At 41.9% G+C, this 72,089-nt stretch overlaps 2 protein-coding genes across 2 annotated transcripts; both read left to right on the plus strand.

Annotated features, from left to right (window-relative positions):
• The first annotated feature begins 18,606 nt into the window (after nt 1-18,606).
• On the plus strand, nt 18,607-19,913 carry olig4 (oligodendrocyte transcription factor 4). The gene has a single exon (XM_080870932.1). It carries the CDS (start codon nt 18,828-18,830, stop codon nt 19,602-19,604), a length of 777 nt encoding a protein of 258 aa, XP_080727058.1. The 5' UTR covers nt 18,607-18,827; the 3' UTR covers nt 19,605-19,913.
• A 7,201-nt stretch (nt 19,914-27,114) lies between these two features.
• bsdc1 (BSD domain containing 1) lies at nt 27,115-36,869 on the plus strand. The gene is made up of 11 exons (XM_080870203.1): nt 27,115-27,188; nt 27,712-27,766; nt 30,284-30,400; nt 30,497-30,664; nt 31,761-31,815; nt 32,598-32,713; nt 32,801-32,869; nt 34,325-34,409; nt 34,493-34,972; nt 35,135-35,238; nt 35,350-36,869. The coding sequence occupies exons 1-11, from the start codon at nt 27,178-27,180 to the stop codon at nt 35,377-35,379; spliced, it is 1,290 nt and encodes a 429-aa protein (XP_080726329.1). The 5' UTR covers nt 27,115-27,177; the 3' UTR covers nt 35,380-36,869.
• Nucleotides 36,870-72,089: the final 35,220 nt, after the last annotated feature.

Genomic DNA, 72,089 nt, shown 5'->3' on the forward strand with positions numbered 1-72,089 from the left:
TTAATGCTAAAATATCATTTTGTTGTCCATAAATATTCAAATGTACTGCTTTACAGAAAAACAGAAAAAATTAAAGCACATTGTTTTTTTTTCTTGATAAAGACATGGTTGAATGTTATGCCTGATTCATTTCTGACTACTCAGAGAAGTCCAGTGTGCCGGCCCAAATGTGGGTATAAAAACACATATCCAGCTTGTTATTTGCCTTACAAATAAACACACACGCGCGCACACACACACAAGCACGCACGCAAACACACACGCACACACACGTGTGTATATATATATATATATGTTAGTTTTTAACAACTTTCTGACAGATGTCGTGATGAATTTGTGAAACACTTTATTTTGTTCTCATAGGTATGTTGACAACTTCCTTCTACACACACTGCAGGTTAAACGGTCTCTAGGGACGCCCCGTGGCTTTGCTGCACCACTGGGTGTTTTTCAGGCATTTAACTCTCCCACAGAGACATACTTGATTTGGAAGCTTCCTCTCTCTCGCTCTCCATGCACTTCTCTGTCATCCTACCAATTAACGCAGTAAGAAATGAGAATTATCCATGCTGTAATCAAATACTTGATTGTTGCTTGAATGTAAAGTACACAGAAAAGGATGTAACTCTGCAGGGTTGATGCTGATGCTTGATCTGCTCACAGTACCACATGCTGCTCATACTGTCTTGGATTGGAGAGCCACAGCTCCCCCTGGCAGTAACTGTGGATAATACAGGGGAGACATTTCACAGGAGCCTTGTGTTTTATTGCACTACAAAAGCCTGGAATGAGTGTGCATGTAAACCGGGCATGCACATGCGCAAAACACATGCACAAAAAACGCACACAAGCTACGGCTGCTCCAGTAAAATATCTCCACCTCCCTCTGGTCCTTCTTCCTTGAGGTCAATGAAACTGTGTGTAATGTTTGCTCAGCCAAAACGCACCATAAAATAGATGATCCTGAAGTCTGGAAGGGTTCTGCAAAGTCATGGGGACATTGCTGAGCCAGGGCGAGAGTGCTGATGGAAGCACAAGATTGTACACAGATGAATATTCCACTGAGGCTGAGAAATATCATTAATCAGTAACTTACCTTTTCTGTCAGGCTGTGTTCAGACAGCCCCAGACAGACTCAGGCTAAGGTCAGGGAGTGATGACTGATACAGAGCGTTTTACATCCTCTGTCCTTGTCTGTCCGTTTTATTTGGTGTAATTTTAAGGATCTTTTAAGGGTTTCTGAGATGAGTTCCATTTTGGCCGCTGAAGGTCAAGAGTAATGTGGATTTGTTGTTTGGCAGCACCCGGAGCTGTGATCATGATGTCCTCAATAGCTCTGGGCCTTTGTAATGTAGCACAAAAGATGCTTAAAAAATAAAAAGGAAGGACAAAGTTAACACAATCATGAGCCCCCCTCGAGCTCTTCCTGTCCTCCTCCTCGTCTCTTTTATTCGCAGAATAAACTGGCAGCAGCATTAAATTACTTCTCAGAGAGCGAGAGCAGGAGGCGAGGTATGTGAGATGGGAAAGGAGAATAAGGGGCTTCCTCTGTTTTCCCCAAAGTTAAGGATTTTTAGGAAAATGGTGGGTGATAATATGACAATTTACCACCTAAATATGAGTGTGAGCCTATTATCCGCTACTGCTCTCACCAGGAAGAGCGGCTCAGGTTTTGTCAGGGATGTACTTTCACTGTGAAGGTGGATGTTATGGATGTGTGACTGTGATCTGATATGGAGAAAAAAATGAACTTGGCTGAATGATGTTGAAGGACTTCTTGAAACTTATTTGCTGTTTTAACTCGTCTTACATAAATAAAAGTAACACTGAGAGACGTGGAATAAAAAAACAACTCCAAGGGGAAGTCGGGTTGTTTACAGAGAACTTTCAGCCGGTGTTCTGTAATCAGAAATGCAAGTCATTAGCACCTGGAAAGCCCGCTGTAGGCCTGTTAGCGCACAAACAGGAGGTTCAGCCTATCAAGGTTTAACAGCATTTCTTTAATGCACGCACAAGAGGAAGCAGGCAGGCAGGCAGGCACGCCGGTGCAGTCCACCGTTCGTCCCTGCTGGCAGCGTGGTTTATAGTACGGCTGATTTGTAATTTCCTTGTGCCCGCAGGTCTCCTGGGGGAGCAGCTTTTGCTGCTCGCGCTCACTCTCTGCATTAACTCTCATAAATGATTAAGGAGGCACATGTCGGCCTCGGTCAGGACCACTTCTCGGGGCACACCAATCCTATTAAATATAGAAAAGGCACATATATTAGCTGTAGAAATATCAGAAAAAAGAGGGTGACATGTAAATGCAAAAACAGAAATTAAAGGAAGAGCCAGTATCTCAACAATGTTAACTTTTATCTTCCCATAAATCAGTGGTTTTGAACATTTTCATCCATCCTTGTATCATCACACATCAATCCATTATGTTTTTATCATTTTATACAGCTTCATGTGTTTAACAATAACGTTTTACTGAAACTTACAGAGGTCCATTCAGTTGTTTTTTATTTTTAGTCTCTTTTGTCCATCTGAATGCAACCACTGTTGTGCCAACTGTCTTTGCTTTTCCACAAGGAGCCGTATAAACTCTCTGTAGCTCCTTATATAAGTGTTTTTTCTTTAATGTTCTTTCTTCATTCATTTCTATTATTATTTACGTGAGCACATGTACAATTTAGCGATAACAGAGCTGACAGGCAGGGAGAAAAGAGAAAGGCAGAGAAAATAGGAGAAAAGATCAGAATAAAGAGCAAAATAGAAAAACAAAATTCTGTTCTTTATTTTTATTATTATTATTATTTTCAGATTAGTTGAGCTAAGCTACCCAAGCCCTTTGGACCTCCCATGGTTGGAAATCACTGCTGCAAATAACCATGTGATCTTTTAGTTGGCTGAAACTGTTGCAAAGCTGCACAAACTTTACATAAAAAATAAACATGTAAAATGCATGCAGGTTACAACACTTACAATATTAAACCTTGGGGCCCCAGAAAGATCTTTAACGTACTATTTTTTCCATTATACCTGCACATCATCTTTATAGCGGGGCTCTGCCAAGGTGATGAATTCAGGTCCCCCTGAGGATGTCAATTAACTCGAGCAGTGGGTGAAGCTGCCGATGGGGATAGAGTACTTTCTTCAAAGGCAGGCTTGTCAGACATCCTCATCCACAGCGCTCTTATGTAACCATGTGCCTGCCTCTCAGCTTGACAACCAAATGTGCCTCATCAGCTGTCTCCACCACTGCAATATTCATGGAGCGAGTGGAAATGAGTGACGTGAATGCACTCAATCTATCCTACATGACTGCTTTAGCCTTCAGCGGAGCACTGAGACGTCTGAGATGGGAGTGTGCGCATGAGTGTGTGTGTGGTTCAAATCATGAATCTGATAAACCTTAAATTGAGTGTTATTATTATTATTATAAAATGGCCTGTTTGTACAATGAAGAAAAAGAATATTGCATTGCATTATGATATAACACCTTTATATTCGAGCCTTGTCTTATTTAAGCCCCATATGATGAAATGTCAGTATGGAGCACTTAAGGGTGCTTCAAGCAGTTTGAGTATTAACACTAGAGGGCGCATAAATTCCTTAAAATTCTGCCCCTTTAGGCGCTTGCTGCCTCTGAAATGTGCCAAACAGGCACAGTTCTAGTGTACAGAGAATCTGAATCAGATTAAAAATTAACAGCTTATGTTGAGTTTGTTCCCTTAAAATTGAGATGAGTATACTGACAGTGATGATAATTAGAAAGATTAGGGGGGATGAAAATCATCCAAAGCAGAGATTTCTTTATCGCACAATCACAGTGTGCTGATTTATTAAAGGATTACAGAATATACCGGCTGTAGCTTTTTCATTTATCTGTCAACTGATTCCTCTCCTGCAACTGATCACAGCAATCAGAAACTTCTTGAGGACTTTATCTGCAAGCAAATGAAATAGTTGCCCAAACCGATACAAATATCTTCAAACGTATTAAAGTTTTGTTTTCTTAGAAGCTGTAAATCTTTAATTATGAAGTTAGGATTTATGAGTTCTCAAAACACAGCAATGACCGTAAAATTTATGGCTAAACTAAATGCTAATTTCCTGCTGCAGGCAGCAGTGTAGCAGCCAGGATGCAGAGATCAGCATTCACAGTGGAAGGCCCAGAATATAGGTGATGTGTGCTTCCAATAAATTCTACAGTCTGTGCTTTGTGTCTGTTGGTAAAAAAAAGTGCTGATTCAAAATGCGAAAGAGATGTAACAGAGGATTCAGAATAACCACTGTAAGCGCTGAAAATCCAAGTGTGGTACAAGCTTGAAGGAATATTAGAGTGTATGATTATTGTTTTATTATTTATCTGTGCTATTGTGCAGACATGATAAAATGCCCTCGACAGTTATAACTGAAACTATTCAACAAACAAAACCATAAATGTTAATTATTTAAATTACAAGGCATTATTACATGGAATTACATATTTATCCTCATTATGTGGAAAACAACTTAAAGAATTATGAAAGTACTCAGCAATTAAATTCCAACAACTGAAAAATGTATTAATTAACTGGTTTTGGCCAAAAAAACTTATTGTTTCATAATTTCTTTTGTTTTGCATGTTAGTTCTTATTTTTAATGTGACTTTTACTTCTAACTGTGAAACTTGTTGCAAAGATATCCAAATACAGCAAAGCACCAAACGTTTGATTATCACCTACTAAACGTGACTATAAATTATTTCTATGTCCACCTCAACCACAGACTGTAAATAAAACCCCTGTGACCGCTCACATTGGGTTGTGGACTACCGCTATTCTGCTTTGTGCATGAGCAAAATGCAGACCAGAGGACTGCTGGAAGCTGGTTTGGTTAGTAAGGTGCATTCTAATTCACTGTAATATCAAATAAGGTAGCTTTGATTGGAAAAGACTCACTGGAGAAATGGAACAGCAGACATCTGTCATAACAGGAGTTGCTTAAAGTAACTTTTAAATGGAAGGTTGTGATTTTTCCCGTACAACCATCTCTTTGGTTTACAGAGAATGATGTGAAAAGGAGAAAATATCCAGACTGCTTTGAGCTGAGGGGATGCAGCAGATACTCAGATAACCACGTTACTACCAAGGTCTGCAGAAGAGCATCTCTGAGCCTTGAAGCAAATGGGCTGCAGCAGCAGAAGACCACACTGAGTGCCACTCATGTGAGGTAAGAGTAAGAAACTGAAGTTATAATTCACACCGGCACCCCAATATCTGATGATGGTGATGTACAGATGTCAGAATTTGGCGTCATGATTCATGAAAGCATGAAACTAACCTGCCTGGTAACAATGGTTTAAACTGCTGGCAGTGAAATGGTGTGGGGGATTTTCCCGGCACACTTTGGGCTCCTTGTGCCACCTGAGCATCGTTTAAATATCACACTCTTCCTGAGTATTGATCCCACAGGGTGCCTATGTTCTGAGGGCTGCTTTCAACAAGATAACGTGCTCCTGATGACTTATTTACTTTATTGTTTAAATGAGAGGAAAAAATGCAGTCTTCCTTCTTACTTTACAACTTTACTTTTGAAATGTTTGTGCGGCAAAGAGAAAGTGGTGCTGTAGCAGGCTGTAACATCTCAGAAACAACAGTTTACCAGTTCATTAACAGACCAGTGTTTCTACTGAGGGGCTGAAATGATCAGGTCACAAAAATCCCACAAGTTATAAAAGATCTACCATGTATAATTTTTTAGGAGATTTCCTGACAAATAAAAAGAAAAGCAAGAAAAAAGGAAGATTTTTAAGTAACTAAATAAGATGGAGGTCTGGCAGTTTCTTTTTTTCCCCAGAACTCTCCTCCTGTGAGTAACCACTTCCACGCAGCTGCCAGTATTGATCTGAATGGTTCTGATCAATTTCAAGTGTTGAGCGTGTGATATTTAATCAGTGCAGGATTTGCCCTGAATTGTGCTGAAGGAGATGATGAAGCGAGTGACTTTGAGCTGCAGATGCAGTTCAGTGAATATTGTATTAAACATAATATTCTTCAGGAGGTGATTTCTCCTTTTTATGTGTTTCCACCTTTAAAAAAATGTTATTAAGTATGTCAGCTGGTGCCAGTAGACATACTGCAGTCTCACGCAGGCGGATTTAATGATAAACTAGCAAACTCCTTTGGCAGGTTAATGCTCGTGTATCATCCACCCAGCGGCTGAGAAAGTGATCTGATGCGTTTCCCCAGTCTGTTTGTTTTGATCTCACCTCTCTCTCCCCGTGTTCCCAGTATGTGACCTTTCCCCAGCCCCACCCAAAGCCACGTACATTTTCTTTGGGGACAAAAGCTTGTCCCCGGACCCCGCTGGCTCAGTGGCAGCGGCCCGGTCCCAGGGCTGCGCCACGCTGAGCCCCCTCAGGGGCCCACGTCCTGAGGGCTGCAGCATCAAAGAGGTGTCGGGTCAGGGGGCCGAGTAGAACCTGGTTTAACCCCCCTGTGCCCTTTGCATCACAATGTCTGGATACGTTCCCACTCTCTAACCCGCACTTTCTCCGTAATATGCATATAAGATTGTAACCCTTTAACTATTTCATGTGCCCCACCCACTGCTCAGGTTATATATTGGCTTGGATATCCGACCTTGGTTAAAAGAAAATGGGGGGAAAACTAACTAAACTACTATTAATTCCCCTTTAAAGCACTTAACTGGATAATAGTTATGGCAGAAATAAGTCCACTTTGCTGTGAGTGTGCACACATTAAATAATCTATCCTAATCTTCCTGTGGCTACAAGCTTATTTCAGTACATCTTTAAAGCTTTAATAAGAAGGGTACTGCTTGCTGTTTAGCAATTTAAAATGTAGCCCTTTTTTCAAACCCAACAAACAATGCATATTCAACCAATAAAATGACGTAAAGTGATTAGGGCCCACAGCGATGCTCTTTTGTCAAGAATCACTCGCACAAGATGATATTTTAGATGGAAAAATGAAGACAGCCCGAACTTTTTCTGGGCAAGCTGATGATCCCAGCAGCCGTATTACTCCATCTATAAAGACGTCAAAGCATCTCAAATCCCTTTATCTCGCCGCCATTTCCACTGAGATGGCGATTATCCATGCCGAGCCAGACACATTATGCAACAGAGTACCGGTAATAGACTTGCCATTCAAAGCTAATGGGATTATATTTCAGTCTGTGCTGCTCTGACATGTCTATAAACAGGGTTTTTGCTGAAGGGGAAACTTTTTTGCACTCTAAATTTTGCAAGACACAATGGTGCTACATTCAGGAAGTGTGGTTAATCTATTCAGAGGCTTTTTCAGTCACTCACTTTGGCTCTAAGAGGGCAAAAAACCTGCAGTTTGAACCAAAAATGATACATAGTTACAAACTGACACCGGTTCCATTCTTCCCAGTCAGTTTAACAAAATTTAATGTATAACTATGAGTTTACTTTTCGGCGGCCGAGCAGAAGGCAGCTGTTTCCAAAGGGACTCGGTCAACTCAAAAGGCAGGGGAGAAGTGGAGGGCAAAGGGCACAAACTTACAAGGGTTTCCTTTTTCTCCGATGCCCAATAAAATTGTGAAAAGGACTAAAAGTGAATGGCAAGGAAGGGGTCACTCAGAGGCACAATAGCGACTGAGGAGAGAGGAAATCTAATCAGCTTGGAGATGCAAATTTTATAGAGCACCAATTAAGGCAAGTTTTTTATGACACTTTTCTGAGAAAACAAAAAAGCAGAGCTGTCTCCTCTCAGCTGGAGGCCCGTGGTCGAGTGGTCCGGTGCACTAGTAAAACCCCTCCCTCGCTGCCTCAGCCTCAGCAGCATTGAGTCCAGGCTCTAATGGGATGGCACCTCCTTTATGCCTGCCCTCGCCCACATTGGGGAAATGAGGCAGTGTCTGTTTGTTGTTCTGGAAGGCTGCGTGTCCCGTTTATCACTGTCACATCACAGAAACACACAGAAAGAGGAGGATCGAGGGGGGCTCCGCTGTCCAATCTGTCCTGCTTTGGGCTTTACGACCACGGGCCCCACGTGGCGAGTACCCCACCCCGGACCCATACATCTCCATTTCTGCCTTTTGGGCACCGATGGCCTTTGTATCGGCTCACTCCGGCTGCCAAGATATGTGTCTGCACTGCTAACAGGGGCTTGGGTAAAGCTCCAAACTAGACAATGATTGGGGATCCAAGAGGGCCAATATTTAACCAGTGAGCAGCCCACTCATGCCCTGCCTGGCCCCACAGCCCCCTGCGCCTTTGTGGGCTCAGGGTTAATCTTTTAAAGGCTGGAGCTGGGGCGCACCCCCTCCTGCCCACTGTCCTTCAAATATACTGCCACGCAGTCACTAGAGCTGTACTTTTATGGGACCTTTTGTTTGCTTGCTACGTACTCTGCCTTTAAGTCTACAGCAATTCAAGCGCTCTAATCCTTAAATCATTTTAGAAATTAACACATCATGAATAATAGATTAGTTGGAAAGTGGTGCAGAGTGAAGACTTAAAAGGCTACTTTGTACTCCTCAGTGCTCTTTCTTGGTAAACATAAATAAAATCATTAATTAATGACTGCTAAAAATCAAAGACTGCATAAAAGATTATGAAACTGAACATGGCGAGAGCTGACAGGAACAACCAGCAGCTGCTGCAGCAGGTGGGTAGCTATCTGACACCCTGTAGGGCTCTTTTTACATTCCTTTACATTTATGTCTCATTTCCATTTCTTCTTCTTTCCTTCTCCACCCCTGTTCCCCATCTTCATCCACATGGGAGAAATGCTGTTCTCGGTTCTCCCTCTTTAACCGCTTCTTCTCTGTATCGAGTATTTACGGGCCCTCGTAAACATGTATTGATATTTAATGCTGCCCTCAGCAGGGCCAAAGTTAGAGGCCTGTTCCTCTCTGAGACAGGAAAAGCGAGACAAAGAATGATATCAATAACAAAGATGCTGTAAACCTACACTCACCCTCATGCTGCTGAGAGGCGACGCGGCCATATGACAGCGAGCTGGCGTGACAGCTGAGAAACAGACGTGTTGCTGTTAGTGGTGAGGGAGAAATCAGAGAGTGTACTTTCCCTTTCAAATAAATATAGGGCCCTAAAGCTGCAAGGTGTCTTTTCTGTGAGGAACTGGTATAGTACACCGACATGTTGCACTGATATATAAAAAAAAGTGAAGTTAAACCAAACTGCTCACTGTTTCTTTTCCTTTTTTGTGTCACACGGTCTGTTCCCCGCTTTCTTTAAGAACTTTATTTTTGTCTGATGTTGGATTCAACCTTCACTAAATAAAGGTTAGTTTAAAAAAATGCCACTCCATCTTAAAGTCTGCATTTGTGTCCACTGTCCACATGAGAAAATGTCCTAAAAATAAGCCAAAACATGAAGACACATGTTTCCAGAGGAATTCAAAAAGTAATTAGCAGCCATTTGCTGCTTGCTACGAAATGAACTTGAGCCATCAGCCCGAGCAGCTCTATAAAAGCAGAGGTTTTGGCAGTTTGCTGGTCTGGAGCATTCAGGTGAGTGTTAACACAACGCATCCCAGCTAATGGACCTCAAAGTCAGATTGTGCATTGCTCAGACAAACTGCAAAAAACAGAAAAAGACTGAACAAATATGGCTTATTTAAAAGGATTGGCAGAAGGAAGCCTGCTCTCTCTAAAAAGAACATGGCAGCATGGCTTAGGCTGCAAAATGTCATTTGGACAGATGAGACCATGAGGAAGTGTTTGGTCATCGTTTGCCAAATGTGAAGAAAACTAAACACAGCACATCGGCACACAGCTGTCAACATGGTGGTGGAGGGCTGATGATTTAGACTCAGGACCTGAGCACCTTGTAGTCATTGAGTTAACATTGTACTGCTCTGTATATTAAAGCATAAAAAAGCAAAGTAAGAGTAACTTTACTGCTAAAGGTGATTCTTTAAACTATTGAATCATGGGGTGTAATCAGCCTCTCACCATCCAGCGTCTACTTTCACTGTATGCCTCTCATTCAATTCTCTGTTTATTCATCAGCCATGTTGTTATTTAGATTCCTGATCTTATAGCTCACGATGGGCAGTAAAGTAATAAGGTTCTCATGGCATCTCATTCAATACTGACTCCTGTTCAGTCCTTATCAAAGAAAACCTGTTGTGTCTTCAATAGATGAAAAAAAAACGTTGAGACCCATTTACATGATTTCACGAGGACAATGACATCCACGCCAGAATATGAAACATCTCTATTCAGCGACAGCAGCACGACACGGTTCTCAGATCATCGAGACAGGTCAACAACGCCATCCATTTTCATCCCGCTACTGGTTAAACAACAGGAGGTCCATAAACTGCAGGGTCACGGCCTGGTTTTTAATCAGCAGAGCACAGATCATCATCGCCAAGCAGCGCAAGTCCTTCATATCATGTGTCTGCCAGTCAGCATGTGGACACAGTTACACATCAGACAGTGGAGTGGAAACTGTCCATGTTTCAGCCACTTTGGAAACGGCAGCAGATCTCCTCATCAGCATTCACAACCAGCCATATGTGAATTGAGGTTTAATGTCTGCTCCTAATCGCCCACCTGAGCCCTTGAGTGGGTTCTGGAGGGAATGTGTCTGTGTGTGCCGTGAAAGGAGGGAAGAGGCAGGGGGTAAAAAGAGTGACTGATGAGATCAAAATGATAGCCTGGGAGCATATGCCAGAATATTAAGCGGTCTAAGATACAATTTCTACACATAAACCTGGACCCAAGGATGTTTAACGTTATAGCAGCACAACTCCACTGGGCTCACAGTTTTTAATGTCCAGACGAGGCGTGTGCTCATTGAGTTAAATTGCAGTTATTCATGTCACCACATCAAGCTAAAAGCCAAAAGAAGTCAATTGTGTGTCACTAACTAGTCTGATGCCTTCAACAGAGCAATACTTACAAAACAGACACGCTTCATTCAGCTGACCTACAGAGGCTGTATAGCAACTACACACATGTGCACGCGCAGACACACAACGCACACTCACACCCCATTGATTGGCTCGTCAATCACTGGCCAATGAGGATAGCCAGTGGCCACCAACACTCAGGTTATTGTGTGCAGTGACCCTGAGGTCAGCGGTAAGTAGCTGAGGACTGAGACCCACACAAAAGGACGGCATCATGTACTCTCCGCATACAGTGGCGTTGCCGCCGGCAGCCTTATGAATAGACACATGGCAGGCCTATCCACAGATGGGATGGCGAGGAAGAGGGGGTGCGTGAGTGTGTTACCGTGGTGAGGGAGCACAAGCGGCGGTAACGCACTGAAACAATGGTGCTGATGAAAGGCAGGAGTCGTGCCTGGGCTTCGGGGAGGGAGATTATTGGGAAAGCAGGTCCCCAGTTTTATCTAGATGGATAACGCAGAGATGAGGGGGATGGAGGGGGATGGAGGAGACAGGACGGGAGGGGGGGCGCAGACCGCTGACACAAAGCCACCCCCCATGCATCAGTGAGCGGCCAACTGTTCGAAAGTGTGACCAACACAATGGCAAACAGATACACTTTGTGAGCATCTGTATAGGCTTGTAAGCATGCGTGTGACTTTTTTGACTGATTGGAATGTATTTAAATGTTTTAAGCTCATTCGGACTACTTGAAGCCAATTCTCACGTTTACTTAATTTTATGTCCTTTTGAGCCATGACATGTTATCAAAGCTTAGAGGAACAAAAAGGAAAACATAATTAAGCTACCCAGGTTCAGTTTCACTTGTGGGGCTTGCTGCAGAAAAGTTTTCTGAGACACTAAATCATAATTTGAATTAATAAATATAATTTTTGGATCAACCCTTTAAAGCAGAAGGAACGTAGAGGTGCCTTCTGCTTTAAACAATCCATCCATTCGCTTATCCTTTTCAGGGTCGCGGGAGCCTATCCCAGCTGTCATAGTGCAAGAGGCAGGGTACACCCTGGACAGGTCGCCAGTCTGTCGCAGGGCCAACACACAGAGACAGACAACCATTCACACTCACATTCATTCTCACATTCACACCTAGTGACACTTAATGGCAATTTGGATTACCCAATTAACCTATCCCCACAAGCTGCATGTCTTTGGACAGTGGGAGGAAGCCGGAGTACCCGAAGTGAACCCACACAAACACGGGGAGAACATGCAAACTCCACACAGAAAGACCCGGGCCTGATGTTGGAATTGAACTCAGGACCTTCTTGCTGTGCGGCAACAGTGCTAACCACCATGCCACCGTGCTGCCTGCTTTAAACAATAAAAAGTTTATTTATTTATTTATTTGTTAAATCTGTTGTTTAGTTACCTTGTAAAGGACCATTTTTTTTGGGAACCAGAAAGTTTTATGTATGTATGTATGTTAAAGTGAAAATGGGTGCAAAAAGGAAGACTTGCAGAAAGCTGTCACCCCCTCTTAAAGAATACCTTCTGCCTATTAAGCCTCACCTATATTTGCTGCACCACCTGGCCAGGTAATAAAATGTATTATTAAATAGAGAAATACACATTTGACCTGATTTCTGCAGCAGAAACATCGGCATATTTATCATAAATATTTACATTCACATATTACATAGAATGTAAACGCTTGCAGAAAATCCTAATGACACATGTCCAAGTCCCTCATTGCGAATCCTGAGACCTGTCAGCCTTAGTAATAAAAACAGACAAAACATTAAACCCAGTGCAATTACTTTATTTTTTATTCATGACTCTTAAAATAAATAAAATGTTGTTTGCAAGAGTTTTTAGGCCAAGACAGACAACAGTACAATCACTACTAGCTGCACAGATTAGTACAAATACACAGAACAAGTATACTATGTATATCAGATAAAGTGTAAAATACAAAAAATACAACCAAAAATCACCTTAAATAAATTCAGTGAGACCGGCTGCTTAAGATTTAACAGCTGATTCCCCGAGTCGAGGGCTGCACAGTTTTTCCAAATTCAGCATGAAATTTCAGGACAAACAGGAGGAAAGAGTCACTGGGTAAGATGGGAATACAGCAAAAATAGGCTGAATATAACAGAAACTGAATATTCAAAATTAGAAACAGAGTGGGTGATTCATAACTCTATAATCCCAAAATGAAATAAACTAATAACACACAGCATGCAGTGATCATAGGAGTTAAACCAACAGAAATTTTGTGATCAAAAGTGCTCTTGCACAGTGCAGTTCCTCTAGTGTGTTTACACCCCGACTGCAAGTTTCACAGTTTTGGAGATATCAACATCAATACAGAAATTCAGCCTTCTCTTTAAGAGAACGGAACCAGATGGCATGCGCCTTGAGGTGCTCGACACACCACAAATTTAATTTAAAAGACTCAGCAGCAGTCTCTCCTTTCATTGCTCGGTTTATCAACATGCTCCACAAATACTGCTATGAGCATTTTTAATGTGTTTCACTATTTTCCTCTTTCACCAGACGTCACCTACCAAAATATCGTTGTGGAGAAGGAAGCACCAAGAGGAACCCTAGGATCATGTTAAACACAAATATACAGGTACATTAGTAGAAAAGAGTAATAAAGGCAGCAATATAACCTAGAATGTAAAAATAAAACTACTGTGAGCCATCAAACTCCTGTTTACTAAAAAAAAACAACAGCATTTTTCAATTTAAATGAATAATTTGTGGTTTCTACTCTGAAAAGTCAAAGTAGGTCCCCATCATTTGAGTCCCAGCAACCTGAAGGCTAACATCTGGACCCGATGCCTACAACTCCTGACGATGGTCTGCTCAGCAACCGGTTCTGCTCTGTCCCCTTTCACTCTCTCCCCCTCTCGCCTGTCTGTCCTCCCTCGGTGTCCCCCCAGGGTAATAGTGGGGTAATTTATGAAGTTCTAGCAGCATGGAGCAGGTCGGTGTATGGGACAGCCTGCTGACCGAGCTCCATTCAGCTCCAGAGGAGAGGGCCTGCACTCCTTTCATCCTGCTCATAATCAGCACCTCTCCCTCAGCCCGAATCCCCATCCTCACTCCTCTCGCCCTGCAGCCCTCCTCAGCATGCAATCCTTCATGGCCGCTTAAAGATGAAGGGGAAAGTTATTGGACTCTTTAGTGACTCATAAACATCCTAGGGGATTTTCATAGTGCCTTTGTGTCTTTGTGTTGCGGCCGAGATAATGCAATTGTTTCAGGCAGTGTAAATGAATAAATCACCGAGCAGTTTGTCCCAGCGGTGAGAGATAACAAAGGGCAGCACTCCCCGTTCTCAGAAACACTTGTCTGCCTGTTCAGTTACTTCATGAAACAACTTTATATCTCTCTGCACAGACACCGGTACTGAGAGGGAAATGTTTAGATCCACAGATGAATCAAAACAACCCGATTCCTCATATCAGCTTCTGCTGAACACTCGCCCCGCTGTGATCTCACAGTCCTGATGTGGAAGCAACACTGAGACAAACGGTGGAAACTAAAGGCAGCTGTATGTCCTCTACAGGCTCTCAAGCAGCAGATTAAACCCCAGTGTGTGTGTGTGTGTGTGTGTGTGTGTGTACAGAAGATCAAGCCACTGATCCTGTTGAACAATGACCAGCAGAGAGTGAAGGAAGCCTTATGGTACACAGCGCAGGTTTGCTCTCCAGCTTAGCGCTTTATTGAGCCATGATAGGCCCTAATCTTGCCTGATCCTCTGTCACTACAAGCATATGCCTGTGATAATGCCCTCATTTTCTGGTCACCTGAGCACTTTCACTGGAGTGCACCAGAAAGGGCAGCAGTGAGGGGGTCTCTAAAGCCTAAAAAAAGTCTGTTGCAGAGCTCAGAATTGGATGAAGGGCCCTGAAAGGTGGCACCCAGAGAAGAAAGTCAAACACTCTAGTGCAGGGTTAAAAATTGAAGGATTATGTGGACACATGAAGGGTGGCTACGCTTTCATTTGTAAAATGCAGAGATCCTTAAGTCTCTCTGTGTGGCCCGTTGCCTCTGTAAACACATGAATAAGAATAAGATTGAGGCCAAGAATGGGATTTATCGGGCTCATGCATAAAATAATGGAGTAAAAGGAGGACTGATTACACTCGTTACTTGGATAAAGTTCCTGTCGGTGATCCCGATATACATTCTGTACTTTTACTAATACACAGCTCCTGGTTTCAGCTCTATTCCACTGATGTGCTGTTCCTCATTCGTTTCATATAAGTGACATTCTCGCTAATCTAACTTCATGTATGGTTAATAAGTAGCTTGGCACATTTTCCTGTATTTATAGATAATTTATTAAGACTATTGATGACCCACTATAAATCCCTTTCTCCTTTCCTTGTGTGTAAAACACAATGAAAACTGTGGCACAGAACCAGCCATTGAAGGGCCTGAAAGACTGGAAAAAAAGAATGAAATCTGGAGCATTGTGTTCAACTCAGTTAATTAGGAACTGACCCAATTAGCAAAGGAGAGTCCAGCAGCCATGTTGGCTCCAAGCCTAACGATGGGAAAATCCATATGCTCCAAATATCTGGCCCATGCTGGCTCTCAAAGTTCCCCAATTATAATATCACTGAATGGTGGCCGAGCCAAAGCACCCTGCAGGGCCCCCCGACGGAGCTGTGGTGGGGGGGTATCGAGAGCCCTCTTGATTCTCGGTTCTAACTTTGTGTGGGTTTGTGAGTGTAAGGGATCACAAGCCCACTGACACGGAGACCAGCAATAGATTTACCAAAATCTGCACATATTTTAAAATTAGTGGTTCTTTAGATTCAAGCTCAAGTGAAGTTGTGTTTCCTCAGTGTGCCCCTGTAGGAAGAAGGAGAATTTAGGCACAGATTATTAGAAGCTAATAAGCACACTTACCTGGAAATGACTGATTCCACGTTGTCCGTTTACTATAAGGGACCTGACTTTATCAGATAAAGGAAGATGATCAGAAGAACCGCATCGTCAGAGAGAAACAGTCTGAATTTCTAACCTGATTACCTCAAGCCTGATGGGCTTAAACCTTTCAAACATTTTTGTGTGGTCTATTCTCAAATGGGGGGTACTTTAAATGATGCATATGAGTCATGCACAACTCTGGGGAAAAAATCCACTATAATAAGTAGAATAAAGAAAATTTAATAAACCACTTTGCAGTCAGCTTCCATAAAACCTCACCAACACAAAAAGCAGCAAACACAGTTAAGTTCACTGCCCGAGGGAGGCCAATTTTAAGATTATTAATAATAGACAAAAATCAAGAAAACTGTTTTTTGTGGTTGAAATGCTGCAGCAATTCAACCACAAAACAAAGCAAAGAAAATCTGTTTGAACACGAACACGACCTCCTCACTAATCCCTCACCGAGGAACATACGAGAAAAACCAGGTTAAATGAAAGTACAAGGTCGTCTTGGCATCGCTGCATGATCACAAAAACGTGCGTATTTAGTCGTATTAAACATTGGAAATGTAGCTTTAATAAATCAAATACTGATGGTGCAGTGCTGTGCTGCAGCCCTTTACATGGGCCTTTTTTCTATTCATACAAAAACCCCACTAATGCAAAAACAATCTTACATACACACACGCACACAAACACACACACTCCTTCATACACCAAGTTGTTTTTTGCACAATGCTCAGTCTGTTGCACAACCCGCTGTCATTGTTGCACTTTTCTGTCTGGTGTCTTAGTTTTGGGGGGTTTTTGCAATTTTTGCATTTTGCACTTTATGTAGTCCTGTGTTTGCTGGTCTGTTATATGCTATATGTATCACCATGGTCTTGCACATTGTCTCGTTTCACTGTGTACTGTACCACTGCACATGACAATAAAGCAACTTGACTTGGAATTCAAATATATTTATATTATTCAAAACTCTTCTGAGAACCTCAACTGGATTTTAACTGCCCTCACATTAGTTATCTGAGAACAGTTAGAAGTTTTTGATGAGGACAATGTGGTTGACTCTGTAATTAGTTTGACTTAAAAATATTCTTGTAAAAGAAGAGATGTGATTTTGCACTGCTTTCAAAAGACTATTTAATGGTTGGAACAATTCAATGGGACTCTCGCACACTCTCTTGCTGACTGCTGAAAGATTTATTAAACCATACTTTGGTCTGTCATCTCATCAGATAATCAGAGGACTGGTGAGATCAGTCTAACTTTGCTCGCATATGCATCAGCAGTGGCATTAGCAGGATATCAAAAGACTCAACATGAGAGCATTAAGCAAGAACAAAAACAAATTTAAAAGCAAAGAGCATGAGATATATGTCATAAATGTTGCACTAGGTTCATACTACAGCGAGTAAAAGATTTAGATTCATCAAAAGATTCATCCTGCTGTTTACAACGCAGAGAAAGGCAAATATTTTCTTAGCCGAGCAACCAGATGAACACAAAAATCCAGACCTGATGCCTGTGAAATGAACACAATATACTTTTCTATGATGGCTTTTCAGTTGTTGTGCTCCAGGCAAGAATCAATGCAACGAATCAATTCACAAAACTGCTGTTTTTGCCATCCTTAGAAAAGCGTTATGTTCTCAAAGTCCCGGCCCTCCAGCACTGCTTCACTTGGGGCTTTGCTTGGCACAAGGAAGGCAGGAAATTCCTGAGCTGCGTGGTGAAAGCCAGCCTCTGAACACCACGTGGAGAACTCTGCTTGGTCACAGCGCCACAACATTAAAGCAGCAGATATATGTTGGATGCGAAGCCTGGAAGGAATTTTAATGCCATAAATTTAAACGAGGAAGAACGTTTTCCTTGTGTTCCTGATAGCTAGCAAGATAAAGTAAAAAAACAAAGAACAATAGGTGCCAGTAGCTTTATGGTTGAATTATAGGGAGACAATGCTGCGCCCACTCATTTAGTATCTTTTTAACTACCTCCCCCTGGACTGAAAGACCCCCTTCCAGTGATAGTGATGTGATTTCACAGACTGTTTGGGAAACCAAGTCAAATTTATCTGACCCCTTTTGTTTTGAGCTTCTGGTTGAATTGTATCTAGTCTGCCATTAACGCTGCCCTTTACATGTTTAAGAGCCTCATATGGTGCCTCATACCTTCCTCCAAAGTATCTCATGGATACCATATGTAAATAAGGCCTTAAAGGCATCATCTATCTGGTGTTATGGAAGGGGGCAATAAAAACGGTGGCCTGCTCACTTTCACTTTAACATCCGCGTAGAGAACTTTCAAGTAAAGTAAACATGTTTTTACAGCTGAGGAAGAAACTTTTGCAGATTATAGAGGTAAATTAATACGAGAAGAATTTTAAAATTTGAGATAATAAAGTCATAAATTTATGTTTATTCATCTTTTTTTCTTGGATTTTTTCTATTATTATTAAATCACCTCTCCCTTGTTCCAGGATTACTTTAAAATCTGTGCTGAAACATAAAAAAATATGCAAATACTGCCAGTTTTTAATTAAAGTTTTAACAGAGCTCTGGTTAACTCAGCCTTACACAACATGGGATCATACCTCTGTTTGGTTAACGTGCAGGGGGGTTCATCAGCAAGTGGGAGAATTAATGTGGTTGTGGGGAGGTGGACTGGGGGGCGCAGGAAGGAGTTGTTAAGAGAGGGGGGTAAAAGTGTGTCCCTTCTGCAATTGGCTGGGGCCATAAGTGTCTCATTATGCGGTGTATTGTTCCTTTGTTGTGTCGGTGGTATAAATACACCCCAGCAGGCCCATGGGGTGACAGTTTAGACACACTCACTCCTGGAGAGAGGCTGAGCATCAGGCCGAACAGCACAAACTCAGGGAAAAGTGAGGCTGTACAAAAACTGCAGGGAACTGAGAGAGTTTGGAAACCTACAGTTCAGGTCCTAAGCTCAAGCTGTCACGATTTAAGAGTTTTGGGGTTTTTTTGGATCCTTGTTTTTGTTCCTGAATTTTCTCCCTCAGCTGAAATGGATTCCGATGCTGGCTCCACCTGCAGTCGCTCCTCGTCTCCAGACCTGGTGGTGGATGACTCTGCAGGGAGCTTCTTCTCCAATAAGATGTTCCAGAAGTACTGCCACGAGAACAGAGCAGACAGTGAGGCCGGCCAAGGCAGGACGGACTGCTGTAGCGTGGGCGGTAAGAGCAAATCCAGATCTGAGCTCAGCAAGGAAGAGATGCAAGATCAGAGGCTGAAAGTTAACAGTCGAGAAAGGAAGAGGATGCATGATCTGAACCAGGCGATGGATGGCCTCAGAGAGGTCATGCCATACGCACATGGACCCTCGGTCCGCAAGCTGTCAAAGATTTCCACCTTGCTCTTGGCTCGCAATTACATCCTCATGCTTTCCAGCTCTTTGGAGGAGATGAAGAAACTGGTTGGGGACGTTTATGGTGGCAATGCCGCCGTCCAGAGCCGCACAGCTCCCCATCCCACCATTACCCCTGCGGCCACAACCGCCCACCTCCCTCTGCATCCTCTGGCCCAGTCCCTTCACTCTCTGGTGGGCAGCACACCTTCAGCTCTTCAGCATCACTCATCTTCTGCCTCCTCAGCCCCAGCTCCACACTCCCCTCCATCAGCCGGCTTCCTGGGCTTTCACGCTCCAGTCCAGAGCCTCCTGAAGGACCCTCTCCACCTGAGCAGCTCCTACAGACACTTCCCCGGCATGCCGTGCCCTTGCTCACTCTGCCAGCCTCTGCCCACCACTACCTCCACATTACACAGCCTGTCTATGAGCAAGTGAGCAGGTCTCTCTTAAAATAGACTGTCCGGACCACAAACAGGAGACTGATGAAAAAAAAAATTATAAAATGATGGCTGGGGCAAAACCTTGTACATACTGTATATACACATATAGCTATCTTTTGGGATACAAACTGCTGCTATTTTTTTATTAATTGCCTCTTTTTCTTTTCTTCTTTTTTTTTTTTTTTACAGAAGTATTCTAAATGTTCTGGGGATTTTTTTTCATCAGAGTAGCTTATGTGAAATAAGTGGTGATGAAACACTGTCAAAATGGAACTGTTGTGTCTGACTGGCACAAATGCTATTTTCCTAAATTAAAATGTTGTTTTGATAATAACTACTTCTGGGCGTCTTCTTTTAAATGTGCAGTTGATTTTTAGTTTGTGAAAAATGTCTCTTCTTTCTCAGCGTCACTATTTTGGAAACGTTCTGGACATGTACAAATACACAGTAATATCACAGCAATACTACAAGGGCATTTATTGGTGCTTTAAAGGACAAACTTAGAAGTGCTAAAGCTGACATTCAGGAAAAAAGGTTGTCATTTGTTGCTAACCAGTTTCAGACAGCCTAACCTCTGAAGAGCTAAAAAGGGACAGAAGGGCGAGACAATACACCAGAACAGAAGCTGAATGTGGTGTTCTTGAGCCTGGGGACCATCCATCTTCACCTCAACAGGGTGTAGGAGATGAAAGGACGACACAGGCGCCGGGAAGGCGCGTCACTTTTGTCTGACGCAGGCAAGGGACATAGCCATGTCCTCAGCTCTAGGCCAGCCATTTGTCACTGTCTCATAAGAACATGGATATAGGAACACAAAGGGCAGATTTTAAGCAAAGGACATAATGGAGTCTATATTAAAAAAAAACAGGTCATTTTAATTCATACAGGATGAATATTTCTATCAGCACATTAAGACATCAAATCAAGTTCCAGCTTTCTTCTAAAAATAAAAAACTGAACAAGCATACGTTCACTTTACACACGCACACTGCCATGAACATGATTTAGTCAAACAGCTCAACAAGGACTAGCCTTCACTTAGCAGCAAATCAGGCGTGTAAAATACATGCTTATCCTCCCACGGCTGACAGATGAGTTGGAGACCAGGGGAGAGATGAAGAGATGTAAATCATTCTCACCCACCTCTCACTTTTACCCCTCCTTCTGCTCTTGAAAGTGCTGAATAGGTTCGAACAATAGCCATGCGTGGGACACAAAGGCCGGGGGAGTCCGAGCTCTCGTGCCTGGGACACAGACCCCCTCCATTCAATCTACATTTCATCATGGTAACAAGCGCTGTCGGGCCAAAAGGCCTGACACCCTCGCTCACCACAAAGGCGGTTAGCTCTAATATATGAGGCTATTGACACTGTAAAGAGCCCCTGTCAGTACTGGGGGATTGTCAGCTGTGGGATGTCTCAGTGGGGGGAAGCAGCTGCCAGCCAAACCAAGCGATGAAGCTTCTGTCGTGGGGACTGGCGCTGCAGCGTCACCTGGTCCCCAGTCCCTTGACACAGAGACCCCCGGTCCTCCCACAAGACCCCCCTTTATTGGGACACAGGTGGGAATGGGAAGCAGAACACATTGTAGAGATTAGTGGGGATCGGCCTCCCTTTGCTCTAGGTAGATAATTAGAGACAGTGACTTGTGCAAAGCTGGTGTTTCCTGATTGGCACCAGATGGTGTTAACCCACAGTACGGCATCAGCGGTCTGCAGAGTGCGCGCAAGTGTGGGTGTGATGACTGCGGTGTGTAATGGATATACCTCTTAAATCATACAATATGGACATGTCCTCTGTGCACCATTATGGTCAGCCGCTGCTGTCACCACAGTGCTCTTTAGCATACGCTAACCAGCAGTGGCAGCACTGGTTTCAGTCACAATGTTGTGCACAATTAACTCCGAAAATTACACACGCTGGTCTATATTAGCAAGGGTGGAACAAGTATTCAAATCCTTTATGTTTCCATTTTCTGCACTTATAATACTCAACAGTGAGTGAAAGTTATGCATTTAAAATATCGCCTAAACAAAAGTAGCTGCTCTGCTGAATGCCTCTGAGAATACAACTGAGAATATAAGATTAATTCTCATTTTACATACATTTGGTGATTTATGTGCATTGCCCAAGGCATGGTTTATTCCAAGCAACTTTAAAGATAGCTATCTTAAAATATTGCATCAAATATGTCCAAAAGACACAATTTTAGGAGGCTGAAAGCAAAAGGTACTGGCAGGAAGGTATTTGACATGCATTTATTTATTCTATCAGGTTAAAAACATTGTTTTCATGCACTCTGGATAACCCCAAGAACACTAATTTCATTACTGTTACAGCAACAATTAACCGAGGCACGGTGCTCAGAGCAACAGCCTTTAAATGTTTAATTAGAGCCCCGTTAGTCTCGCAACCCCAACTAATTTGACCTCAGCTGTCTTTTTGTAGACTGAAATATAAAAAGTTAAGATATAGAAAGTCATTTGCTCCAGGGATGCAAAACTGTATAATATATTTTGCAAAACAACACTCATAATTACTGCTGATAAGAAAAAATTATAATCATCTATTTTGAAAGAAAGATAAAATGATTTCTCTTCACTTTTTCCTCTCAGTTCAGTGCCATCACTTAAATGACTTCTAACTGATATTAATTTGTATTTTGAAGCTGTTAAATATTTAACAAATAAACACACAAAAGTATTACATCATCCTTTGATGTAGCTGTAGACTGTTACACCAGTTAATGCATTTTATTTGGTGTAGTTGATCCAAATGAATGTTTAAATAAATAGATAGATAGATAGATAGATAGATAGATAGATAGATAGATAGATAGATAGATAGATAGATAGATAGATAGATAGATAGATAGATAGATAGATAGATAGATAGATAGATAGATAGATAGATAGATAGATAGATAGATAGATAGATAGATAGATAGATAGATAGATAGATAGATAGATAGATAGATAGATAGATAGATAGATAGATAGATAGATAGATAGATAGATAGATAGATAGATAGATAGATAATATTAGCCATGAAGCTATTTTGAAAGCCTTGAACTGAACATAAATTTTGATTATAAACACAGTTTATAATCTGGCAAAGACATATGGAGTCAAAAAAGACAGAAATATCTTTTAACAGCACAAAGGATGCACTGATGTTATTACACCATGACCTTTTGTAGATGAAATGTAGACAGATGGATAAGTTAACCGCTTCAGATACTGATCAATAGTGGAGTACTTATCCCAACTTGGCTCAGGCCAACCTGCACTGACAGAGTTAATTAGGGGACTGAAAGACCCAATTAAGAGGAATGAGGGGCCGGACGGGGGACTTGTATTGGAGGACATACGCACACATTGTGCAGATTCTAGATAAAAGAGAACTTCAATTAAGGGAGAGCACACTTCCAGAAGCTTGATGCCTGTTCTTTTTACATTTTATGCTTAGTAAAGCCCAGCTCCCCACCACCACCCCTTTTCACTCAGAATACTGATGAGGGGAAAGCACAGCTGCTGGGGGTCAACACACATATGCAGTATGGTGTGCACATACGCTCACATGTATGCACACAGATGTACAGAGGAGGGAGATTGATGGGGGGGACTCAGGCTGGAACTGCTTAATGCTGATTAGTCAACATAATGTCTGAAGAAGGAACGCACCGGTCTGGATTTGATGGGTTTCATAAACAGCTTATTGGTTAAATTAGTGTTAATTAAAAGAGAAAAATCAGCATATTTTTAAATTATTACTTTCCTCCATGAAAGATCTGGGTTATAGTTTCTCATTGTCTCTCTGATGCACTTCTCCAAACTATGCTGTAAGATTGGTTGCCTGCTTTTGGTCACAACAGCAAGACTATTGTTTCCAAAAATGAGTGATGAGACCGTGTAACTGTCAATAAAAAATTATTTGTAGGTCAATTAAACCCTCCCTTAATCTGAAAATTTTAAATGGAAAGGTTGTGTAATACTTAGGAAAATAACTGGTGGAACATCTTTAAACTAGTCAGTAGGATATTAGGCTATTATTAAAAAAAATACCATCCAAGAAAAGCAGAGATTTCCAGAAGTAAAGGTGAGGAAAGCTAAGCACTCTTGCCTGCATGCAAGGGGCAAGGCAAAAACCACTACTGAATGGCGTTGGCTTTTGGGTGGTGAACTAAGGACAGCCAGACTTGGAAATCACTCCACAGGCTCAGGAACACCAATAAGAACATACAAGTTTTTGCAGCATCCAAAAAAGCACATCAACACTTTACCATGTCTGGAAAAATATTAAAAAGGCCAAAAAAAAAAAAAAAGGCCAAAAAAAAAAAAAAGATCAAGAAACAAAGCAGACTTGTACAAGCCAAAGCTCAGTGAAGATGAATTAAGTGGAAATCTGTCCTGTGTTCTCAGCAAACTTAAATTGCAGAAATCCGGAATGTACATCATGAATAATAACTCTTGAAGACTGTTTAAAAGCAGCATCCATGATGGTGTTTTGGTGCATTTGTTCACATTAACGTTGAACATTACATACAGGTTTGAGTGAGCTGCCATAAATGGAAAGTGCATATTTCATCAATACAAAGCATTGTGGGCCCATGGTAAAAGAGCCTTGGCTGATCAGTTTGTTGGCTTCTGCTTGCCCACCTGCATTTAAAGGACTGAGCATAGATTCCCATTCAGATTAAGATCAGGGAAGTTTTCTGGCCATGGTTTCAAAATGTACTTGTCACGAATTATTACTTTTGCCCTGTGCCACGGTGATCCACCATGTTTCATAATGCATAAATTGTCACCAAACTGAAAGAAGTTGATCTTTCAGTATGTTTTTAGTTTTGTCAAAAAAGAAAGGCAGGTGTACAAGCAGAAGCTGTCACGGCTGCAGTGGCAGGCTGTGTGGAGGTAAGATAAGGACCCAATACTAGTGATGGGACGTTCTGTATCGAGGCTTCGGAGCGTGTGTCGAGTAATGGAGGGGGCGTTTCCGCGAAGCGCGTATCGAGGCTTGCTTCATTTATGGGAGGAGCTGAAAATGATGACGTCCGAAGCCTCGCTGCCCGGCTGTACCACGTGACTGGTTCATGAAGTGGTTCGAACTTTGCCGCGAGATATGACAGCGATATAAACCCCTCAGACTTCATTCAAAAATGTGGGTGTTTGATGGAGAGTTGCGGTTAGAGAGAGTTTGGAGACCGTTTGGAGGTTTATGAGAGTGAGGAGAGAAAGTCAGGAGAGAATGGAGCCAGCTAAGAAGAGGAGGATGTCCTCCCCTGTGTGGGAACATTTTGATTTTATTCCTCCCAACAAGGTATGTAAATTTCTACAGAAGATGTATTGTCATGATACTGATGGTGCAATACAATTTATGTTGAGCTGTCTTGACTTTTGTACAAGGTGAAGTGTTTGCTATGTGCCAGGGAGCTGGGATATAACAACAACACCTCATCCATGCTTAGGCACTACAGAGCTTTGCATGAGAATAAGAGGAACACCGATTGTGGAGCAAGACCAGGTGAGCCATCAAATGCAATGATAATATAGCATGCAGTAATGTTACTAAATGATATAACAATATTATACAACTGTTATAAGTTACGTGTGTGATATTTATATTTGTGCTTTGTCTTTATTGTCTTTCCTCTGGAGAACAATCTCAAATAGATGAAGACCTGGTTAGCATGGTGATTGAGGACTCCCAGCCATTTAGCATTGTGGAGGACAAAGGATTCAAAAGATTTGTTAAATCATTAAATCCCAGCTATGTTCTCCCCACTAAAAAGGACGTAAAAGCAGTGAAAATTTAGTTTTTACAGAATAAAATGTGAACAGGCAGGACTGAGGCTCAAAGCCTCAGTGTGTAGCTGTCCATACCTCAACGTTACAAAAGCACAACTACTGTCCACACCCCAACCACACCTCACCTCACAGTAAATGATCATTTCCATTTCAAGCATTTCCAAATAATCATTTCCCATACTGCCAGTATAAATATACACAGTATACTGCCATCACTACAATATACATGTTTTACACACTCCTTTTGTTGTTGACATTTACAGGCTGTGTGCAAAATGCCACACTCTTCAAATTCATGCCAGCTATTATTTTTACGTCCAGTAGGTGTCCTGCTAGAGCAAATGAAGCTTCATGAAGCTTCGCGTTGGGGTGAACCAATTGGATGAAAAGCTTCAGTGCTTCATGGGGCTTCATCTGCCCATCACTAACCAATACGCAGGCACTGCTGATCTGAATGAGCTTTATTATGGAGAGTGACATACAAACAAGAGTGAGGGCAGCAAGAAAGAGAACTAAGAAAGACTCTAAACTGGGAAAACTAAAGAAACAAAACTGAAACCTGAACCCCCAGGAGGACATAAAGAGAGAAACTCAGGGCAATAACACGATGTGATACAGGGACGTAACAGAGCATGGAGGAACAAAGATGGACCAGTAACAAGCAAGAGAAAACACAGGGCTTATATACACACAGGAGCAATCAGGGAATGAGAAACACGAGGGAGACACAGCTGGGGTAAATTATACATAACGAGACAAGGGGACGCAAAATGAAACTCACTGCACGTAGGACTGGGAATATCAAAATAAAACAGGAAACAAGACACGATTCACAAAGACGCGGACTAGACACTGAGAGACAGACTGAAAGAATATGACACACGTGACACAAGGAAGATAGTGACTTAAACTAGAAACCAGAACAACAAATAACATCAAGAGAACCAAACAATGAATAACCAATAATCAGGAAATTAACTTAAACACAAAAAGCTGGGAAACACCCAGAGCAATGACAGTAGCTCACAAAATGTGATGAAGTGATATCAAATGATGAGGCAAGAATGGATTTCAATGAATCAGGGTTTGGCCCAGACTATGCTATCCAAGATGCCACAAAGAATTTCAGAAGTTACTTAAGAAATTGTTATGATTGTTCTTCACTAAATCATAGAAGCAAATAAAAACAATCAAATTTTAAAAATGCAGCAAACTTTATGAAACATAACTGTATTACTCAAATCCCAAACTCTTAAGTGCTTAGTCCTTTTTTTTTTTTTCAAACGTGGTGCTGGCAACAATATTAGCACTTTCCACTTTTGAAAATAATAATTTTGTTTAATTAACATATCACGATGCTTTTTACTGTAAAAACACGGCTTAAAACATTTATAGTAACGGTAATTTACGTTAAACAGTTTCTGTCAACTTGTGATTTGATTCTGTGCTATTGTTTTTACCTCATTATTGCAGGTACGCCGAAATACATGCGAAGAGAAACTGATCATACGCGCTCCCGAACTGTTTGGTCCTCTGCAGCCACCGTAGACAGGACACAGAAACTAAAATAGTTGTTTATAAAACCAAACATTGGTTTTTAATGGGTTTATTTAATTGAGAATGTGATGTGGACATTGGTATGCTGTAGATGAGAAGTCATTAAAGTCTGTGTTTTCTTCTACTCTTTTTTTTTTTTTTTTTTTTAAAGCCACGCTGTCGGGGTGAGAGTTCAGTAAATACTGATGATGTCATCGTGTGAAGATGGCTGAAGGGTGAGAGTGAAGTCGCAAATTATTTTAACTTTTACACTTTAATCTTACAAAGAGCGATGGTGTCATGCATTTGTTTTATGTCTCATTGTGTCGTGTATCTAACCAGATATAGTGTGTTTACTTTGCGTTAACTCTAGCGTGTAAAGCTCTCGGAATCTTTTCAGGAAGTGCGTTTGTTTACCAAAACACAGCCTGGCTAGCGTTAGCATATGCTAGTTAGCTTTTGCTGTTTATCTTTTTAAATCACGCAGTGAGAAACTCTGGGCTGTGTTGACTCATCATTTTTACGCTCAGTGATCATATTTAGCGTTGAAAATCACTTCGTGACTTATTCGAACATTTAATCTAGCAGAGCTGACGTTAGCTTACTCGTTATCTGTCAAAGCTGCGTGTGTTTCTGGAATCCTTGAGAATCTCAAACTCAGATCCTTTGATCGATTACGAACAGACTGTAAATGAAAAGCTTTGGTGCTGATTGTTAATATTTCCTCTTCTCTTTCTGGATTTATGTGCGTGGTCACAGAGAAGGCTGGTGGGGAGGCTGGCTGCAGCAGAGCTTCCAGGCCGTCAAAGACAAGGTAATGATGTCAAACCAAAAGACTTCCACGTTATGACAGTTAGTAAGCCTTTGTTTATGTTAATGCTCAGGAATATTATGAAATACTTTGAGGTTTTAATAAAGAGGAAGAGCCAAAATACACCAGACAACACATTTTCATAGAGTCATTGCTGAGTAACAGTGCCAGCTGTTTCTCAGTTTTTTTTCTAGTGCCTTCAAGGGGCACAGTTTTAAAGTGTTGTGAGGTTGGATGCTGATCCACAAAATAAATCTCAATGGTATAAATGTGGAACTGTGTGACAGAGAAATACACATGTCACAAGCATCTGCTCTAAACCAGATTTTGGGCAAAGCATGTGGTTTCTTAGCACTAATGCAATTTTCAGAAGAATTATGTAAACCTGTTGCTTTCGCACTTTCTCTGGCATATTCTCCTCCAGAAACCCATTCAAATTCATGCCTCACAATTTAATGATTGAATCCTTTTTTATAACAAATAACCAAAGTTGAGTTTTTAGCAGAATAGACAGTTGTGGTCAGAATTTCCATCCATTTATCATGAATATTTTGGTAATTTTAGGCTTATAACGACTTCTTTAAACTGTTCTTTTTCCCAGGGTGGAGTGATTGTACAGCAAACAAGTGTTGGATGCACAAGGTTGAATTTATTTGGGATTTTCTCTAATCCACATGGGATCAAAAGTATACCCCCCAATAATATTTGGTTAAATGTCACTTAGAAAGTTACACCTTGACCAGATCCTTTTGGCACACACAGACAAGCTTCTGATAATTGCAGGTGGATATTTAACCACTCTTCTTGGTGGATTTAGTATAAATTGGTTGGTTTCTTGGTGTAGATCTGGCTTTTAACAACAGTCCACAAATTTTCAACATGGTGAGGAATTTTGGAAGCTCAAAGTTAGTCTGTTTTAGGCTATTTTGTTGTGTTTTTGGATCATTTTTTCTGTTGGAACAACCAGTTGTGTCCAAGCTTCAACCATCAAGCTGCTGATTTGGAGAATTTGGAATTAGTTCTACGTCTTTATTATTCCATCTGCAATGCTACCACCACGCTTGACAGGCTGTTCCGGTTGAATACCTCATTGTTACTTCTCCAAACGTACCTCTTGTCATTGTGACCAAACAGCTCAATCTTTGTTTTGGCACGCTTCAAGGTATAGGTTTTGGAGGTGGGGCTCTTTTCTTGGTACCTCAGTCTATGGCGACGTAAAACTAGCTTTGCGATGGACAGTGACACTGAGGTTCCAGCAGTTCCCAGTTCATGGCAGGTTTGAGCATCTGAGCCTTGGTGGTTCTGGGTTGTTCTTGAATATGCTAATCAATTTTCACTCACCTGAAGATGACAGTTTGGGTCTTCTGGACACAAAGGAATGACTTTTACTTAAGTACAGTTGTTTGCACTGATGATCTTGGAGTCTGCAGTTGATTAGAAATGTCTCCAAGAGATCTTCCTGATTTGTGTGAATCTACAATTCTTCTTAGATCTTCACTGAGTTCTTTAGACTTTCCCATTGTTCTGAGTATTGGCCTTTCCAGTGACATCTGCCAAACATTCCTTATGAAGGCAAAGAGAAACAATAATGATGACTAATGAAGTTAAACATGCATAGGACTTGTCAGATATTATAGAACCTTCTGCACCATTTATTTAAATGTATACAAACAGTCACTTAAATCTTTTAGCCTATATGGATACTTTTGGCCCTGTGCGGATTAGAGAAAGCCCCAAAATAAATTCAAAGTCATTAAAGCCGTATGGTTTACAATCGTTCCACCCTGGAAAATGAACAGTTCAAAGAAATCATTAAAGTCCCAAATTCCCTTGACATTCATTCCTGTCATGAGTGGATGTTGTTCACACCTTTACGAGTTGTAGTTATGTGCTCCACAGTTTCAGAACCACTAATGGATGTAATATGTTTTCAGTCTGTAAGCATCCATTTTGGCTCCTTCTAGCGCCTGTACTGTAAGTGGACAAGGAGACACTCAGCAGTACTTTTATTATGGTGCTTCACAAAAAAACCAAACTGTTGTCAACATTACCTGTTGGACAGGATGTGAGAGGAGAGATGAAGACAGGGGCACAGTTTTATAGAAGAAATGAGTTATATAAAGCAACAGGGTTGTGTCAGCCAGCATTTGAATGTCATATCAGTATACGTTTAAAAACTCACTTTACTGCAACAGTTTCAACAGTTTCTCCTTTTTCCTTAATAAAAAATGTTGCTGTAAAAGCTGAAGAAAAAAAACATGATCTTTTATTTTAAATTTCATACTCGGTAGCATTGTACCACCACTCAGTTTAGATCAACTCGGATACAAAAAGATGAAATGGTTCCAAATAAATGATTTCTTTAGAGTAATTAAACAAAAGACCAACTCATATTTTTAAGAATTTTGCCACCGTCTTGGTGTATCGCCGCTTATGACTTTGATAGGCTGAAGCAGCAATTTCCTGAGAGATATGATAAGGTTGAATCTGGATTTTGATCTTTGTCCTTTTTCTTTACAGTCATCTGAAGCCTTAGAATTCATAAAGCGAGACCTGACTGAGTTCTCCACTGTGGTGCAGCATGATACAGCCTGCTCAATTGCAGCTACGGCCACTGCCGTCAGAAACAAACTTGCAGTAAGTATTAGGCTTTAACTGCATCGTGTCTTTTATGAATATCTCCCAAATGCCTGCTTACATGCAGATCGATTGTGTATTTATTCTGCTTTTTAGGTGGAAGGTTCCTCTGAGACTACAGAAAAAGTGAAGAAGAGCCTCTCTAGTTTCTTAGGCGTAATATCAGACACGCTTGCTCCACCTCCTGATAAAACTATTGACTGTGATGTAATCACGCTGGTGGCAACACCAGCAGGAACCACAGAAGTTTATGACAGTTCAAAGGTGAGTATTAAAGTGTTTGTATTAGCACGCCTGTTAATTCATTAGTTAAAAATGGCTAAACGCACATGAGGTCCGAATGCATCATGCTGTTTGCACCTTTTCTCACTTGTTTAGGTCTAGGCATCAAAGGCTGTTTAATGGTTTTGGTAACAGTTGAGATTTTGGTTGAAATCTGCAGTTTCAGTTCTTCACAGGGCCTCATTATTGTTTCCTAAATCTGATGCTCACAGTACAGTCAAAGGAAACTTTTTTGTGACATTAGCTCTGAGAATAAAACAACAGGTTTTGAAGATCTAACAATGAGAACAGGACATGATACATGAGAGGAAAGACTTTGGACAACATCCTGACCTGACTCACCCAGCTGTTAATTATCCTTATGGAGGCCCAGCTCCACAAGCAGTGGGTGCAGTTGAGTTTACACTATCATTTTTGCTGAGACTGAACTTAGTATTTTTAATTTTGGTCTCTAGCTGGATGGAGGATCACTAACAGACGGAGTTGTTCTCCTTCAGACTAAATTATATTAACACTGAGAGACTCCCTAAATCCTGTTCTTAAATGCTCCGGGCACAAGTATTACTGGAGCTGCATAGAGTGGCGTAAATTGATTGGAACACTATCATGATAATGTTCCCTTCAAGGGATTGTGGAGGGGAGAGATCCTCTGAATATTGACCTCTTTCTTGCCATTTTCCAATTCCTGCTATGTATCTACATCTCCACCCTCTCCTCTGCCTTTTGCCCATTTTCAACAAGTTTTGCTCCTGATAATGTTTTGGCCACTGTCATAGGGCTGTTTTGGAAATAGAAGTTACCACATATGGTGAATATAGACAGACTAAGGTTGCATGATACAGATAGACCTGGTAAATTAACTTGTTAAAGCTGGAGCACAGAATTTTGTGTGAGATGAAGAGAGAGCAAAAACCTTTTTGCTGAAAATCTTTGAAGAAAATGCTTCACGTTGCGTTTATCAAGTACAGAGTCCGTCTCCAGTTTTAGTCTCTGTTGTGTTATCAAACTGCAAAAGTGAGCACATGATGTGCATGTGGAAACGAAACGATCTCCATTCAGCGTTTGTTGTTTCCTGCAGGCACGTCTCTACAGTTTGCAGGCTGACCCAGCAACATACTGCAACGAGCCAGATGGTAAGAAAAATCATGATCAACTGGTTGATCTGTGAAGGTCTGCAACCGGTGTTCTGTTGCAGACATTTACAGTCGACACTTCATTAGGTACACCTTGCTATTGGGTTGGAGCCTCTTTAGCCTTCAGAACTCTTTGGAGCATAGATTCACACAAGTGCTGTAAACATTCCTCGCACGCTTTGGTCCATATTGACATAATAGCATCACATCAGCATGATCCTGAGATGCTGTTGTGCATATATTTTTTTGTAATGAGTTATCAGCTCAAAGCAGTCTGACCATTCTTCTCTGACCCCTGGCATCAACAGGACGTTCTCTCCCAGAGAAATTACACTTATTGGATATTTTCTCCTTTTTTGGGCCATTCTCCGTGAACTTTAGAGATGGTTGGATTGGAAAATCCCAGCAGATCAGCGTATTCTGAAATATTTATACCAGCCCATCTGGCACCAACAAACATGCCACATTTAAAGTCACTTAAATCCCCTTTGATCCCCATCCACGTCATTGGCTGATTAGATATTTGTAGTAAGAAGCATTTGAACAGATTTGCCTAACAAACTGGCTGCTGAGTGTGTTTTATTTGTTGACAGACGTATTGATGTATTGTTTTGGTTACTTTGAATGTGTGTTTTGTTTTCTCTTATACCTCTGAGAGACCTGTATTTACCTTTTGTGGGGTCTATAAAATCTTTAGGCTATATATTGCAATCTTTTGATCAGATTTACTGGAGTCCTCCTTAAAATCATCTAAATAATGAAATGTTGTTTTTCTTTGTCAGGCCCCCCTGAACAGTTTGAGAGCTGGCTGTCCACCTTCAGCCTGGAAGATAAGAAAGGCGAAATCTCTGAGCTTTTGGTCAACAGTCCCTCTATACGAGCGCTTTATACCAAAATGGTATCACTTGTTGCTCTCTTCGAACGTTTGCTCCTCGTCTCCTTTTGAATAAATAAAGAAGATAAGAACTTTGTCTCTTTTGTGCAGGTGCCAGCAGCCGTAGCACATTCTGAGTTCTGGCACAGATATTTCTACAAAGTCTTCCAGCTGGATCAGGTAAACCTGCCGTTTCATATGATTTTCTTTTTTCCTATATACACATCTTTCATGCAACTTAAATATTTTGTCTTGGGTGCCACCTGCTGGCCAGTTTTTGGACTTTTCTAGGAGGTTTACCAACGTGCTCAAACAGCAACCTTAAAATGAGCCACATACACAAAGAACTATTGAATGAAATTTTCTTTTCCAAATGTGAAAGCTAATCCAGTAACATGGTCTGTGTTTGGGCGGGAGGATATTTGTGGTGTTTTCTTGTCATTATGATTTCTTCGCACTGACACGAACTCACAGGAGACGAGATTTGCTGAATAACAGCAGCATTCCCATTGGTGCCTCTTTGTATTCTTTCTGCACGTTGCTCTCAGTGTGAAGTAGGAATTATGCTTTTAACGCCTAATTACCCCGTGTGCATTTCTATTATGTTGTTGTTGTTTTTTTTTCCCCAAACGGAGAAGACGTTCTCCTCTTCCCATTAAAGTTGTTATTCAACACATTATTATGGAAATAAAGGCTGCGGCAGTAAAGAGTACTTTTATGTATCAAACACAATAATTTATTTATGAGAGTCTCTAACATTAGAGCAGATTGTTGATTGCAGTTTTCTCAAAAATTGCACATCCAAACTGTTTTAAAGACATTTGCAAAAGGAAGGCAAATACAATCAGTACATTAAAAATTAAATCATGTCTGATTATGTTGGAGCCAATGTGAGTTTTAAATCATCAGAGCAATACAAACTTTAAGCTGGTCACAGTTTTACACTAAGTACAAGTCCTGTTTGAGGTTTATTAGGTTAAAGTTGAGTTTAAGGTTAAACTAAAGAACTGGTACTTGGCTGTGTTCATGTGATTGAATGTCCTCGGGGTTTGTCACTCATGGTGAAACATGAGATCTGCTCATCTGAACAACCCCAAACTCAGCTGATGCTAGCAACCTCAGTTAGCTACGCTGCATTAATAAACTGAATGGTCACATCAGACATATATCGGCTAATTAGCACTAAGTAATTACTAGAATTTAACTTAGCAAATAGCACCTGAAACACAAACTTCTTGTATGGTCTGAACTGCACAGCCGTAAGATTAATCAGATACGTCCATTAAAAAGATCTGAAAAGGGTTAGGGGTTAGCTGTCGATCAAAGTGGTTTTCCTCTTTTTTTTTTTTTTTTCTTCTTTTTTTTTTAATGAAGGGAACATTCATTTTTTGTGCCAGCTTCTAAATGCTGCTTTTTAATGCTCTAAAGCTGAGACGCTTTGGGGGCCAATGTACTTTTGGAGCCTCAGATGGCGATTAGAAGAACTGTAGATGGTGGCAATTGACACTGGCTCTGTTTTTTGGGATGGATGGATGCTGCTTGGGACAGACATATAAAGACTTGTTGAATTTTTAATGGGTCTATGATTCACAGATATTGAGACTATAGAAGCTTTTGTTTTTCTGTGTTATCTAGGAGGAGGCGAGGAGGTTGGCGCTGAAGCAGAGAGCAGAGCAAAGTGCGCACACAGAGACGCTGGGCTGGGAGGAAGAGGAGGAGGGTATGTTCGGGAGATTTAATGGTTATCTGCCAGCTTTGCTTTGAAACACTTTCACTCACACTGGCTCCTGCGTTTATTGTCAGATGACTTCCTTGGTGCCACGTCGTCATCTCAACTCAACCTCACGCCCCCGTTGGACAGCAGCAACCTAACAGTTCCTACAGGGGCCGCTGTGCTGAGTCCCGTTCTGTCTCCAAGCGAAGAGCGTGAAACCACCTACTCGGTCAGCAGCGACAGCGTCAGTCTGCCAACTCAGGTAGAAGTGCGGCCAGAGCCCGTAACCGCAGAGCTGGCAGAGAAACTGACAGAGAAACTGACAGAGGCCAGCTTGGAGGATGTTGTAAACAAGACGCAAGACGAGCAGAGGCCCGGAAACAGTGACTTACCTCCTGAAGCTCAAGTGGAGGCCGTTACCCAGCCCGAGGTCACAGCTGACGGGGTGTCAGCGCGAGCCCCGGCCTCAAAACCGGAAAACTCAAAAGAAGATGGACCACAGGACCTGAGAGTTTTTGAGCTCAACTCTGACAGCGGGAAGTCTACGCCCTCCAAGAACGGCAAGAAAGGTGCGATGACCTGAGGCAGTTGGTCTTACTGTTCCAGTTGAATCGAAACAGGATTAGGTTCAGGGATGTGTTTATGAGTTTTCCACTTAATAGGCTTAGAAGAAGCCGCAGAGTCAAGGTCATAAAGTCCCAACTTGTTGTGTCTCTCTCCTCCATCTCCAGGCTCGAGCACCGATGTGAGCGAGGACTGGGAGAAAGACTTTGACCTGGACATGACGGAAGAAGAGGTCCAGATGGCTCTCTCTAAAATCGAAGCATCTGGAGAGGTTTGTGGAGTGTTTTTTTTTTTTTTTTTTTTTTTTTTATGGGGGGATCTATATGAATAATTCATGTTGTGTACATTCTGCTCACTTTTTTTCCCCTCCTCCTCTCACCAGCTGGATGAAGACTGGGAGAACTGGGAGTGAGTGCCTCTGCTACACGAACCCCGTCCCGCCATAAAAGCTAGTTCTCTGCAGACGAACCATGCTTAATGTGTTTTAACTCTTTGTCCACTCTGTCACCATGTCATGATTGTCAGTGGGGGATTTTTTTCTGGCGGGTTTGGACCATATTGGTAAACCTGTTGAAAAGCGCAACGGGAAGACCAAGGCAATACGAATTAGAGTGCTCTGTCAGCTGTAGGCCTCTAGCGAGGGAAATGACTCTTGGCTATTTCTTGGAGTAACTTCTCACTTTAGAGAGTGTATGACACTAGCGTAGGACAGGTTGTAATCATTCTGACCTTAAAGCTCGAGGGCGAGTCGGAATGTGAAGGGTTTCACTGCAGCAGCCGGGGAGGAGCTGTTTCTCTTTACTTTCTTTATCACATAAAATTCATCTTGTATATGTTGCGAGTGTATTTCCAGGCGATGACTTAAATGCTGGCTGCGAAATAGCCATAAACTGTAATGCTGCTTGTCTCCTTTCTAAGATGAAACACTTTAAACCTGACTTTTTCTTCTTTTTTTTCCTATTTGAGTGATCATGAATGATGACACTTTTCTTTCTCATCTGTTTTATGCAAGTGAATCTTCAAAATGTAAAAAATATTTTGGCCTTTTTTCGTTTCCTTCAGATTGCTTTTCATTTTGGACTCACTCCCGACGCTTGGTGTACGGCTTTGTAAAACACACAGTAGTGTGATGATGTAATCCAAATGTTTTTGTGACACCATCTGAAACACAACCAGCTGACGTGTCGTTATTCCCTCTCTCCTCGTCGCGTGATTGATTCAGATATACAAGATTTGTGTTGGTGTCTGTCATTTTCAAGTAATTATAAGTTGTTTATCTGTTTGTCATATGTGGGTAGAGGGAGTTTGTTAAGAGAACAGTCACAGTTGACCCAATAGAGTTCAGACCGGTTCTGGTATTGTGATTCCAGATGCTTTGGTTTGAATTTGAGGAAAGCTCGCAGGTTCAGTCAGAACAACAATCCTATGATTTTTTTTTTTCTTTTTTTTTTTTTTTGTTTGTCTTCGTTGGTCCATCGTCAGAACAAAATGGCTCAGCAGGCAGTGTGCCAAGTAGAAGAAAGGGTGAAGTGAGCACGCTCCACGCTTTGCCGATTTCCTTATCCATCATCTGTAACGTATTGAGGAAAAATAAGCCTAGAGGTGTAATATTTATACTACAAGAAATGCTTAATTATTGTATTATGTGCTTTAGATTGCATGTCTGTGCAATAACATTATGCAAAACATTGTGCAGATGGTCACTGTTGAGTTGTATGTTTAGTTTTGTTTTGGCTGTTCTTCAGGTTTTGACGATGTGTTGCATGTATATAACTCTCGGCTGCGTGTTCCCTTCAGAATCACACGTTGAACTAATCAGAGCTGTCGACTTCTTTTTGTTTAACGTCAGTTATTTCACTTTATTTTCCAGGTGATCTCTGTCATTAAAGGATTCATGGCTAACGAGCTCCGTGTCTTGCTTAACGGCATACTGCAGGACGACAAGAAAAACGTTTAAAATGCACAATATGTGGAGATACTTAAGTTTCCACTAGAATTTTGCAGTTTAATTTGTAAAAATTTGGCTACTACAAAAGTACTTATATTAGTGTCTTTGTCAGGACAAATTTGGATTTAAGATGAAAAAATCAAAAATGATGCGAAAAGCTGTGAAACTACTTCTAGAGGTTTAAATGTACGTCTGTTCATACATTCACTGCCTACATAATTAGGTGCACTTTGCTGGTAGAGGCAGGCTGTGGTGTTCAAATGATGTTTGGTACCAAGCGAACCAAAGTCCCCACAGCGTTAAACCAACATCAGAAGCCTGAGTTGTTAATAGCAGGCAGGATGGACGTTTACACCACATTGTGACTCTACCATCTGAAATTCACAGCAGAAACTGAGACTCATCAGGCCACGCAACATTTTTCTAATCTCTGGTCCAGTTTTGGTGAGTCTGTGAGTTTTAGCATCACTCTCCTGCTCAGAGCTGACAGGACTGGCAACCAGTGATACTCGCATGCAGACCTTGGGTGTAACGAGTGGTTATTTGAGTTACTGTTACCTTCCTATCAGCTCAAGGCCTCTGACATCAACAAGGCAACCGCTTGATATTTTCTCTGTTTTCAGACCAACCCCAGAGTTGGTTGTGTGGGAAAATCCCAGCACATCAGCAGATAGGTTTGACCTCTTTCACTGTACTTTTTTCTAATCTTTTTTGGTCCAAGTTCTTTGGCCGTTATTTAAATAAATGCGTAATATTAAGACGTACAGAGGTATGGAGAAATAATTAAAGCTTCCTAATAACACCTGAGAGTTGCAGGTATGTTCGAGCAGGTGTTCTTACTCTGAGGAATAACGGAGCCATCTGTGGACTTTACAGAAGAGCGCTGCTATGATGTGAAAATAAGAATACAAATGACTGAATGTGAACTCAAAGATGTCTAAAATTTGGAGGAAAACATGGGTGAAAAATGATCACAAATTTGAATGTGGCTGGTAAATAATTTCATATTTAGCCTTTAGGGTTGGAAAACCTTCAGTTCTGGCATATATGCTACAGCAAGAGCATATGTTTGCAACGACCAGCCCTGCCACCTGATGGCGCTGTTGCTCCATTTAGACAGTTTTAGTCACAAGCTGCCACTCCTTTTCTTTCAGCTGCAGCATCCACCTCACACACGGATCAGCCACGTTTCAGACACACACCGATGTTTTTATCATCAGTTGCATTAGTAGTTTTCCTTCTTGCATTTTTCACACACAGTCTCATCTAATTTGACACCCTCCCCCTTCCCGGATGCCCCGAGGGGGCTGTCAGTGAAACGCTTTGGTGGGTGCTTGTGGCGGCATCTGCTGGGCTAATGTAGGTCACAGTGGAGGGACACCTGTACAGCGTGCTGCCTCTGCAACATGGATGCTGTCTGAAAAGATGGCTACTGTCTGCCTGTGTCTGTATGGTGGGTGTGGTCATGGTGGGGGACTGGTGATGAATCTCCATTTCAGATTTTCAGATTTTAAGCATGGATAAACACAACCTTGAACCTTGGTCTCCTGCGGCTGTGTTTATGGATATAATAAAGAAAGATTAGGCAAATCACATTCAGCTCTTTATAGCAGGAGGGGCCATACATGAATGACCCTAGATGTGTGTTTGTGGTGCTTACAGCTGGCTCCCAAGGACAGAGTCACCTAAAAGACTTGACCATGTTTACCTGCCTATTTCTTTTATATTATTATTATTATTAATAAGAATAATGATGCTGTTTTATGCTGAAACCAGCAGACTCACAGCACTGTGGTAATGGGTTGTGCATATGCTGCCCTAACTGGACCTCAAATAACACAGAGTCCATATACATCACATTCTTTCGTACCCTGTTCCCACTCAGAGGCCTTAGTCAGCAGAAAGGCTGTAAAAGAATTTCCTGTCGAAGCCCACCGCTCCCTGCGCCTGGAGTTGCATGCATGTGTGCTTTGCATTAACGCCGCCTTTCAACAGTGTCATGTAAAGATCATTTTAATAGTGTGTGGGGGAGAGAGTGGTGGGGGGGAGGCAATCAGAGTGGAGAAAGAAATATTCCCCTCCTGAGGATCTCTGCAGCGCCTCCCCCCCGGTAATCCATCCTTCACCAAACTCTTCCTGCTTCTCTTTCTGGCTCTTTGACTTTCTCTTGCTCCCATCCACGGCCACATAGACACTAACCGGGTCCCGCACGTAGACCTCGAGTCTCCAGCAGAAAAATGCATAGAGAGTCAGGGTGAGGTCATTGTCTTGAGAGCGAGTATTATTCTCGACACCCTAAAGGGAGAAACCCTGTAACCCCCTCTGCCTTTCAGTAAGCACAAAAGACTCCCTTTGAGGGAGGAGGCCGTATGGAATGTGTTACCAGGGTTTTCTATAACGTCCGGCCTCCAGATTCACACCCGTTCACCCCTGCATCTTTGTGCTGTCATGCAGGATGTGCGTGTTTTGAAGGTTTGATTAAATTCTACATCCATTAAGGTTCAAAACTAGCGTTGCATAAGCTTTGATGCACGTATGATTCACCTTCCCTTTCACAGTAACTCTGCAAACTACATGTCTAACATACATTAGTCTCCTCCCTTCCAAAAACAGAGAAAATGCAGCCACCATGCAAAGATCTGATCCATCTCTGAGTCTTGTGGGGGAAAAGAAGAAGGAGAAAAAAAGGCTTCTAAAGGACTCTTGAGATGCCTCTAGATTTTTCCATGACAAACCATCGCCTTTCCCAATGCTGAGCGGTGGGAACTGGCTACTTTGTTTGTGCAAAGCGGTGTCTGGGAGGAATGCAGGGTTTAGTCCGGGAGGGGACAGTTGGGGGAAAGTATGATAACTCCCACTCCATTCAGATTTATGGTGAAGACAGAGGGGCTCCTCTGGATGCATGTCAGGGGACCAGCAGCGCACCGCCCCTCTTCTCCCGGCCTGCCAAAGCAAATGTTTAGTCAAAACCCCCTGGCTATTCTTTACATCCTCTGCTGTCTTTCTCTCCCTCTCTCTGCCACTGTATGGGAATGTTAACAGCAGTTTTCCTGTAAAGGTTTTATTCTGCACACTTTGTGTGAGCAGGAGCTTTGAAACCTGAGTATACTTCAAATTTCGATATAATTTTGTTTTTTTTTTTAATGTGGAATCTGCACAGTTCTGCACACATAATCCTGCAGTTCAAGATGATTCAGGTTTCTAAAAGACCTTTAGCTTTTAAAGGTCATTTTCATTTCATATTAGTTTGATATTTAGGATACCGGCTCCTTAGTTTTGCTGCAGATATCTTCATATCTGTATGCCAAAAACTGAGCTACAGGCAGCAGTGAGTTAGCTCAGTGTAGCTTGAAGGTTGGAAAATGGGAAATACACTGGGGGAACTGCATGAACTCTTTGGAATTTTAAGGTTAACAATCATCCAGCCTCTGAAAGCCACAGATTACAAACAAGGTTGGGAATAAATATTTAAATGTGGGCCTCGCTGCACTATATTCCTGCAAATGTTGAACTGGAACCTGATTTACCTTCTGTGTGTTTTCCTCAAATAAAGACATTTTCATGATAAAACGATGCAGAAATAGAGACAGACTGACTCAGAAATATTCAGAGCACAGGAAAGTAAGTGTTTGGAGAACCACTGACTCTCTGCTGAATGCTTTCACAGCTCAAATGATTCTTACGTCCATGCCTGCTTTATTGTTTTACTACATAAAATTGCATATTTTATTTGGTAGAAGAAAATGTCCAATTTCTGAAATCTACCAAAACCCAATAGACAAACTACTTCTCGCTTCACTCTATGAGGATTTATTTCTCAGACCTGACAGTGCTCCTGTTTCTTCTCCATCCTCAGGTAAACTCTCAGTGACAAGTAAGCTGAGGTTAGCGTGTCCCTTTGAGTGGGCATGTGAACCTGCTTGAATGATCACAGTAATATCTTATCACTCTAATCTGTTCACAGAGTCTTTCCTTACACTGTCATCTACTCAGTGAGTTAAAAAACATTCTTTGTTTAACAGCTTACTGAGCACAGTGTATAATGTGTGAGTCATTTCACAGCAGAGTGAGACTTTTATGAAAGTTTTAAAAATCCTTTAAAACCCATCTGTTCCCCGCTGAGCCGGGCAGACACAATAGCCCACAAGTCTCCACCTGTGACTCAACTGTGCTCATTTTATCCTCTTCTCCAATTCTTTTTAACAACCAGACCAACAACTCTGAATGTCCTGTTCCTTCCCCTCCATTCTGCCCTCCACCACCTCCTCCTCTTTTCATTACTGTCCCATTCATTCAGTCATCCGTTTTATTCTCAGGCTTCTCCACTGCTCCGGGACACCAACGGACCCATTCATCTTTCTCTCACTGTCTCTCTCCTTTCCTCCCTGCCTCCCACCATCCCTGGTCTAATCACAGGACCACACACTCCCTCATCTCATCTGATGTCTGGTAATTGAAGGTGAGATTGTTTTTGTGGTGGAGGAGAGTTGAGGCGCAGCCGAATTTGACTGTCTGCACCATGCAAATTAGACTGTCAAAACTTCACGGAAGTCTCCATTATTCTATGAATATAAGCCGGCGCTAGCTAGGCTGTTACATAAATCTGCCTTGTAAATTGCTGAAACCAGGAGGGAAGCTGGTGCACAGTGTTCTCTTGAGATAAGACAAACTGAGGACTCATAAGGACTCCTGCTGGTCTGAAACTTCACCCTTATAATAAACAGAACAGTGATTTTAATGTTTTTTATCCTTTACTGTTTGCAGATTCAACCAACATGCCTTTAGAGGCGGTGAAACCGGTTGGTTAATCATGTTTTTTGTGTTCTGTAAGTCAGTCTATTCATATGAGCACATATGAAGTGTCAAAACCAGGAAACATACAGTTACAGTAAGTCTAAGTTTGGATAATCAACAGTTTTTTTAATTTTGCCAGTACAGTGAATTTTAAATCAAACAATAAAGATGGAAGTGCAAACTTTCAGCTGCAATCTAACTGTTTCAGAATTACAGCTATTTCTATACACAGTCCTTCATTTTCAGAGACTCAAACGTAACTGGACCAACGAAAATAATCCTAAATATAAGAGTTCTTTTTAATACTCGGGTAATAATCCTTTGCGATTATGAGTGTCTGATATCCATAACCATGGACATCACCGAATGCTGTGTTTCCTCGTGGAAACGCTCTGCCAGGCCTTCAGTGCAGCCACCTTTTTGTTGCGTCTTGTTTGTGGGCCTCTGCCTTCAGTTTTTGAAAAGCTGCTCTGTTGGGTTCAGGTCAGGTGGCCATTGAACAATTTCCCATTTCTCTGTCTCGAGAAACTCTTGGGTTCCTTTCGCAGATTGCTTTGGGCCATTTGCACTCTGAAGCGCTGGCCAATTATTTTTGCAGGATTTGGATGAATCCAAGCAGCCCCGAACACTTCACAGTTCATGCTTCTGCTTCTATCAGCAGTCACATCATCAATAAACACCAGTGGCACGGTTCCACTAGCAGCCATACGTGCACATGCCATAACATTGCCTCTGCGATGTTTGACAGTTTATGTGGTATGCTCTGGATCATGAGCTGCTCCTTCTCTTGGTACAAGTTTGGTTTCTGTCCAGAGGATGTTTTTCACGGCCGAGCAGACTGTTAGATGTTTTATGGTCGTTCTTGTGTGTAACCGGGAGTTTGCACCTTGTTGTAAACCCTCCTGCAGGTTTAAAAGGTTTGGTTTGTAGAAACACACTGCATTGGCTCTCAGTTGTGAGGTGTAACACTTGATTAAAAAAAAAGATTAGAAGTATTTACACCAACCTGTTCATTTCATCAGGTTTTAGCGAACGTGAGGGTAGGCTGAGCTTGTGGGTGAAACTTTATGCTGATCACAGTTTCTTCTGCAGTTTGCACTTTCGTTTTTATGCAGTTTGTGTATTTGTCAGTGATGTTTCTCAGCACTAATGTTTGTGCAGTGTGGTAACTGAATAAGGCAGAACAAACCGATCAACTCCATCTTATCCCTCTTGTGCCTGTCATCAGTTTCTCTTGTGTTTCGCCTGCTGTGGCTCGTTTGTCTGTGTCACCTCTGTATGAAGACATCTCTTGATGTTGGGCCTTGACAATGAATGTGCTTAACCATGGAAATACATCTGTCATCATGCACCTTAGTTCTCTTCTGTGATCTTTCAGGCCTTGTGGTGTTGCTGAGCTGGTCAGATTGGATGTTGCTGTCGATTTGACCACTTCTATCTTTACTCAGATTTAGTCTTTCAGGTTAAAACCCCTGAGACGTTTCGAGGGGTCCAAACAAACATTTATGCACAGGAAATTCTTGCTATGTTTGATATTGTAAAAAAAATGTTATAATGTAAATTTAACACTTTCAATAAGCCATGCATGCTTTCTGTCTCTCTGAGCGCTTTATTTAGGTTTTCTGCTTTTCACTTGTACTGACTTGAACTTTAGACTTCCTACTGAGAGGTCCTGTGAACAGCTACCAAATGCAAGTTTAACACTTGGGAAATAGCAGAGATGTGTAGAAATAGAGACAATCTCAGAGGTATGCGCTTTTTGTGTGTAAAGTAAGAAGGAACACGACAAGCCCGTTATATAGCATCCTCGGATAATCCTAATCCTAGCCTGCTGTTGTGTCCAATGTCAAGTCCTGTGGCAAAAGTCATTTCTAGGTCTGGGCTTAGCCTTGAAAAGGAATTTTTTTTAAAAAAGGAGGAGAAACTGTTGGTTTGCATGCTGCCAAAGCTGCTGCTGGCCCGCCAAACCTGCTGATCCTAGTGCTGCGGCCGCTGGAGGACCCTCTTCCTCCTCCTCTGTCCCAATCCCAGTCCAGGGGATCTGACAGACACTGTGAGAGTGCCATCTGCCCTTTGACAAGATTACACAGTGCACTGGGCCAAGAAATCCGCCAGCACAGCAGATTAAATATGAAATATAGGGCAGAAATAGTTGTGCTGCTGCATGTCTAGATTTAGTTGTACCACGTCCATGATGGTGCTATTAAAACACTTTTATTCATGTCTCCACTTCAGTCTTTCAGTATTTTTGTGTGTCATTGTGTGTGTGTGTGTGTGTGTGTGTGTGTGTGTGTGTGTGTGTGTGTGTGTATCTAAATTCACACCTGAACCTCTTGTCTCCTGTTTTTTAATTCTAATAAATGCAGTCCACCTTTGTGCTGTTTATTTGCTAAAGTCGTTGGTGGTTAATTTCCCCCAGAAATGGAAGCTGAGAGAGAGAAAAAAAGAAAACAAATCAAGAGACAACTGAGAGCGAGCAAAGACAATCACTTTGCCTGAAAATGGTTACTATAGAAACTGTGCCTTTCTTTCCTCTCCCCTGGTCCATTTGGAGTCGCACATTTTTGTTTAACACTGGGTGCAAATTAGCACCACCCATCCTCCTGTAGTCTGCAATCCTGTTGGTGTTGCCGTAGTTGTTATATACTGTAATTGTTAGATATGCCAGCCTCAATTAGTAGGAAAAAGAATCCTGTTCCATAATCGGTATTACAGTCCCAGTTATGAGACTCCTTGCAGGAAGTCCAAAGAGCCATCGCTATAGCTCACTTGCAAAGAATTCCACAACCGACGTTTGTGTTTTTCCTCTTTGCTGTATGAATGAACAACCTCGTCAAACTCTGAATGTGCCTGGAGAAAGAGGGTTGTGGGAGGCTTTTTGGCTGCCTGAGAACGAGCTTTCTTCACTTCCCTTGGAACAATCCAGATCCACACAACCATAACCCTCACAGTCGGAGCCCTACGGCTCGACACACGATCGGGGTCAGAGCAATGCAAATGCAATGCAAAGCAGTGTGAGTGCACGCATCCTTTTTAATGTCTCATGCCTGGTGAGTGAGTGAGACCGCTCTGATTTGCAAAGCTAATGCTATGCATCACATCACAAAAACAATGGAAAAGTTTTATGCTCTAAGTTTTTTTTGTTATTATTATTATTATTGTGGTTTCTTCCCCGGGCATGAATGATGTTTTTGTTCTGCTTTTCATATTTTTCTGGACTTTTATCTTGCTGTACATCGCATTTCTACTCTTCTTTCACACCCCTTCATCCGGTCCCTCTCCCCACTACATTACCTCTGGCTCTTTAGGTCTGGATGCCAAGCTGTTTTCTCTGAGTGCCCATTTATAGATTACTCACCAAGAAATCATGTGGCACAATTGAATTACCACTGCTTACAGAGGCCTCTATTACTGCTGAGGCATCTGAAGAATGCTCCTTTTAACCAGCCAATTGCCGCCAAACCATCCACGATCCCAGCACACAAAGGGACCCTTCTCTGTTGCCCTCGTTGGCCCTGAGGCACTACTGCAAATTAATACATGCAATTTAATACAGGCATAACAGAACACTGCAAAGGGCACAGAAAATAGGTTACAGCTTGTGTTACAGTATATATTTTCTGATAATACATTTTCACTTCTGCACATTTAGTTATAAATCTCAGGTGTGTTTTACAGGGCTGCTGTCTCCCTGCCTGTGTTTTCTGTGACTATTCCCCTTTTTCTTTCCAGCACAGGGTGTAGCGGTTGCTGACTGGCCTCGATCCACAGCTGCAGATGTTCAGTCCAAAGGAATCCACCATAAAGATCTCATAGGCAGCTCTGACTGCTGGTACATATAACTAACAACTGATGTCTGCATGTCAGGAGAAAAGTATCAACGCCTTTTTTTCAAGTATACTTTGGTTTTCTTTACCATTTAAATTATGTACAGTCATGTGGAAAAGGAAGACTCTGTGCAGTCCTGTAAAAAACACCAGGTACACCCCATAATTCAATAGTCTATAGAACCACCTACAGCAGCAGTAACTTGAAATAATTGTTCTCTGTATGACTTTATCAGTCTCTCGGATAGTTGTCAAGGAATTGTGGGCCCCAGTTCAGTGAAGTTTCTGGGCATTTGTTTATGCACAGCTCTCTTAGATTCCACCACAGCATTTAAATGGGCCATTGCTACACACTGAGTCTTTTCTTTTTCAGCCATGCTGTTATAGATTTGTTGCTGTGCTTGGGATCATTGTTCTGTTGCGTAAACTAATTTCCATTCCGGAGTATTGTATGGCCTGACCCTGCTTAAGAACAGCAAGCTGACAACACTTCTGCTATCATAGAGGTTTTGACACTCATACTTGCTGATGATCAGTTATTAAAGTGCTTTTTTTCTTTTTTCACAATACTGCCCAGAAACCTTGGAAACCTGACTTTTTTCACATGACTGTATATAAGTAATCATATTTGTACCAGAACTGTGGATTCATCCAAATAATTATGTAGGAAAGACTTTTGATAAGGGGTCAAGCAAGCAGGGGAATAGTTGCTCCGGTGTTCTGATCCAGATAAAGTAAAACTGGGGGAGGTAGTGAACAGGATGCAAGACAGCAAACATGGCAGGCAAGTATTGGAAACACTGACTTGGAACAAACAAAACTTGAGCACCGAGTCTAGACCGTTACTGCACAGCTGTAACAAACAGCTGTGCAGTATACTGAAAGTTGGCGTCTGAGACATGCAGATGAGTGGCAGTAGACCCAATCCTTAAATACAAGGAGGTCTGATGAGTGATGGGAAACAGGTGTGCCAGTCAACCGACAGCAGGCAGTGGAAGGATGCCACGCCTCCCCCCCCCAGCACTGTTCACTCACTCACATTAGAGAGGAGGTGAAGAAAGAGGGAGAGAGCGAGCACAGAAAAAAGGAGCCAGCACAGGAAGCCAGTGGAACCATAACAGTATGAGGCTGGCAGCTTGTCTCAGTTTGGATATTTTATCATGGAGGACAGTGGAGATTAAACACGCTTTTGAAGAATGTATTTCATTTTGCAGGTATGTCACGAGAAGCCAAAGCATTAAAAGTCTTGTGCGATATTAAAGTGTGTTTAAACAACAGACTGACAGTTTTATCAGAAAGCTCACTGCGTTTCTAGAGAAGTCCCTGACATTCAGATTAATACTGTGTCAACGTGTTTCTGCATAACTGTTTTGTACTAATCAAAGTAATAAATAGATGTGTGTTAGAAATTTCACAAAAATGTGGCAGCAGATGGAAATCACCAGAGTGTTTATGTCCAGAGGATTTATTCTCTCATCAATATTGCGTCTCATCGATCTTATACAATCAATATCTGTACGAAATTTTCCTCATTACCTAGCCTGTAGTTGCTAAAATATTTTGACTAAGTCTGTACAAAATTTACTGCGGATACCACAAATGAATGTACAGAATTTTTGAAAATCCATTCAATAGTAATATGCCATAGTTCAGTCTGGGCTATAGTAGTAGACTCACTGCCCCAGCGTTGCCTTTCATAGAGAATATCTGGTTTACAACTGGCAGTGAAGGAAAGAGGAGAAGAAAGAGATGCGAGTAAGAGAGAGAGAAAGAGGAAGTGAGATGGATCCTCAGACGTTTTATTACCTGGTCATTTCCCTTTTCGGAATGACAAATTTATATTCATAGTGCTGCTACGAAAATAAATACCAAGTCCTTTAAAGGTTAATGAAATAGCTCTGGCGGTCTCCCACTGCCATCATCGGCACCCGGCCTACGTCTGGCTGCTATGGCAACGCTCCCGCTGTTGATTTATGCTGCAGATAATTAGGAGCAAAGATGACAGAGCCCACAGGTGTGAACACAAACACTCAAACACTCATTCATACTTATGCACAAACATATGCATATGCCGTATACTTGCGCTGTCACACGCTGCTACAAAATCTCATTATCGAGTGGTTTTTGCTTCCTAGATTTAATATCCCCTCTAATTTGGCAGCTCCAATCACCGTCCGTCATTCTCATTCAGAGTGGAAACTTGGCTGACTCTCACTGCAGATACTCTTTCTCACACTGTACACAAATGTATGCCACTTGCCAAGCATGAAGCCATGTCTCCATTGCACTAGCTGGGAGAGCATCCTCATTTTAGTTTTGACGCATTTCTAGCATGTAAAGGCAGATGGCTTGAGCACGATTTGAGGCTGCGGTTTCAGGAAAGCCTCACAGGGGAAAGATCCCCTTAAACTAATGAGAAGTGAATAAACTGAAAAGGGGGAAAGAGGCTGGGGCATGAAAACAAGAACGAACAGCCTTTAAAGCCGGTGGGGTCATACATAGATAGAGAACCGGAAGGGGCGTGTATGAAAGTGTGGTCTCGCTCGTGAAATTCAGATAAATCATCTCCAGTCCAGTACTGAAACAAGTGGCGCCTCTTTGTTGTAGAGCAGGAGTGGGCAATTCCAGGCCTCGAGGGCCGGTGTCCTGCAGGTTTTAGATCTCACCTTGGGTCAACACACCTGAATCACATGATTAGTTCGTTACCAGGCCTCTGGAGAACTTCAACTACATGTTGATAAGCTAATTTAGCCATTTAAATCAGCTGTGTTGGTTCAAGGACACATATAAAACCTGCAGGGACACCGGCCCTCGAGGCCTGGATTTGCCAACCCCTGTTGTAGAGGAAGGTGAAGTCAGTGCACAGAGGTTCTCCTCCTCCTCCTCCTCCTTCTTCTTCTTCATCACTCTGCTATCTGCAGCCCTCTGCAGCTCACTAATCCTGTTCAGAGGCTCCCTTCAACTCAGGGTCCCATTGAGAGTGTGAAACTAATCCAGCCAAATGGATTTCATCAAGTGAAATGGAAAGGTAATGATACCTCTGGCACTTTGGGGCTTTAAATGTCTACTTCAGTATTTTTCTTCTTTTCCCCTCCTTTCGTCCTGCCATGTTCTGAGAGGTTTTAGGTTCCAGCTGAACATGGGTGGAGTCTCTAAAAAAGTGCAACTTAGCGTAGAGCTTTAATACACTTACAACAAACACACACACACATATACACATAAATGTGCTTTAGACCGAGGAGAGCTGAGAAGCATCATCCTTCCAGCCTGACAACCCATAACCACCCTCCTCTCTCCCCAAAGGCCTTACTGCAGGGTCACTTAATAGACTACATTTCAACGCACTGCAGGCTTGCAGGTGACATCACCAGATGGATGATGGGGGCCACTGCAAGGCCGAGGGCTCCTCTTTCGTCAGACCAGTTCACTTTAAAAGTGCACACTCCCCCATTGACACGCTCGCCTGGCTCCTCTACCGCCCCTCGCGCCCACTCCACACTGCAAAAACATGCAAAACCCAAAGTTTGCAACCCCAACCGTAAAAATGATGGATGAAGGCGTGAAATGTGACCTTTCTTTTTGCATTTTTCTGTCACACTCTTCCTCCATCCACCTGCACACCTCTCCAGCCTGTCTGATGTGCTCGCTGGAATGTGCTGTGAACCGACTGTTTTTATATAGTATACAAATACTTTGTTATCTGCACTTTACGTCAGTATTTATCAGTCTGACAAATTTTACTTTTACTCCCTAAATTTTAACACAAATATCTACAACTCCACTTTCTACTCCTTAACTTTTTAAAACAGGCTCATCACTTTAAGGTAAGACATTTGAGGGGAGTTATTAGTTCACGTAACTGCGTGCCTTCAGACATCAAATCAAGATGTCTATTAGCTGCGGTCGCAGTATTTTAGCATCTAGCAAGTGCCACTGAAAAGGAGTGCGTAAGTGGCAGCTAATTTCAAATGCTACATTTCAAACAGCTTGACAAATATCTGCAAACACACAGTTTTTCTGTGTATTTGTGCATATTTGTGAGATAACTCAGAGATGGAGAAAGAAGCAAGAGAGTGGACAAGAGGTAAGGTTTATTCGGTGACATGTGACAAACCTCATTCATTTCAGTGTTGTTTGCAGTACTGTGACAAATATACAGTAATGCAATATCCTGGACTGGTGCACAGCAGCTGTGCTCTTCATAGTCAGTTTAAGGTTACTTCAAGGGAAGCAGATATCACATTATATTTAATGTGATGATGCTGATTAGATTGACTCAGTGAATTCCACCTTTATACCAGCTTTACACTGTCTAGGAGTGGGAAATCAACCATATAGCACAGGTAAGCTGACCGCAGCATGTGTACAAAATCTAGTTGCATTCATCACAGAAACTATTATCAGAAACTATTGACTTATTTCCAAGTGTTTCTTTCCCACACCCAGAATTCTGGGTCTGCCAGAGGCCTCCCTCCTGTAAATAAGGAGTTCTTGCTTATCTGATCACCAGGCATTTCTCTCTGATACTGTAGGGTCTTCAGCCAGCTGAATACTGTAAAGACTGTTGTGAACTTGGGCATTATAAATAAAACTAAAATGCAGTTCTTTCGTGTCATTACAGCTTGTCATGAACATTGTGATTTTTGCCCGATGAAATGTGTCACTGTTTGCTGCCATTTTAATGATATATTGATATAGGATCTCAGAGACTATCAGCATATAAAGATGGAGATGCTGGAACAGCTTGAAAAGATTTTCTGGAGAAAACATTTGCAAGTGGCGGCACTCTGCCAGTCTGGTGGAGTCTGGCGCTCCTACAAGCACCATTTGTAAGCAGTGATGAGGCTGTAGTGATGCCACGGCTGGTGTGCAATGCAACCAAGGCAGTGACCATATTGTAAAGGTTTAGAATATGCCTATTTGTAATGTTAAACCAAATAAATGGGTACTCTGTGGCACCAACGTGTCCCGACAAAGTGTCCGTATGTGAAGAGTTAGCAGTGAGATCGACTTCCTTCTTCTGGCAGCTTAAAATTAAATCACATTACATCGCAGATGGAGTAAGTCATAAGTTAGGCGTTAGATTCCTGCTGCGTTAGAGGCATGGGCAAAGAGAGACTTGATGCATTCCTGGGTTCCAGATGTGCACATCAACTTATTGTATTTCCTCAAAGAGGCTCATGCTATCCTCAAAGTGGTGACATTTCATGGAAGAAGATGAAGTTTGGGTTAAAGACGGAGAGTGAAGGGAGCCAAAAATGTGTGAATTCTCCTTCTCCCCAACATATGAAACTACAGAATCACACACTGACACATGAAAACACAGACCAACCCATCAATCACTTGCTAAATAACAGCATACTTCTTTTTCCACTCCTTCAGCCTGCCTCGTGGATGCATGAGTGTTTCACTGGCGAGTTTTATAAATGATAAACAACTGAAGTGGAATTGTATTCACACCCATCAAACAGCAGGCTCAATACGAGAGCCAATGGAGAAGTGCTTTAAGGAGGAAAATTCTCTGATGATTGCTGACTCCAGAAAAACCCAAATCAATATCAAATCCACCAGTTTCTCTGCTGAAATACTTTCCTCCCTCAGATTATTTTTGTCTGGTTCCAATAACCAACACATGGCAGTGAGTAAGAAACACTGACAAAAGCATTACACTGTCATTCTGCATATTAATAAAGAGTCCTTGTCAAGGGAGCTCATGCAGAATAGATTAATCCACATTCATGCGCCTTTATATCCATCACTTCTACATATTTTGTATTCTGGCATCATACTTTCTGTGCATTACTAAAGTAGCCTACTGCAGGACCTGGTTAGCAAGCAGGTGCATCATTAGGTCTATTGCAAAGAAGTAGGATCATTAGTTCTAAGTAACAGACTAAGAAAACTAGAATCCATCACACATCCCACAAAAATAATATTTTTTTTGTTCAATAGTGCTCTTATAAATGCTCCAAAACCCAGCATACCACAAACACAGTCAAGAGGTTCAGTTCAGTCATTTGATTGGCAGTGGTTAAGACTAGCAGACAAGTAAGTCCTATTAACTCTGTAAAATATCTAAGCCTTAATAGAATTTAAACAGTTGAGTTATTTTTAAAAAGCCCACTTTAAAGTAGAGTTGGATGTCTCGAGACCGGTCTTGGTCTCGCCTTTTACGTGGTCTTGGTCTCGACGGACTTTTGTCTTGGTCTTGGTCTCGCTGTCTCGGTCTTGCGTTCTCAAATCGACATAGTGTTCGGGAGATTTGGAGTCAACCATAAGCGGAGCGGGGGGATGGTTTACTGGGCTTAAGCCCGGGTCATTTTTTCAGAAGCATGGGGTCTTTTGGAGTGTAATTTGTTAGTTAGATGCCTGACTGACAACTGTATAAAACAAAAACAACACACGAAGCACAGAGCGCACCGTCGTAAATTCCCCCTAATTTTGGTATGATCCGAGCTCAGGCACTGGGCGACTGAGCGCAGCACCCATGTGAGTGAGGGGGTGAGAAGCTGCTGCCTGCGAGTTTGCTGCAGACAGAGGAGAGCTTAAGTTTGATTTGATGTTACAATTAAAAAAGTGTTTGTGTTTTTATCTGAAGAGTGTGTAAATATCTGGTTTCGACTGTATATTTGATGATGTTGGTGTTTGGCTTGATTGTCAGCACAAAGAGGGAGAGAGAGGGGGAGAGAGAGGGAGATGGAGAATGAGGACAGAACAGAGATGGAACAAGAGCAGGTGAGACACACATGTTAGTCAAATGGTTGTTTGCCAAAACTCATCAGAACATGCATCCAGTGTCTAGTGTAACTTTTTAGATACCATTTGTTACTTTTCAAATTCTATATTTATTAAGTTATGCAGGCTTATGAAGGCTAAATAATTATATAAACGTTTCTCAAATAGTGGACTTTGGTAGAATTAAAAAATAAGTGTAGTGCAGGTCTATGATGATTTTTAGTGCTACTATCATCTAGTTTTGATTCTGGTTCTGTTTTGGTTAAGTCCTAAGTAGTCCTGATTTTGAACTGTTGTAGTCCTGTTTTAATTCCGGATCAGTTCTGGGTCTGGTTGAATTGGGGTTTAGTCCCTGTGTCTTGATACAGCCCGACTTTGTTCTGCCTTGCTGCTTAATTGTGTGGATGCTTTAAGCATCCACACTATTGAGTTCCTGTTTCTCTTTATTGTGTGGATGCTTTAAGCATCCACACTATTGAGTTCCTGTTTCTCTTTATTCTTTATTATTATTATTATTATTATTCTAGTTGCTTCCGTACACTTTTTGGCACTTAACTACTTCCACAATTTTCAGCCGATTTTCACCGTTCAAATTTTAAACTATTCTGCTATTTCTGCTAATTTACGCTATGATTTTTGCTATTTTTAACTATTATACTTTTTAAAATATTCCACTTTTTTCCTTTAATTTGTCCCATTGAAATGAATGGGAAACTTCTGCAATTCTGCTAAAATTTGCTTGTTTTTGAAACTTAACTACTTCCTCATATTTTCACCTAGAACAACCATTCAAACTTTAAAATGTTCATAAATTATTGGGCTATTCAGGTATGATTCAGCTTTTTGAAATCTTTTACTGTTTTACTTTTATGCCTCTTAAAGTTTTGAGTTGCAAAATTGTGATTTTTCACAAAATACATGCGTTGTTATGGTTGCTATGCTCTTGGCTTCCAGTGTGTCACTGAAGGTTTTGCAATTTTCACTTCATGTCCGAACAACTTCTTGCTACTTGCTCAATTTTCACTCAACTTCCACAAATTATACATCAAAACGTAGGTATTTTTGCTGGCTTTCAGAAAATGTCACTATCATTGTTGTGGGATTTATAGAATTTTTGCAAATCTCCTCAGACCAACACAAGGTCTCAAAACTCTCCATATAAAGTCAATGGAGAGCTTGTTCAAAATCATCGCTGGATTTCTGTAATGAGAGGCATATTCGAATCGTCATATCTCCTTAACGAAGCGACTTTAAGACATGAGGCTTGTCCCCGAATATCTTCAGACACCCCTGACGCTCACAATTCAAGAATTTCTTTCTCACCTATTACCGTTCTGAAATGAGTTGGACTTGTTTGAGGGTAGGAAATTTGTCCTTCGCTCAGATTTCTTCAGATTTCAAACCCTGGAAATGAACCACTTTTTTCTCTCGTCATAACTTTTTTTTGGATTTCCACAGAGACCTGAAAATTTCCATGACTGTTCACCAAAGCCTGCTGCCTCTTACGGTGAAAGAATGATATCGATACTCCAAATAGATTTCGAGTTACAAAGCGTTGTTTGAGGGCAAGTCAAGGCAGTTTTTGCTTCGCTCTACTCAGTTATGGTGCATTAGAAGTCAAATATCTTTAATAATTCATATTTTAATGATAAATTGTAAACACTGGAAGATTCCCCCATCTCTTCTGAACAAAACGGTGTAAGAATGACCGCTCTAGCCCCTACGGTTAGGAAATTATGGTCATTTGTTTGAGGGGAGTCCTCACTATGAGAAATAGGCTGCAATAATCCTGTGCCTCTCTGTGCTGCGTGTGTAAAAAGAGGCACATGTTTTGGCGGGAAAAAGTACACAGGCTCTCTGATTGGTGGATTCAAATTCAGCAGCTCCCAGGCTGACCTAGAAACTTACTTCTCTCTCCCTGTGCATTTTTTTGCTGATTTTTTCATTTAACAAGTATATTTGAGGGACCCTCAGCATGTGCAGCATTTTTTCAGCTGTCCATTTTGCTTTTCCAATTTTTCTGTTTAACTTATTACTATTGTGCTAAATCATACTATTTCTGCTATTTTATAAGATTTGTGCCTAATATAGTATTTCTGCTAAATTACAGTATTTCTGCTTTTTATACTATTTGTGCTAAAACATAGTATTTCTACTAAATGTAGTATTTATGCTTAATCATACTAGTTCTGCTTTTCATGGGATTTGTGCCTAATATAGTATTTCTGCTTTCTATAGGATTTTTGCTCAAACATAGTATTTCTACTAAATGTAGTGTTTATGCTTAATCATCCTATTTCTGCTTTTTATAGGATTTGTGCTTAATATAGTATTTCTGCTAAATTATAGTATTTCTGCTTTTTATAGTATTTGTGCTAAAACATAGTATTTCTACTAAATGTAGTATTTATGCTTAATCATAGTATTTCTATATATTTCTGCCAGGTCCCCAGGCAGCCAATCCTCTGTGAGGACTTAGACATTCAAATTTTCAAATCAGGGCCTGCACGGTTTCCCAGCCAATCATATATGTGTCCTGAGGCATTCAAATTTGCATATTGGGGCCTTCATGGCTTCTAAGCCAGCCAATCATATCTGAGGGCTGAGGAATTCAAATCCACAAATCAGGGCCTGCACGGCTTCCCAGCCAGCCAATCATATATGTGGCCTCAGGCATTCAAATTTGCATATTGGGGGAATTCGTGGCTTCTAAGTCAACAAGTCATCCATGTCGTATATCTCTAAAAATTCACATTTTAATGATAAATTGTTAACACTGGAAGATTCCCCCATCTCTTCTGAACAAAACGGTGTAAGAATGACCGCTCTAGCCCCTACGGTTAGGAAATTATGGTCATTTGTTTGAGGGGAGTCGTCATTATGAGAAATAGACTGCAATGATCCTGTGTCTCTCTGTGCTGCGTGTGTAAAAAGGATTCACCTGTTTTGGAGGGAAAGAGTGCACAGGCTCTCTGTCTGATTGGTGGATTCAAATTCAGCAGCTCCCAGGCTGACCTAGAAACTCACTTTTCTCTCCCTCTGTGTGTGTGTGTGTGTGTGTGTGTGTGTGTGTGTGTGTGTGTGTGTGTGTGTGTGTGTGTGTGTGACAGAGAGAGAGAGAGAGAGAGAAAGGCTTTTAATGGGATGATCTCATTCTAAGATTCAAATTCAATATATTTAGACTGGTTGACTGAATTGGATCTTGTGTGTGTGTCTCTCTGTGCATGTGTGTTTTCTTATGTGTACATATTTGTGATTGTGTGGCTGTTATAGATTTTTTGCTGATTTTTTTCATTTAACAAGTATAGTTGAGGGACCTTCAGCATGTTCATCATTTTTTCAGCTGTCCATTTTTGCTTTTCCAATTTTTCTGTTTAAGTTATTACTATTGTGCTAAATCATACTATTTCTGCTATTTTATAAGATTTGTGCCAAATACCGTATTTCTGCCAAATATAGTATTTCTGATTAATTATAGTTTTTTCTACCAAATCATAGTACAGTATTTCTGCTTTTTATAGGGTTTGTGCTTAATATAGTATTTGTGCTAAATTATAGTATTTCTGCTTTTTATAGTATTTCTGCTAAATTATAGTATTTCTGCCAAATTATAATATTTGTGCTAAAACATAGTCTTAATTTAAAATTACAATATTCATAGTTCATCACAGTGTCTCTGGTAAATCACAATATTTCTGCTCTGTTGTACTATTTTTCTAAATCATAGTGTTTCTGTAATGTTTAAGTATTTTTGGCTAAATATATTCTTTCTGTTATCTTATACTATTTCTCCTAAATTCTTGTATTTTTGAGAAGTTATCATGTTTCTGGTAAGTTACAATATTTCTGCTAAATTCTGCTATGCTATTGTATTTCTGCCAAGTATTATGTTTCCTCTAAGATATTGCAGTTCTGCTAAGTTATTCCATTTTAGCAAACTTCTTTTGCTTCTGCAAAGTTTTTACAATTTCTGCAACTTTTCAGCTTTTTCAGCTACTTTTTGCATACAGCTTCAGCTTTAAGCATCCACACTGCATTTTCGCAGGAAATGCAAATTTTTCTAGTTCTTTATACTTTATTATTCCAGTTGCTTCCGTACACTTTTTGGCACTTAACTACTTCCACAATTTTCAGCCGATTTTCACCGTTCAAATTTTAAACTATTCTGCTATTTCTGCTAATGATCGCTATGACTTTTGCTATTTTTTGCTATTATACTTTTTAAAATATTCCACTTTTTTCCTTTAATTTGTCCCATTGAAATGAATGGGAAACTTCCAAAATTCTGCTAAATTTTGCTTGTTTTTGAAACTTAACTACTTCCTCATACTTTCACCTAGAACAACCATTCAAACTTTAAAATGTTCACAAATTATTGGGCTATTCATGTATGATTCAGCTTTTTCAAATCTTTTACCATTTTACTTTTATGCCTCTTAAAGTTTTGAGTTGCACAATTGTGATTTTTCACAAAATACATGCGTTGTTATGGTTGCTATGCTCTTGGCTTCCAGTGTGTCACTGAAGGTTTTGCAATTTTCACTTCATGTCCGAACAACTTCTTGCTACTTGCTCAATTTTCACTCAACTTCCACAAATTATACATCAAAACGTAGGTATTTTTGCTGGCTTTCAGAAAATGTCACTATCATTGTTGTGGGATTTATAGAATTTTGGCAAATCTCCTCAGACCAACACAAGGTCAGAAAACTCTCCATACAAAGTCAATGGAGAGCTTGTTCAAAATCATCGCTGGCTTTCTGTAATGAGAGGCATATTCGAATCGTCATATCTCCTTAACGAAGCAAAGTTAAGACATGAGGCTTGTCCCCGAATATCTTCAGACACCCCTGACGCTCACAATTCAAGAATTTCTTTCTCACCTATTACCGTTCTGAAATGAGTTGGACTTGTTTGAGGGTAGGAAATTCGTCCTTCGCTCAGATTTCTTCAGATTTCAAACTGTGGAAATGAACCACTTTTTTCTCTCGTCATAACTTTTTGTTGGATTTCCACAGAGACCTGAAAATTTCCATGATTGTTCACCAAAGCCTGCTGTCTCTTACGGTGAAAGAATGATATCGATACTCCAAATAGATTTCAAGTCACAAAGCGTTGTTTGAGGGCAAGTCAAGGCAGTTTTTGCTTCGCTCTACTCAGTTATGGTGCATTACAAGTCAAATATCTTTAATAATTCATATTTTAATGATAAATTGTAAACACTGGAAGATTCCCCCATCTCTTCTGAACAAAACGGTGTAAGAATGACCGCTCTAGCCCCTACGGTTTGGAAATTATGGTCATTTGTTTGAGGGGAGTCGTCACTATGAGAAATAGGCTGCAATAATCCTGTGCCTCTCTGTGCTGCGTGTGTAAAAAGAGGCACATGTTTTGGCGGGAAAAAGTACACAGGCTCTCTGATTGGTGGATTCAAATTCAGCAGCTCCCAGGCTGACCTAGAAACTTACTTCTCTCTCCCTGTGCATTTTTTTGCTGATTTTTTCATTTAACAAGTATATTTGAGGGACCCTCAGCATGTTCAGCATTTTTTCAGCTGTCCATTTTGCTTTTCCAATTTTTCTGTTTAACTTATTACTATTGTGCTAAATCATACTGTTTCTGCTATTTTATAAGATTTGTGCTTAATATAGTATTTCTGCTTTTTATAGGATTTGTGCTTAATATAGTATTTCTGCTTTTTATAGAATTTGTGCTTAATATAGTATTTCTGCTTTTTATAGAATTTGTGCTTAATATGGTATTTCTGCTTTTTATAGGATTTGTGCTTAATATAGTATTTCTGCTAAATTATAGTATTTCTGCTTTTTATAGTATTTGTGCTAAAACATAGTATTTCTACTAAATGTAGTATTTATGCTTAATCATAGTATTTCTATATATTTCTGCCAGGTCCCCAGGCAGCCAATCCTCTGTGAGGACTGAGAAATTCAAATTTTCAAATCAGGGCCTGCACGGCTTCCCAGCCAATCATATATGTGTCCTGAGGCATTCAAATTTGCATATTGGGGCCTTCATGGCTTCTAAGCCAGCCAATCATATCTGAGGGCTGAGGAATTCAAATCCACAAATCAGGGCCTGCACAGCTTCCCAGCCAGCCAATCATGTATGTGGGCTCCAGGTATTCAAATTTGCATATTGGGGAATTCGTGGCTTCTAAGTCAACAAGTCATCCATGTCATATATCTCTAAAAATTCATATTTTAATGATAAATTGTCAACACTTGAAGATTCCCCCATCTCTTCTGAACAAAACGGTGTAAGAATGACCGCTCTAGCCCCTATGGTTAGGAAATTATGGTCATTTGTTTGAGGGGAATCCTCACTATGTGAAATAAACTGAAAGAAGCAGGTCTATGTCTCTGTGCTGCGTGTGTAAAACAGATGCACCTGTTTTGGCGGGAAAACGTAAACAGCCTCTCTGATTGGTGGATTCAAATTCAGCAGCTCCCAGGCTGACCTAGAAACTTAGTCCTCTCTCCCTGTGTGTGTGTGTGTGTGTGTGTGTGTGTGTGTGTGTGTGTGTGTGTGTGTTTAGTGGGAGAGAGAGGACCCTGCCCTTATTTGACAGCATGTCATTGTAGGATTTAAATTGAACATAGTTAGACTGGTTGACTGGATTAGAGCCTGTGTTTGTGTGTCCCTCTGTGCATTTGTGTTTCAATAAGTTATTACTATTCTGCTAAATCATAGTGTTTCTGGTACTTTTCGGTACTTGTGCTAAATACAGTATTTCTGCTAAATCATAGTATTTCTGGTACTTTTCGGTACTTGTGCTAAATACAGTATTTCTGCTTTTCATAGGATTTATGCCTAATATAGTATTTCTGCTAAATTATAGTATTTCTGCTTTTTATAGGATTTGTGCCTAACATAGTATTTCTGCTAAATTATAGTATTTCTGCTTTTTATACTATTTGTTCTAAATTATAGTATTTCTGCTTTTTATAGGATTTGTGCTTAATATAGTATTTCTGCTAAATTATAGTTTTTCTTCTTTTTATAGTATTTGTGCTAAAACATAGTATTTCTACTAAATGTAGTATTTATGCTTAATAATAGTATTTCTATATATTTCTGCCAGGTCCCCAGGCAGCCAATCCTCTGTGAGGACTGAGACATTCAAATTTTCAAATCAGGGCCTGCACAGTTTCCCAGCCAATCAAATAAGTGTCCTGAGGCATTCAAATTTGCATATTGGGGCCTTCGTGGCTTCTAAGCCAGCCAATCATATCTGAGGGCTGAGGAATTCAAATCCACAAATCAGGGCCTGCACGGCTTCCCAGCCAGCCAATCACATATGTGGTCTCAGGCATTCAAATTTGCATATTGGGGAATTCGTGGCTTCTAAGTCAACAAGTCATCCATGTCATATATCTCTAAAAATTCATATTTTAATATTAAATTGTCAACACTTGAAGATTCCCCCATCTCTTCTGAACAAAACGGTGTAAGAATGACCGTTCTAGCCCCTACGGTTAGGAAATTACGGTCATTTGTTTGAGGGGAGTCGTCACTATGAGAAATAGACTGCAAAAATCCTGTGTCTCTCTGTGCTGCTGCGTGTGTAAACAGATGCACCTGTTTTGGTGGGGAAAAGTGCACAGCCTCTCTGATTGGTGGATTCAAATTCACCAGCTCCCAGGCTGACCTAGAAACTTACTTCTCTCTCCCTGTGTGTGTGTGTGTGTGTGTGTGTGTGTGTGTGTGTGTGTGTGTGTGTGTGTGTGTGTGTGTGTGTGTGACAGAGAGAGAGAGAGAGAGAGAGAGAGAGAGAAAGGCTTTTAATGGGATGATCTCATTCTAAGATTTAAATTCAATATATTTAGACTGGTTGACTGAATTGGATCTTGTGTGTGGGTCTCTCTGTGCATGTGTGTTTCCTCATGTGTACATATTTGTGATTGTGTGGCTGTAATAAATTTTTTTGCAGATTTTTGTCATTTAACAAGTATATTTGAGGGACCCTCAGCATGTTCAGCATTTTTTCAGCTGTCCATTTTGCTTTTCCAATTTTTCTGTTTAACTTATTACTATTGTACTAAATCATACTGTTTCTGCTATTTTATAAGATTTGTGCTTAATATAGTATTTCTGCTAAATGTAGTATTTATGCTTAATCATACTATTTCTGCTTTTCATAGTATTTGTGCTTAATATAGTATTTCTGCTAAATTTAGTATTTCTGATTAATTATAGTTTTTCTACTAAATCATAGTACAGTATTTCTGCTTTTTATGGGATTTGTGCTAAAACAAAGTATTTCTACTAAATGTAGTATTTGTGCTTAATCATACCATTTCTGCTTTTTATAGGATTTGTGCTTAATATAGTATTTCTGCTAAATTATAGTATTTCTGCCAAATTATAATATTTGTGCTAAAACATAGTCTCAATTTAAAATTACAATATTCATAGTTCATCACAGTGTCTCTGGTAAATCACAATATTTCTGCTCTGTTGTACTATTTTTCTAAATCATAGTGTTTCTGTAATGTTTAAGTATTTTTGGCTAAATATATTCTTTCTGTTATCTTATACTATTTCTCCTAAATTCTTGTATTTTTGAGAAGTTATCATGTTTCTGGTAAGTTACAATATTTCTGCTAAATTCTGCTATGCTATTGTATTTCTGCCAAGTATTATGTTTCCTCTAAGATATTGCAGTTCTGCTAAGTTATTACATTTTAGCAAACTTCTTTTGCTTCTGCAAAGTTTTTACAATTTCTGCAACTTTTCAGCTTTTTCAGCTACTTTTTGCATACAGCTTCAGCTTTAAGCATCCACACTGCATTTTCGCAGGAAATGCAAATTTTTCTAGTTAAAAACTAGTTTAAGGTGTCCTGCATATGTGATATATATTTTTCCCTATATGAAGTCATTCTTTTTTGAACAAAACTCAAAACAGAGCCAATTAATCTTTCAGTCATTTCTACCCTCACTTAATTTCCTTTTGCTGCTCAGCTCTCACACAGTGGCTCAGCTATGTTCCAATCCCTCTATATTGTGGCCAATCACATGCGAGGATATAGGATAATATCATTATGTGAAAAACAGAGAGGGTGAGAGATGCGACAGTCAAGTGGAGCATCTGTCTTTCCTCTCAGTAAGTGAGTGAGACAGTTGACAGCGGTGAGGAGGGCTGTGCGAAAGCAAAAGCACATAAATATGCCTGACACCCGTAAACGTAGCAGCATCTGGCTGCAGTTTAAAGACTTTTTTGTCTCGGTCTTGGTCTCGTCTCGACTTGGTCTCGGTCTTGTCTTGGTCTCGGATTAGGCGGTCTTGACTACAAGTCTACTTTAAAGTTATGAGGAGGATAATTAGTTTCAGATGGAATAAAAGATGGACGTAGCGCTGGGGTCTGAAAATCAAAGCTACATGCAAAAGCCAAAAGAATAAAAAAGTCAGTTCAATTTGCAAATTTCTGAAAGTAGTTTTATCCATATGATCATTGGCTGATGAGTCACCAGATCTCAATCCGATACAGCACCTTTGGGATGTGGTGGAAAAAAACATTTACATCATGGATGAGCAGCTGACACGTCTGCAACACTGTGTGATGCTGTCATATCAATTTTGAAAATTTCTGGCAGTTTTTAAGCCAACAGGGAATCAGAGGTGTAGGCAAGGTGTAGGCAAATAAGTGGCCAGTGAGTGTACGTGACAAATGAACGTGCCTTCCTGACGTCTCGGATGTACTAACGCAGCAGCCTCATTGATGTGGTGTGCAGGAGGGGGTGGGCCGGTGTGTGTGTGTGTGTGTGTGTGTGTGTGGGGGGGGGGGGGTCCGGCCACACCTGCCAATGAACACCCTTCACCACATCAAAATGCATCACACAAGTAAATGTCTCTCAATTCAGTGGTGAAATATGCAAAGCAACACGTTAAAACGTCTCTGCCCTCTGTCATAGCACATTCCTCATTTTACACTGCAGCCACAACACACCCAGTCAAATCAAAGTGTTCTTTTGTGAACAGCACAACCTCGTACCCAGGGCATCCCATCCTCGACCACTCCACAGTCCGGAGTAAAGAGCGAGCTCTGGAGTTCCAAAGCAGAGGATTACAATAAACCGCCCCACCCCAAACTCTGGTCCCACGCCAAGCCTCAGATATTTCACTTTTGTTGACAAGACACTTTTCATTCCAGTACTCCCCCCTCCCCCCCTTTTTTTACTGCACCCCTCATCTCCTCACTTACAAACTATCCATCCCCATGTGTACAGCAATGCATGCATGATGAGGACTTGTATCATGAATCATCACAGATGTTTTGTTGGACGTCCACACTTTAGAGAATTGTGGTTGCGTATTAAGTCCACTCCTTAACATTCCATACACACATATGGAAGTGTTTACATCCAGGGAAAAACTGTTTGGGGGTTTGAGCCACTCGAGGCCACAGGATCGAATGTGGGACGGGGGTGAAAAAATTATTTTTTTCACACCCGCACCAAAAAATGATGGGATAACTGTAAAGACCAAATTCCCTGTAATCCCATCTTTGGCATTACAACCACTGACTTAATTTCTGTCTTTCTTGGTTTCTTTGGTCACCACCTGTTCATCCAGATCCACCGTGATGAAGAGCATGAGAAATTTATCCGCTTTTGCTTTCTTGATAACCCTCTCCCTGAATGAAATTATCCAGCAGTTCATGTATTTCTTGCTTTGACCCTGTGCTTCTTCATCTTCTTTATCTCCTCCTCCTCAACTGCAGGGAATCTCCAAGATCTCATTACTGAACCGAAATGGCTGGAATACAGCGCCTGATTAGCTCCAACTGACCTTTAGTTTGTTTTCCAGTAATGCAGAGCAGCACTGAGTGATATCCTCAAGTCATATTCATGGCTCCACAACACTCTGCATGCATGATTTTTGCTCTACAAACCAGATGATGAGAGTGACCCTGCTCATCCACCCACACCAGACTAAATGCATTTATTTAACATGATTTTACTCAGGACTGTTTTAGTGAGACAGAAAAAACAAACGTGTCAGAGAGATAAGCCAAACTGCCTCATCCTGTTAGTATTAGTGTATTCTCAAAAGGCCCACCGCACCCCGGCTCTGTCTTGGCTCGTGGGCTCTTGTACATGGTTGAGACGAATGGGTGGGATGGGGCCCGTTCTCACTCCCGAGGCGTAACATGTCGACGTTTTGTCACGTCCCGCGGCGTTCCTGAGGAACGCGAAAGGAGACCTTCGGCGTTCTTATGGTACGCGGCGGGTGATGCCTGGAATCCAGTGCAATGACGCTCCTGCGGTAATAGACGTTCCAGCCCTGTATTCCAGCCCTAAACCTAACCTTATTCCTGATCTTAACCAGGACTTTAATGATGTTAAATAGTGTGTTTCTAAGCGATTTGAAGAGAAAGAGCAAACATGTGTAGATGGAGTCCAGACGGTTCTCATATTCCCTCTTTTTTCCGAGGTCGTCATTTAGGAACGTGGTGGGTAGCCGAAAACGTAATATGTTGACCTCACCTAGCGTAAAATGTTACGCTTTGGGAGTGAGAACGTGTTGGATGGGGAGTGCGTAAGGTGACTTGGATGGCTTTATCAACCGTGAGTAATTCCTCCTCGTCCTTTTCCCCAGCTCCCTCGGTTCCTGATCTCTAAACACTGAATGTAAAGTGAACATCTGTCCATCTATCTATCTCTATCTTTACCTCTCATCCTCCCATTCGCAGCTGCCTTGGCTCCAGCTCTCTTTGGGGAGGAGGTGGGTAATTATGTGTGGCCCGGTCATGGGGAATGAGACAGGACACAGGAAATACTCTTTTGTGGGCTTTTTTATTCTCCGACTGTACTCGGAGGAGCACAGTTTTAATTCTGTAGTTTTGAGTGAAACGGCAAAATTTAACTATTCCACTGGCTCAGCCTAAACTGCCTTTCAGGGTCTGAGACAACAGTAACTATCATATGTACATGTTAAATCCAAACAGTATAGACAACAGTAGTGACCTGTCAAGAAACAAATACAACAAAAAAAGAGAAAACAAAACAAATAAACACATTGTTTACATCCCACAACTTCGCAGGTCAACTGGCAATAAAGTGCACTGTAAACTCTCTTTTAAACATACATTTCTATGGGAGAACATCATGAACTCACTTCGGTTTCTCCACACAGCTACTGTGCTAGGACAAGTACACACGCAGGAATCACACAGCAAGTAATCTCCCCTCTGAATCAAACAGAAACATACAGAGTTATGCAAAGTGAGTAAAAGTACAAACTTAACAACTTTGAAATCTGTTAGGACACTGTAACTACTCACGCCAACCCGCTCTTCAGTCCCTTTCACAGCACGTGACCATTAAACATGCACCCGTCGCGCGTTAAGAACTGTACAGAAATGGTCACAAACATGGAGTCATTGCTAAAGAAACTTAGCTAATTACAGTCTACTACAACACTGGTGACAATATTTTGCAGTATGCTACACTTTTTAGCACATTTACCTCGTGTGTAGCTAGCCACAGAATCTTTTGCAGTCTCTAACTCTCCAGTGCTCCCGCTCACAGCGCTCAGTGTGACACAAACTTGAGTGCATGCGTGCTCTGGCTTACGGCGGCTCTTAAAGGGACAGTATACCCCCAAAACGCGAGGTCTAGTCATCACCATGACAACCCTACAACAGACCTCCGGTAGACAGGCAACCAGTCAAAAACACAATTCCCTCTTTTTAAACCCTTTCCATGCATAGTATTAGTTCACTTGGCTACATTCTCCCCTGCTACGAGTCAACGTCCTCGGTGACCCCCTGCTCATCCACCATTCCCCTGAGTTTGGTGGTGTAGAGAACCATACCAGCTAACACCTGGGAGAGTACATCTGGACTGAAGGATACTGCATTGCATGCTGACCTAGGTAGATTAAATGGGTTTGTGTGGACCCCTGCAGTTTCTCTCCTACTCCTGCGTGTAGCAGGTGTGGGTGGACCGGCCTCCGCTTTCTCTTTCTTTCCTTTCCTAGGAGCTGGAACAGGTTTTGCCACCGGTTCTTCACTGGAGAATCCAATGCTTCCTGGCCCAGGTGGAAGGTAAGCTGCTGGCTCCACCTCGAGGTCATCAGGGTTGTCGCTGCTCTCTTGCCCTAGCAGATCCTCACCCATATTTTCAGTTCCATTCTCCAATTGGTTTCCAGGCTCGTTGACCGTCGGAACCAAGTTCCCAGGTCCCTGAGCCACTGGCAGCTCCATTGGGTACTGGACCTCCTCCATCAAGGCAAACTCTGGATGCTCAAGCTCCGTATCAGACACTTGGTGCTCATCTGCAGAACTGACTTCCTGGTCACGTAGCCTTGGGTTGGGTGCAGGTATAGACCCCACGCATGGCCTCAAGTTAGATCTGTGGACTCTTTTCACCGGCCCTCCTTCCAGTGGCACTACTGTGTATGTTGTCCCTTGGATATCAACCACTTTGTACACAGGGGCTGCCCAGGCATCTTGAATTTTATTCCTTCCTGGTGGTCGGTAACGGAGATACACAAACTGTCCGATGTCAACAGGTGGACAGAACACCTTTCCTTGCTGCTGAACCACTCTCTCTGCAGCCTTCCGTTCGGCAAATTCTCTGGCTCTGGCATGTGCATCCTGGAGACGCTCCTGGTGCACTGCTAACCAGTCCAGTTTGTCATCCTTCACTTCCTCCCGGCCCAACAATGCATCAACGGGTAGATGTGGGTGGACCCCAAACAGCAGGTAATGGGGAGAATACCCTGTCGTTGAGTGCGGCGTGACATTGTAAGCATACACCAGCTCTGACAGATGCTCGGGCCAGCGCCGCTTCTTCTCAGGGGGAAGCGTACGCAAGAGGTTGTGTAAAGTCCTGTTGAACCTCTCACAATGTGGGTTACCCTGAGGGTGGTGGGGTGTTGTACGCGTTTTCTTCACTCCATACAGTTTGCATAGCTCAGCAATCACTGCGCTTTCAAAATTCCTGCCCTGGTCTGAGTGCAGGCGCTCTGGTACCCCATACTTCAGGAACCACTCTTTCAGGATAACCTTAGCTGTGGTATCTGCTTTTTGATCTCGTGTGGCAAATGCCTGACTGAACTTGGTGAACACGTCAGTCATTACAAGAACGTTTTCACGACCATCTGTAGCCCGCTCAAGGGTGGTATAATCAACAGCAACAACTTCAAGTGGGCGGGTAGCCAAAAATGGAGCGTGGGGTGCCTGAACTTTGGGTTGAGGCATCTTTGTTAACACACACCTCTGACATTTCTTCACCCAGTGCTCAACATCTTCAAACATGCCTCCCCAGAAACATCTTTGTTTCAACAATCCCAGTGTGCGTTCGATTCCCTGGTGTCCCATGTGATCATGCACACTCCTGAGCACTTTTTCTTTAAGACAGGCAGGTAGTAGCAGCTGATGGCACTGTCCAAGGTGAGCATCTTCAATTACACGGTATAGCAGTCCATCCTTTTCTCTGATCCGAGGCCACTGCTTCAGTAGAGAACGTACCGGTTTAGACAGACCCCCTCTCTCTCTGTAGGTGGGTCTCTTCTGTCTGCTCCAAAACTCTCTCAAGACACCAATTGTTGGGTCTGACACTTGGAAGCGATAGAGTTCTGCATTGGAATAACCAGGCATCGTTGGGGTGTTGCCCAGCACAGCCTCACTGACTGCTTCCCCATCTGGTTCGGAGGCCTGCAGCAGTCTGATCCTACAAGCCTCAACTCCAGCCATGACAAGATCTGAGCCTAGACTTGTACCTGCCCTTAGCACATTACATATGGCTATAGAGCCATCATATTCTGCATCCTCACTGTCAGGTTCTGCCGTGTCAACTGTTGGTTGCCGAGAGAGGGCATCAGCGGCAGTGTTGCAGCGGCCAGGGCGATACTTAACATCGAAGTCAAACACAGACAGCTGAGCTACCCACCTCTGTTGAATGGCTCCTAAATTAGCAGTGGGCAGGTGGCACAAGGGATTGTTATCCGTTATGATTGTGAACTTGGACCCCAGCAGATAACTCCTAAATTTTTCGGTGACTGCCCACTTTAACGCTAGGAGTTCGAGCTTCATGCTGCTAAAGTTTTGATCATTCTTCTCAGCCCCTCTGAGCCTCCTACTAGCATAAGCTATGACTTTATTCCTTCCCCCCTGCTTCTGAGACAGGACAGCGCCTAATCCAAGACTGCTAGCATCCGTTTCCAGCGTGAAAGGGAGACTGAAGTCAGCATAGCCTAGAACAGGGGCACTAGTCAACTTTCCCTTAAGCAACTCAAAAGCTTGTAAGCATTGCGGTGTCCAGGCTGAAGCAAAAAGCTGTTTAGCCCTGACAGGACTTATCTCCTTAACACAGACATTCACCACATCATGGAGTGGCCCCGCAGTTTGGGAAAAGCCCTCAATGAATCTCCTATAGTAGCTGCAAAATCCTAAAAAGGACCTTAGCTCTTTCACAGTACTAGGGATGGGCCATTTTGCCACAGCGCTTATCTTGTCAGGATCTGTGCTTATTCCCTGAGCCGACACTTCATGACCGAGAAACTTGACCTTGGGCTGGAGGAAATGGCACTTCTCAACCTTAACCTTCAGCCCCGTATCCCTCAGCCTTTTCAAAACAGTCTCCAGTCTCACAATGTGATCCTGGAATGTTGATGAAAACACAAGCAGATCATCCAAGTAGATCAATACAATCTGAAAGACCAAATCACTCATTGTGGCCTGCATAAGACGTTGAAACGTCGCGGGGGCATTACATAACCCAAAAGGCATCCTTAAGTATTCATACAGGCCAAATGGTGTGGTAAAGGCTGTTTTGTCTCTGTCTTTCTCATGTACCGCTACCTGATGGTAGCCACTGGCAAGATCTATGGTTGAGAAGAACTCTGCACCACTCAAGGCATCCAGGCTCTCCTCAATGCGAGGGAGTGGAAACGCATCACGCCTGGTCTTCGCGTTTAGTCTGCGGTAGTCTACACACAGTCTAAGACTCCCATCTGACTTGCGTACCAGAACAACTGGTGAAGCACAGGAACTCAAACTCTCCTGAATCACCCCCTTTCTCAACAGTTCAGAAATGTGCTCCCTGACCTCTTTGTACTGATTTGGTGGAATGCGCCTGTATGGCTGAGAAACAGGGGCTTCATCTACAACAGGAATTTCATGCTTCACACGATCAGTGTACCCCAAATCCTCATCATGAAGTGCAAAAACATCCGCATACCTTTTCAAAAGAGTTCTGACCTCGGCCTGTTGTCCTGGTGTGCCACCTATGTGTAATCTTCCCAATAAGTCCTGTACGCAGCTGTTGGCCCCCTGACAGTCCTTTTGGTTAAGAGTCACCTCCTCGTGGTTGGCAGATATGCGCTCAAATTTCACCTCGCATGGGTCACCCTCAATGCAGCGGCCAGGACTAATAATGCCTAGTCTAGCCTTAGGTGGAAGCCAGACATCCTCTTGTGAGATGTTCATCACCTGTACTGGGAATACCAGGCTGTTAGTTGACACTAGAGTTGGGATCACCAATAAGCCACCTGGGAGCTGAACATTCCCTGGTTCAACCAATGCGCTACCAAACTGCTTGCCATGGCCCCTTGCATAGACAGTGGTCAGGGATGAGGCAGGCACCCGCACTTTGTGTTTGCTTGCAACACGGGCAGTAGACACCTTTTCCACAAGCTCAGCAGCTTGTACGCAGTGGCAGGCCTTCCTCCAGCTGGACTCCAGCTCTCCCCCTAGAGTGGTGTCAAACTCTGAGAGTACTAACTGTCTACATCGTTTTGCAATGTTCATCCCTATAATGCCATGGGGTGACAAATCCAACCATTTGGGATTGTCTCTTTCTGTTTTATCATCTTTGATTATAAGAAAACCACATTCAGGTATAGTGAGCCCCATGACCTGTACATCTAACTCTACATAGCCTAAATAGGGCAGCGGCAACTGGTTGGCTGCTGTGATTTTAAGCCACTTGGCAGTACAGTGCATATCTTCATCCTCTCCCTGGAGATGATTTCTGAAAAAGCTTTCTGTCAAAGTGCTTACATTACTTCCTGTGTCAAGCAAACATCTAAGGGATACACCACCTATCTGGATATCTACTTCAGGGCACTGACCAACAGCATGTTCTAGAAAATGTTCCTTGGTTAGAGCTTCCTTTGAGCCTTCTGATTTGCCTCGCATTGCCCGGCTCATAGCAATGGAGGGTTCCCGTTTCCCGTTAGCGAGGAACTGGACATGGTTGCAGACTGGCTCGTAGGTTGTTGGGGTGCATTACAGTGTCTGGCCATATGTCCCACCCCTTCACATCGGAGACAAATAGGCTGACCCTCTCTAGTGTACTTAGGCTTGGGCTTAGCTTTAACACCTCTACTGTCTTCAGAACTGGCAGTCTGTGTTGTGAGCTCCCTCACTGCATTAGTTAACTCCCCTATGGCTTTACCCTGTTGTGTGATTATTTTAACCATCTCTTGCAGAGCCATGGTAAAGTCTGTCTGTACATCACTGGTGGAGGTTGTCTTTTCACAGCTTTCATCTGGCCTGTCACTCACTATATTTCTATGTCTGGCTACATTAGTGCTGCGTGGACGATCTTCCATAGTCCACATGATTGCCTCCTCTCTAACATCAAAGAGACTACACTCAGGCTTGTCCCTAGTGAGCCTACGTAGTTCACGCCGAAGATTTGGGGCATGCACACCTTCAATGAATTGATCCCGAAGTGCCAGCTGTGTGTTGGGTACTACATTAGGGGACTGCTGTATTGCAGCATTGAGCAACTGAGAGAGTGCATGTGAATAATCTCGCAGGTCTTCCCCATCTAGATGGCGGCGAGCATAGAAAGCATGCAAGAGCTGTGGTGTGGTGCGCTTCGCTCTAAATGCCTCCCTCAAATATGAAAAGAGATCACTCGGTTGCTTCACCTGGCCTGCCATACGTAACTTAACTTCCTCTAGGGCAGACCCTTTCAGCTGTGAGAGGATAAAGTCGGTTTGATCCTCTCCACGCAGACCCCTAGTTCTTATTGCTCTTTCCACCTCTTCTATGAATTCATCAACAGTGTAAGCATCTTTAGCTGGTTCCCCACTAAAAGGTACAATCACCTTTTCTCTTGGAATGTACACGACAGATCTGGTTGGAACATTACCCATGTTAGCAATACTAGACATAACAGCATCATGTTTCCTACTCAGTTCGTTAATCTTTGTTTGTAGCTCCACCAACGGGTTACCTGCACTGTCAAACAACGAGGCAGCTTGACTGTCTTCAGTGGGGATAGCTCCGGCCCCTGAAGGACCTTCCCCTTCGTCCTCTTGCGACATACTGCAATGTCTCTGAGTCTTTACTGCAGCAGATTCCCACAGTCACTTGTAGATGAGATTCAACAGTCCAAAATCTGTGTCAGGCGCCCTCCTTGTCCAATGGCTGAAGCAGGCTCCTGTTGTACCAACTGCCACTGCACCGAACCACCTCAGGACGTCCACACTGCGATTGCCGCCCTCTGGGAAGGACTGGGATCTTCTAAGCCACTACTGTTGTCTATAAAGCCCCACTCACTGTGTCTCTCTATACTGAAACTCAAAACTAACCTGAGAATCCCACTTCTGACACCAAACTATGTGGCCCGGTCATGGGGAATGAGACAGGACACAGGAAATACTCTTTTGTGGGCTTTTTTATTCTCCGACTGTACTCGGAGGAGCACAGTTTTAATTCTGTAGTTTTGAGTGAAACGGCAAAATTTAACTATTCCACTGGCTCAGCCTAAACTGCCTTTCAGGGTCTGAGACAACAGTAACTATCATATGTACATGTTAAATCCAAACAGTATAGACAACAGTAGTGACCTGTCAAGAAACAAATACAACAAAAAAAGAGAAAACAAAACAAATAAACACATTGTTTACATCCCACAACTTCGCAGGTCAACTGGCAATAAAGTGCACTGTAAACTCTCTTTTAAACATACATTTCTATGGGAGAACATCATGAACTCACTTCGGTTTCTCCACACAGCTACTGTGCTAGGACAAGTACACACGCAGGAATCATACAGCAAGTAATCTCCCCTCTGAATCAAACAGAAACATACAGAGTTATGCAAAGTGAGTAAAAGTACAAACTTAACAACTTTGAAATCTGTTAGGACACTGTAACTACTCACGCCAACCCGCTCTTCAGTCCCTTTCACAGCACGTGACCATTAAACATGCACCCGTCGCGCGTTAAGAACTGTACAGAAATGGTCACAAACATGGAGTCATTGCTAAAGAAACTTAGCTAATTACAGTCTACTACAACACTGGTGACAATATTTTGCAGTATGCTACACTTTTTAGCACATTTACCTCGTGTGTAGCTAGCCACAGAATCTTTTGCAGTCTCTAACTCTCCAGTGCTCCCGCTCACAGCGCTCAGTGTGACACAAACTTGAGTGCATGCGTGCTCTGGCTTACGGCGGCTCTTAAAGGGACAGTATACCCCCAAAACGCGAGGTCTAGTCATCACCATGACAACCCTACAACAGACCTCCGGTAGACAGGCAACCAGTCAAAAACACAATTCCCTCTTTTTAAACCCTTTCCATGCGTAGTATTAGTTCACTTGGCTACATATGTGACGCAATGAGAAACAAATAACACTTGCTTATAGCCGTCTGCTGGTTTGGATTACACTGATTGGCTGGTGTGTGTGCTCCAGGGCCAAATTTTTGAGAATTTGTTATTAAATGTTTGACCTGTTCTGGCTGCCAGAGGAGAAGAAATACCATCTGCACCTTCTGGAGAGCTTCCCCTGTGATCGGGCTCTGATGTTGGGCTCAAGCTGTGAATTAC

This window comes from Rhamphochromis sp. 'chilingali' (genome assembly GCF_963969265.1).
Source record: "Rhamphochromis sp. 'chilingali' genome assembly, chromosome: 21".
NCBI classification, from domain to species: Eukaryota; Metazoa; Chordata; class Actinopteri; order Cichliformes; family Cichlidae; genus Rhamphochromis; species Rhamphochromis sp. 'chilingali'.

Excerpts from the sequence above, each read along its gene's own strand:
- bsdc1 (XM_080870203.1), top strand. Across the intron at positions 30,401-30,496 it reads CCGTCAGAAACAAACTTGCA|GTGGAAGGTTCCTCTGAGAC; the intron begins GTAAGTATTAGG and ends TCTGCTTTTTAG. Across the intron at positions 30,665-31,760 it reads AAGTTTATGACAGTTCAAAG|GCACGTCTCTACAGTTTGCA; the intron begins GTGAGTATTAAA and ends TGTTTCCTGCAG.
- olig4 (XM_080870932.1), top strand. The coding sequence starts at position 18,828 with ATGGATTCCGATGCTGGCTCCACCTGCAGTCGCTCCTCGTCTCCAGAC.